This window comes from Branchiostoma belcheri, unplaced genomic scaffold (assembly GCF_001625305.1).
Source record: "Branchiostoma belcheri isolate BF01 breed outbred unplaced genomic scaffold, Haploidv18h27 scaffold46, whole genome shotgun sequence".
Classification (NCBI taxonomy): domain Eukaryota; kingdom Metazoa; phylum Chordata; class Leptocardii; order Amphioxiformes; family Branchiostomatidae; genus Branchiostoma; species Branchiostoma belcheri.
In genome coordinates, this window is record NW_017804087.1 from 918,508 (window position 1) to 990,116 (window position 71,609).

Consider the following 71,609-nt stretch of genomic DNA (forward strand, 5'->3'; position numbering starts at 1 on the left):
GATTTGTGTATGAAACAACAATGAAAATCTATAGTCGGGATTTCTACAAAATATACTTTGTACAAAAGAAATGTTGCTATAGTCTTGACTACTGTTGTTCTTTTAACCTGAAGCATACTGAGTCATCAGCAAGTGTACAAAGTACCCCTTGGCAAGTGGTATAGGAGTACACTGGGTTGGAAAGTGCAAAATACATTATGTATTTGTATACAAGCTGGTAAAGGTTCCTAACTTGTCAACAGCTAAAAAATTATTCCTTGTCTCAAGGCACATAACGGTTTTATTTTTGCCCTTAATGTCCATCAAATTATTGCCGACATAAGAATACATTAAACATTTTTTTAAAACAATCATCACAAACTTGTGCCTGGTTGTAACCTAGCCTTATTTTATTTTATTTTATTCACATTTATTTTTCGAGGATTGGGCAAAAAGTTATAAAACTTATCTTGGCCCTCTCCTCACACATAAAAGGAAACAATAAAATAAAGTAATAATAATAATGGTAAGAAAGAACAAAGGTACATAATGAGCTGGTGTACAAATCAAAATCAATCAACTAAATCAAACAAAACGTCCTGTCTGCAAAATAAAGTTGAAAACCACATCAAATATTTTACAATTGTTGACAAACGACAATGAGGGGTTACCCCTGAGAATGGTTGAACATAAAGTGTTGTCAGTGACGTTGTTTGTGTCAAATGGCAGGATGTTATTTAGAGATGATAACATGTCAATACGTTCGTCAGTGTACAGTGGGCAGTGTAGGAAGTAGTGTACAGCTGTTTCGTTGGAGTGACCACATTTGCACGCAGGACTGGGCACACATTGATGTTGGAACAGGTGAAAGTTTAACTGACTGCGGTTAAGTCTGAGTCTGGTAAGGTGGATAGCTGGGTTTCTCGGACCATGAGAGAAGTGAGGTTGAGTGTGAGGGCTGTGATAAAATGTCTCCAACTCTTTTTTAAAGATGGCAATTGATGTTGATGCTCGTGTAGTTAATGGCAAGTTGTTCCAGGAAACAATGGAAGTAGGCAGAAAAGATCTTTTGAATTTCTCAGTTCTAGCAGGAATTAAAACGTAATTCTGATCAGTACGGAGACTGTAGGGGGTGGAGTCACGGGTTTGTAGTGGTACCAATTCCTGTAAGTATTGTGGTGCTAATTCTTTGATAATTTTATAAAAATTTACAAGTTTGTGCTTTTGACGTCTACATGACATGGTCTCCCAGCCAACCTCAGACAAAATGCTATTACTATTTGTTCCTCTCATTGCGCCAGTACATATCCGAGCTGCATTGAGTTGAACAGATTCAATTAAGTCAGAGTCTTTACCAGTTAATCCGTCCCAAACAACATCGGCATACTCCAGTAATGGCCTTATCATTACTTTATATAAAGTTTCAAGAGTTTTTCGTGGAACGAAGGATACTATTCTTTTTAAAAGGTTAATCCGTTTCATCGCGGTAGCAGTTATAATTGAAACATGTAATGACCATGATAGATTAGGGGTAAGATGTAGGCCGAGGTGTTTGTGGGAAGGGACTTCCATTAACTGAACTCCTTTAAAATACAATGGTGGGTGAGCAATTTTTGTACGTTTGGATGAAAATGTAATAAGTTCAGTTTTGAGTGGGTTAAAGGTCACCAGCCATTGGTCTGCCCAGTTTTCCACTATTTTGAGATCATGGTTTAGTCTATCAGCTGAAATAACAGGATCTCTAACAACTTCGGTCAGTGCAGTATCGTCGGCGAATAGACGGCCGTCTGTTACCAAGTCATCCACTAAATCGTTAATAAAAACGAGAAAAAGCAATGGGCCTAACAGCGAGCCCTGTGGCACGCCCGCATCAACAGGCGCCCAGTCAGAACAGGTGCCGTTAATTACGACACGCTGTTGTCGGTCGTTTAAGTAAGAAGAAATCCAAGCTAAAAGAGATCCGGTTATTCCTAGTTGCTCTAATTTGAAAATCAACCCCACGTGCCAGACTTTATCAAACGCTTTGGATATATCTAGGAAGACAGCGCGTGTATCAAGTCCTTTGTCAAGTGCAAGATGCACATTGTGAGTTAGATATGTCAATGAATTTATTGTGGAGTCCCCAGGGGAAAACCCAGCCTTGTACACCCTTATATCTCTTCTTTGATCATAATGCACCTCCTTAACCTCAAACTTCTCTTCCAACATCTTCAAGAAGTTTGTGTCCCTCTCATACCTAATCTTACACCCTAGCAGCACGACAGTCTCACAGTTACTCAGGTGTACCAATGTCTTCAAAAGGTCTTGGAATGTCTTCTTTAAGTAGATGATATCAGCACCTAAGACGTAGTGGAAGGAGGTAGGATAGTGGTGTAAGTTTTGCCCCCAGGTGAGTTCTTGGATGACCACAGGATGTCGGGTTGTTCCTGGTGGGATGTTTGTTTCCACGTTACTGCGTAGTGAAGCCAGGGCAATCTCTCTCTCCGTGATTGTCACTTTAGCTCCTGGAGGGTTGTAGAATTCAATATGACATAGAATTAGAATGACGGCAACACAAGAAATCAAAGCCCTCCTACCCAGTAAAATATTTAGAGTTGTTGTGGAATTTCTTGTTTCATTCACTAGTGTGAATTTCTGATTGATTCTGTCTCTGCATTTTCCTAGTGGCTACCATAAGGCAACAGCCATGCATATTAGCAGGAAACTGAAAACAGGAAAGAACATAACCTTTTCTGGGACCTTTGTCCTAATAACTTCCTGTTGAATAAATGTACTGGAGCTATACAAAAAGGAGGGCAGAGTTGATGAGTTTGATCTAGAATGATGATTAGATCAAAGGAGTAAGCATTTAGCCAAGGCCTAAGATCCCCCTGGAAAATTTTGGAACAGTCCTCAGAGAGACACCAGTTAAGTATAGATGGCATTCTAACCTTAACACCCACCTGTTCATTATCATATGTGCAGTGACACACCACCATGGGTGTGGTGAAAAATGGAAGACATAGTAGTACTTGTACAGTTTATAACACAGGAATGGAGACAGACAGCTCTCAGCAGGTAGTGGAAGAGACAAGGTGGCAGCAATACAGGTAAGACTTATATCTAATAGTCATACAATTCAGGGCTCAAAATACCACCTGAAAGGGTGATAGAACATGTTGTTGTTGTAACATGGAGGTGTCAGAACATAGGGCACTGTTGGAACATATAGGGCACTGTTGTACACAAGGGGGTGTCAGAACATGGAGATGTTGGAATACATAAGGTGTTGTAACATAGGAGTGTTGTTATGTTTTTTTTGTTTTTGTTTGGTTTTTAATAAAATTTCATTGTCCAAACAGTACCCGAGCAGTCACAGCCTTTATACGGCTGAATTGATGCAGGTTATCACATAATAATCAATACAGATCACAACAATCAAATAATACACACATGATACACATATTTGTTCCACAAATTTTTGTGGAACTGTCGCAAGGGTTTGTGCGGCTGCCATTCTGCGCCACCAGGTGACCTCAATACGACTTTCCCCAACCGAAGTTAGGTACCCATTCACACCTGGGTGGAGTGAGGAAATTCGTGTTAAGTGCCTTTCCCAAGGGCACAATGTCGGGACGCATGTTCAGACATGTCCCGGTTACGACCCGGAATCGAACCCGGGTCTCCCCGCTTCATAGTCGATTGCTCTAACCACTACACCACCCAACGCCACACGTAATCTTGGTTAATCTCCAAGCAGATCTCTTGGTGGCTGCAAAGACAGAATCAAATTGGCCAGACTGTATCCATTGACCTGGCCAATCTGATACTGTCTTTGCTGCCACCGAAAGGTCTGCTTGAAGATTAACCTTGGGTTTTTAACACTCACCCTGTAGTGCAGCCACCATGCCGGTCAGTCCTGTCCCTGCACCCAGCTCGATCACAGTCTGGTCAGTCAGGGACACTTCTGACTCCAGGTACTCACCTAGAACTACTGCCTGGATCAACAACAAATTACGAGTCAAGTCAAAGTTTATTTCACAACAATTGTAAATGCCATTTTTTTGTAACGCATAATAATCAAGCCTTTGAAGTCTTCACAATTCATAGGCAACTGGCCAAAATCAACATCATTTAAGCATCATGATTTAGCATAATTCATAATCAGCTCTCCGAATTCAACATAATTTCCAATCAGTGGCAAAACTTTTGTGTTTATATCTAGTACAGACTGTCAGGCTGTCAATACTAAGTCTTCTAAGCTATACTGATAAAATTACAATAGAACTTAACATAGAAATTGCAGCATACGGCTTAGAAGATACTTAGAAGATACTTAGAAAAACCCAAACCTCTGCTTGGAGAGTATTGACTACCGCCCCCCTCCCACCCCACTACTCACCGCATCCCACACCACAGCCGCTACCCCGAGTTCCCGCCAACTCTGCCGGATCACCAGCTCTCTTCCCGCCAACCTGAACCTTCTCTCCGCCAGGTGAAACGGCGAGAGTTTGTCCTCGTCATAAGGCACCACGGCTAGGGCGTAAGACTTGTCGTTTCTTCGGTCGGCCTGGTTTGAGTTGCCATCACGGGAATGGCAGGTTGTTTCTGCGGCATTTTGTTGAAAATCTCGGGAAAGTAATTGTTCAAACGTTACTCTTTGGCAAGAAAATACTAGTAAGTCGTGGTTTCCTTGGCTAAAGGATAACCGGGTAAATATAACAAAGAAAGTACAAACAAATGGGTTAAGAAAGGAAAGAACTGAGTGGAAACCATTACCCATTACAACGTCCACGTCTGAGGTAGAACCCGGAAGTACTGGTTTCTGGGATGGTGGTGACTTATTCTGCTAGGTGTCGCTTTTGACACGTGCTCTACCATTTACCAGGCTTTTTATTGGTCTCACGACCAAGCCTGTACAAGGCTATAAACCCTCTTTGAGTGTCCCTTGGCCAGGCCTGTTCCAAGCTATCAATTGATTTTGAATGGCTTCAAGACCATGGCCAAACCTGTACAAGGCTGTTATTGTTTGTAGCATGACGCAATCACGTAACCACATGTGTTAGTGACTCGTTCCCAGGTTTCGACATCAGGGGCTAAAATAAAGATTTACCGAATCCCGGAATCGTGGAATATTTTGCTGACAATCATCCCTTGCACACCCCTCTTCTTACTCGTAAGTTTATATTTTCCGATTCTTACAAATTTTAATTTCTTTTGGACAATGTACGAGATCTTGATCGTCCTATGAAGAAGTGCAGTACGCAATCATCCCCTACGTGAGACTCCTTTGAAACTCCAAAAGCGCGCGAACATGTAAACAAACATGGCGGCCCGGTTGTGTTTTCTGCGTGACATGGCAGAATTGAGCGCGTTGTGGAGCATTTAGCGGTATTGGAGGACCACCAACCTTCCGTACACCGAGTTAAGAGAGCAGACAAGCAAAAGGGACACCAAAAAACCGGGATGAAAACGGATATAATCACGCAGACGACCGGTTCGGTCAAGAAATATTCCCACGACTCCGTACAGTGTACTATATTCTGTATATTCAGTCAGGTTGTATGATGGGTTTAGGTTTATATAATTTGAAGGTTTTTTTCCACAACTTTTCTAATCGTTCATGGGAAGGTAAAACTGTCAATATGTATCATCAGTAGACAAACATGACAAAATCGTCGTTTGGCATTTTTTGTACGTTGGTTTATATTGTGAATACTGTAAATTGAAAGAAACGAATGAGCGAATAAAAAATGAAACTTGTCCTATGCCTGAGTTTTCGAAGTATTCAATATAGTTATGCACACGCCTCGCCCACATAAATTTCGTTGCACTTGACAGGAATATCGCCCTCTGTAGGGCTTCTGTGCTCCAGGCCTCTTGATCAGCACCAAGGTCAGCACCAGTTAACATTTGGAACAGGTTTAATCGTGCGGCCTTTCAGCAAGGTCAGAAGGATCTTGTAGCCTGGAATAAGCCTGTCTTTGCGGCGATTCAGAAGGATTCAGAAGAATCGAATTTTAACTGGTGCTGACCTTAAGAGTAGGAAATAGTCGTTCACTTGACTATAAAACGTCCTGACGTCGGTGAAACGTATTGACACTACCTGGCTGGTGGACCGTGTAGCAGTGGCCTCTAGCGATTTGTCTGCAAACTGCAGGCTCACATTTACCTGTGTCTGACGTAACCGTAGTAGTGTAGTTGCACACTGGCCTTTGTGATGTTCATGTCGGTACAAAATACTACATTTAGTCACTCACAGCAACATTTCCTGTTATGTTTCCCCGTCCCATGTTTTGGCCGTTGTTTTGGTTATCGCTATGGGTAGAATTGAAGTTATAATTAGGGTTAGAGTTGGAAATATGCGTCCCATTCACTGCAAAGCGCCCTGACGTCGGTGAAACGTATTGACACTATCCGGCACATGTAACGTGTAGCAGCGACCTCTGGCGATTTGTTTCCAAACACAACATTTTGTACACAACAATACAAAACATATCGAAAAGTTCAGTCCGTCGATTGTTTCGTGCTGAGCGGCTGATGCGGGTTCAGCTCAAGCAGATTTTGGTGGCCGAAAGACAGTATCACATTGGTCATGCAGTATCCATTTGCCATGCAGTTTGAGTTTACCATTTGCCACTGTAATAATCCGAAGCCCAAACCTCTGCTTGGAGAGTTATGGTTGGGCTACTCTCCAATCAGAGGTTTGGGGTTATTTATTTTGGCGTGTTTTTAGGCTTTCATTTGGGGTTTCTTTTTGCACTGGAATTTCCCCCAACCCAAAAACCCCGATACAAAAAAAAGCCTTTAATAAAAACACGTCAAAAATAACCCAAACCTCTGCTTGGGTAGCAGGGTTGGGCCAAATTTGCCATCTGTGCGGACGGCCCATCGCGTGCGAGTGTTTGACACATGGCCCGATACCGCGGGCTTCGGGAAAGAATTTTCGGATTTTGTTTCTCCAAAATTGAGGGTAACGATATTTATAGAAAGACTATTTCCTTAATGCCAGTTTGAAAGAAACTGAATATATGGTGCATTTCTTATGCAGAGGATACAATTCGACAAAACTCTCCAACAAAAATTTGGGGAAGGATTCAAAAGATCTCAAAACAGAAGAGTATTTGTGAACTGAAAGTAGGTAAGGAAGGTTTGAAAAGGAGCCTTCAATTTTAACCAAAAAAAAGGAAATTGATTAAAAACTTTGCATCAACAAGAACCGTTCTTTCAATTTTCCACTGTCCAAATTTACTTTATGTTTTAGTGAACGTTCCGTTAAAAATCTCGGTTCAAAACAAGGACATAGACACATAGGCATATACATGTTTGTACATTGTATATAGTGATCATTTTTGCACATTGCTCCTTCCCATACGATTTGTCCCCTCATCTCAGTACTTGTATATGCAATGGGCTAAACGGAAGTGTCAATTATAACAGAACCGTGCTAAATGAATTTTCACAAATTAACTAGAACTGTACTGAGTTACATAATTATTCCCCACCCCCGTTTCTAGCTCATTACAAACAAAAACTAAATTTCCCATGCAAAAGTTGTTTTGGGATTGTGGATTTTGTCGGTGTCGCTTTGCCGATGTTTCTTTTCAATCCACCGGGGCGGTCTGGCGATGTCGGCGGGCTCGCAAGTCGGTAGCAACCGATACTCTTGAAGCCCCCCGCCGGTCCCATGGGACACTCGTCAACAGGCTTCCCCGTAGACTTCAAAATAAATATTTATTTCCAGCGAAACTGCTGAGACAACCCCGTCGGTTTTCCTCAACGTTTCAAGAAGAAAGAAAGAGAAAAACTGTTAACGCCGCCCGAGGTTTAGAAGTCGAGATTTGCATCTATTCTGTGGTTTGCAAATTTTTCCAGACGTGTGCAAATATTTGGAGGGCAAACATTTGTTCTAACGGTGTTTCTATTGCAAACCATTTCCATGGCTTTTGGTCTGTCTCTTCCGATCTTCATACTTGAAATATGTTTTAACGACATGTGTGATACTATTCACTTGTTACTTTTTTCGTTGTTTTCTAAATTCCATCACACAATATATGCTAACGCCGCAAATTGTAAATTACATACCATGTACATACTGAAGTACTAAGAGAAATTCTCATCCTACTTTCCAAGATCGCAAAAAAAGTGACCACCCTAGCTACGAAAAAAATCAACCACAGTCAGAAACCTTTCAACTTCTCTTTTTTCAGAATTGAAGAATGAGAAGTGGGCTCGACGTAAGATTTAGACGACAGACAAAATGGTTTCGTGTGGAACAGACAAACAAGACAATAGAAGTGATTGCGTTTGGTGATTACCATTGTAGAAGAGTGCCGCCTCTTGCCCCTCCCAGAGTTTTTCACGACCGGCGACTTCAAACCCACAGTAATTATCAGTTCACACATTTGTGATTGTCTCCCCTGACAAAAGCTCCCCCCTCTCCATACCCCCTGCTAATCTCGTGGGGAAGCGACTCATGAATGAAAATCTCCAAAATTTGGGCGGCGGTGGTTTTGAAGTGGCCGACAAAGTGTCTGGAAGTGTAATGGTGTATAATGGCTGCTGTAATGTCTTCATTTACACCCAATTGTGTCTTTTGACAGAAGGAAGGGTTTTGGTGAGAAGATTATGCAAGGGAAAAAAACAGCCCAGAACAACAATTTTTGGCTTCCTTGATCTAAATCAAGAGGATTTGTACAAAAATCCGCCTTATTGTATCCATTTGTATCATTGCAAAGACCAACTTCAAAGTTGTATGTACGTCATGATACATTCGTTCAAAGTAGAGAAAAAATTGCTATGCTCACCAGTTATTATCGAACAGAAAATGACGAAATATATAATTTAAGGTTTTAGGAAAAGCTGCTGTGTTGGGGTTTGCGCTTTGGAAAAATCAGCGATAATTTGCTACTCACACAAAAGACACACACATACATCAATAGTTTTGTTGTGCAAAAAGTGAAAAGCACGGAGTTTTGTGCAGAATGTTGCAAAATGCATTTTCTTTGCTTTCCTTTAAGTTTACGCAACGTTTGTTATCCTGTCTCGCTTACTTACAAAAATCGCTAGGTGGCGCGCTACCAACCACACGTACTCTCCGTAGCTCCCGTCACTCGGGTCTACAAAAACGTCTTTTTCTGGACTTTAAGTGTGCATCTACCTTCAATCTTCAGCTTGAGGCTTTGTTAAGAACACTAGAAGGGAACTTGCCAAAAAATTGCCGGAATTTGAAGTCCTGTTGGATAGATTTCGTTAATTTCCTCCAACCGAGTATCAGTGGGGAGGGCGCTGTCCGACTCTCCTTTGTTCTACTTCAAGTGACGCTGGGCCCCTGGCTCTGCTAGCTGGCATCAAGACGACACAGCACGATGACGAGTCCTTCACCAGCAGTCTTGGATCTAAAAGCCAGGATTCTAAAGCGACTTGCAGCTTTTGAACGTCATCAAAACAACCCACCATGGCAGGTTGATAGGATTGGCGAGATAGCGACTGACAACAATTCCACCACTTTGGAAGCGCTGAAGGAAGTCCGACAGGAGCTGTTCACAGAGTTTGAAGGTCTTCCAAACAAGCCAGAGTCTTTGGTAGACGGGAGGTTAGTAAGACGTAATAAGAACACGTCACAGCGCTATACCTTGATAAAGGACATTATTGCCCTGGTAAACTTCATTAAACATGGAGACCAGTCAAAAGAACTGCGTGACTGCATACGTTCTAACCTCGAATCCTACACGCTTAGCCAAACAAGCGACAGTAATGATACACAGTTATTAGGAGAGGAATGTGCTCCAAAGTGTGACCTACCACAAGACAATAATGTAGCGCGGCCACCAAAACGAACCGGAAGTCAACAACATTCCGATAAGTGTTGTCTTCTATGTGACATTGTGCTTTCATGTGATGAGTCTGCACAACATGTACAAGCTGTATGTGCTTCCTGCAAACTACTCCCAAAATCTGTAGAACGATTAACAGACACGATCCACCAGTTACAGGCAGAGGTCAACAACCTTAAGAACGGTGTAAGTTGTGACCCAAAAGAGGCCAAGGTGAATGAAGATCTCACCACGGAGGTACAACGACTTCGAGACGAAAATGCCTCGCTCGTGAAGATCGTCGATGAGTTGGTACGACAAAAGCCTGATGCATGGGAATCACCAGGGAGAAGAAACACAGTACGTCAGGGGGATGTAAACAAACCGTCGCACGCGCACAGCGTGATCAGAACGTCTAATCGGTTCTCCCCCCTGGACTCTACAGTCGGTAGGGACGAGCGTCACTCTTCAGTTGAGTCTGACTTGTTGGAAACTGAAACCCAACAGATTGAAACCTACAGAAAATACCAGCAGGCTCGGTTCTACAACACAAAATCTGCAGGAGGTACTGCTATTATAGGTGACTCTATGATAAAACACCTAAAGGGTAACAAGATGTCTAGGAAGAAGAACGTCAGGTGCTTTACTCACCGTGGGGCGCGGGTAGAACAGCTCATTCCATCTGCCCTGAGGATCGTCCAAAGAGAAAAGCCGAGTACTGTCTTTCTCCATGCCGGTACAAACAACAACAAGGATCCCGCTCACCTGGTAACGGACAAAGCGTACCACCTGGCCTCTAGTCTGTTCTCTAAATGTCGCACCAGTCGTGGTGGCGGCGTTGCCATTTACGTTAGAGAAACAATACCTGTGGAAGTTATTGATTTTATTGAAACACCTATAGAGCTAGAATGTTTATGGATATTAGTTAAACCGTTTTGGACACCGCGTCGAATTACAAACATTGCCATTTGTGTTGTCTACAATCCTCCAAACTCGATGTACGAGGACATGTTAGCCAAATATTTGATTGACAGCGTTGATAAGATTAGTACAAAATACCCACAAGTGGGGATCTGTGTAATGGGAGACTTCAACAGATTTGAGATCAAAAGTCTTATAAATGGTCAGCTCGAACAGGTAGTAAATCAGCCTACTAGGGGTGAGGCTGTGCTTGACTTAATAATATCAAATTTGAAGTCCTTCTATTTAAATCCCCGTATTGAAGAGCCCCTCGGCCTTAGTGATCACAATACTGTTATATGGATGCCCAAAGACCATAAGCCGAGCAACAGGAAAATAACGTCCACCTCCCGACAAATGAGAGATTCCAACGTCCGATCCTTCGGACGCTGGATTTCGGCCTACCCGTGGACCGAAGTCATCGATGCCCCAGATGTCCAAAGCAAAATAGACAAATTTTACCACATACTACATGTCCAAATAAATAAACATTTTCCCTATAAATCTATAGTTAAACACAACACTGACAAACAGTGGATAACTGCCCAAATCAAATCTACAATAAAACGACGTCAAAATGCATTTCATACTGGAAACATGACACTTTATCGAAGTCTACGTAATAAGGTTATTCGTCTATGTACAAAAGCAAAAAAGCAACACTATGTCTCCAAAGTAAAACATCTTAAGACAGATAACCCTGCTAAGTGGCATAGTTCTCTCCGTAAAATGTTAAATTCTCGTAAACCACCAGTGTCTATTAATCTTCCCAATGACCCTCATGCAAATGAAGAAGACACAGCAAATATAATTAATAGGCATTTTTCCTCTATTGTGAATGATTTACCCCCCTTGGATCTGACCTCAATACCTTCATACTTACCGTCCCCCTCAAAACCACCAAAATTTGGCCATGGGAGTTGTACGAAACATTAAAACGACTCAACCCTAATAAAAGTAGTGGTCCGGATGACTTACCGCCCAAAATTGTTAAAATGTACGCGGCTGAGTTCAGTGACGTCTTATCTCATATATTTAATTCATCTTTAGATGAAGGATATGTCCCTACTCAATGGAAACAAGCAATTATAACCCCAGTTCCTAAGAAGATACCAGCCTCTCTCGAAACATTAAGACCAATATCCCTGACCTCCATTCTTATAAAGACATTTGAATCCTACATCGTTAAGTGGATTCTTCAGGACATAGGCAAAGTGATAGATCCCAATCAGTTTGGAAGCAGGAAAGGGAGGTCTACGGTCCATTATCTAACCAGTTTAATTAACTACGTAGTCCTTGGTGCTGAAACCCCTAAAAGCGTTCAAACACTACTAATAACTGATTTCAGTAAAGCATTCGATAGGATAAACCACACCAAGCTAATTAACAAGATGTTGACATGTGGGGTAAGGCGTCAATTATGCCTTGGATATGTAGCTTCCTTACAAACCGTAGCCAGTGCGTCCGATACCGTACCAAATCCTCAAATTGGGAGGGAATCTCATCTGGAGTGCCTCAAGGCACTAAATTGGGGCCGATTCTTTTTCTTATATATGCCAATGACGCCTTACAAGATGACATTCTAAATCGTTATAAATACGTAGATGACCTGTCGTTATGCGAGAGCAGACTTTTTCTGTGAAGCGAGCCTAATTCAATCATCTATGGACCGACTAGACTCTTGGGCAATTAATAATGACATGAAGCTAAATGACGAGAAGTGTATGCTCATGACCTTTTCCTTTATGAGAGACTGTCCCCCACCCCCTAATACTAACACTTCATAATAAGCCCCTTATATATACCGAATCCGCCTGTATTCTCGGTTTATGGCTCTCGGGGGACCTGAAATGGGACAAACATATTGAAATTATAACAAGAAGGGAGCTCACGTCTTTTCTGGCTGAAGAAACTGAAACATTCCGGACTCCCTGTTCAAGACCTTTTGCGATTTCTACCAAGGATACATACGCCCGACCCTTGAATATGCGGCCCCAGTTTGGAATTCAAGTATCTCTGTACATCAAGTAATAAAAATCGAACGCATACAAAAACGAGCAGTAAAGATAATCCCTGGCCCCCTGTACACGTCTTACAACATCGCCCTGTCCCAATTATGTTTGCCGTCCCTAGAGAAAAGAAGAGAAACCCTTAGCCTTAAGTTTGCAAAGTCCCTCCTTAACTCCCCTTCGTTCCGACATTGGTTACCCCCATCCCGCTCAGACATCCATGGCAGATGCCTGAAGGGAGCAAACCAACTCGACATCCCTTTGACGAAAACAAAGCGGTACAAAACGAGCCCAATCCCCTATTTCACTGACTTGTTAAATAAACAAGTAGACCTACGTTGAAATCTCCCAGTACCGGACCAATATTGTTTTTAATCACTTATATATCTAATTTATAACTGCGTACAGCTAGTATTTGTTTAAGTTGTTTGTACCTAGTTTGTCAATGTCCTTTGTTTGTTTAGCCCACCTTATTGTTTAATTGTTTTTAAACCTGTGTACGCAATTCAGCGGTTTAAACGCTGCCATGTACAAGGATTGTTGTCAATAAACTATTATTATTATTATTACTTCGAAGTGTATTAGAATTATCGTTCAGAAAAGTTCGATTTTACTTCTTTAGGATGCAGCTTTCCTCAAAACAAAATTGAGACAAAACATTCATTAGAAGCAACTAAAATCCGACAGGATAGGACAAAACAAAATCATTGTCCATAAGCCAAAAAACGTGAAAAGTAATATGTATACGTTTCTAACTTCAGATACATTCTTTTGTAATTTTAAGAAGCTTTCCCGTTTATTTTCAAAATGTTCCAGAAATCCGCTGCGTCCGTGTCCCACTAAAGTTTCCGTGACAAGCAGCACAAGTCGTATTTATCTGGTAAAGCCGCCCCGAACAGACAGCTTGTGCCAATGTGTTGGCCCTGTGTGTGCGGGAGAAAGCCGATCAGGGCGCTATGTTCAGTGTCATTTACCGATGATGGGTTTCTCATCTGTGGCCGGGGCCAAACTCCCTCTGATCAGTGCCGAAAACGTAAACACGAGCTCCGCCGAGAGCCCGGCCGCATATGGACTCGCTTGCCATCCCCTGACCCCCAGTCTAGCAGCTGCGAACGCGTCTGGTTTTCCCTCAGCCGACCGTCTGATTCTGTCAAAACAAGCTCCTTTCCCTCGTTTTTTTCCCGCCTTGGGTAGATTTAGGTGTTGTTGGAGTTTAATTGGGGTATTTCGGCACTTTTTGGGAGGTTTAGGGGCGATTGCTCGGGTGGGATCCTCGCCCGACCCGGTATGGCGAGTGCAAATAAATCACAGCGCGGCAGAAGCTGTCAGGGAAAGGGGATCCTCACGCCTAATTGAGCGGCGAAAGAAATGATTTCGGGGCGCGCAAGATCTGAGGCAATGTCGTCTGCCTGCCCCCAACACAGCTTGAGGACATGTCATTTTTGTAAACTTGTGCATATTGTTTGCAGGGGGGCAGCCCGACAATTATTGGGGGGCAGCGCAGGAAGCCATCGGTATGTGTAATGTAAATTATCCGGCTGAGTGGAGGGAGGGCGGCGGAGGCGGTCAAAGGCGGGCCTGGGCGGGGCAGTTACAAGATTGTTGGCCCTAGCCGTTTGATCTTCCCCGCCCCACCGCGGGGAGCCCTCTCCCGGAATTCGCCCATTTTATTTTTACACTCCAGCCGGTAAGTGAATCCAGCAGTCGCGAGCTCGGGGGCAGTTCGTGGACCTTTTCTGACGGACACATTCGGCAGAACAGACGACAGAAGCGGGCCACACACGCACACAGAACTCCCTACATCCCTCTCTCCGCCAGCGTTTTCTCCCACTTAGCCACAAGGCTTTTGTGTTCGCCCACTAAGCCAGTCCACATCGGCGGAAACTTGAAAGACTCGCACCAAACTAAACACTCGTGTTGGCCGGAGTAGCCCAGTCATTATTTCCAGCATTTTACGCTTACAATTTATCCCTAAAACCCCTACTACACAGAAACATGTACTTTTATTCAGACAATTTATCACGAAGTTGAAATCTGTCGTAATATTTCAATATAACTATAAGAGTTACTTCGAAAGATTAAAAACTTTCGGAATTTTTTATCGTGTGTGTTCTTGAAGTGCGAAGCGCCCTACTGGGTCGGTCCGTCACATCTTCATTCTTTATCAAATCCTCGTATCTGCCAGAAGAAATTAGCAGATTTCCCTGTTCGATAACACAATAGCTGTTTTAGGGACAAAGCCGCATGCAATAGTCGCATTGTGTGTGGCACCATGTGACCCAGTGATCCAATCCCCATATGGGGCGATCGGCTTCGGTCCTTTGATCAAGACTTCGCCCCTATTTAGCATGTAGATAGATTACGTGGCCAGTGATTAGGTCGTTCTTTTACCCGCCTTTGTCCCGCCCAAGACAACCCCTCTAATAATCGCTAGTATTCTACATGTCAACAAACAAGCCGCGGGAGCCCTGTGTATAGAAGGGATTGAATTTCCTTTTAAATCGCCCGCTGATCACATATGAATGGCGGGCGGCACACATGAGAGAGATTTTCTCGCGCGCTGGTTGGCTGGCGGTGGGATCAAAGGGAGTTGCAAGTCTGGTCTGTGTTACCGCCTTTTCACACCGCATGCAGAAAAGGCTGCGTTTGGGGTGGAGAAGTTCACAATTAGCCGCCCCTCGCTCGTGACCGCATCTTGCTGAGAGTCAGTCCCCGAGTCCGACCTACAGCGAACAGAATCACCGAGCGACGACAAGCCAGTCCTCCGACACTACGTCCACCCGACCCCGATGGCCGCAGCACTCGCCGCCTACCCACAGAACACGCAGTTTTTCCACCAGGTAAAAGTCATTCCTTGTCCGATTTTGTGATTTTTTAGACGTAACACATGTTCATAGCAGGTTTCCTCGTAAAATACCTCAGTGTGAGCCTCTGACTGTGCGGCTGTACAGAGGGCAAATGCCTTGTATGTGTGGTCCGCATTTCAGTGTTCTTCAGTGCCATTTTGGCCGATATGTGCTCTGCTAACTAGTGTTACTGAAACATCCGCAGGTCTAACCACTGTATTACATCTGGCTGAAGTTTGGCCCTGTTTCGCTACTTTCTGTGTAAGCTTTCCAAGTTTCTTGCACCTACGTAGAGTTGTAAACCTAAACAGTGATAGGTTTATGTTTTTTCATAACATGTTATGTGTTATCAAGTGTAGTTTGGACCTTTTCCAAGTTCCCCGCTAGTTTGTCCTTGTGTTGTATCGATTTAGTGCTAGGAGTGCGGTTTGTTTTTGTTTGTTTTGTTATGTTTGGTGTGGAGAAGCCAAGCAAAATCGCATAAGCTGGAAGTATTCCTAGGCTAATTCGTGAATGTAGAGCTGTACATGATTTTAACCGTGTTTTTCTTATTCTTATTCTAGCCCGGAGCTGAGCTTCAGAAGCCGTCTCCTCTCGCCATGCTGGCAGCGACTTGTAGCCGCATCGGGAACGGTCCTGTCCCGTCCGAGTTGGAGCAGCACCGGCTCTTCCACCCGTGGTCCACGGCGATGTCCTCCTTCACGCCCGCCGCGTCTGTGACGGTCTCCGCTCCGACCTACGTCGCGCCCTCGTACGGGACGCACGAGCTGCCGCTAACACCGCCAGCCGAGCCCGGGACGCCGTCCTTCCACTACGACATGATGAAGCTACAGAGCGGGTACCTCCACGCCGCGCCCGCTCTCAGCCTCCCGCCGGCGCTCTCCACCGCCTCTTCCGCGTTCAGCTCGGCGCCGATCCCGGTGATGTCCAGCCCGACAAGCTTCTCCTCTTCACCGACACACTGTAGCGAGGAATCCCTGCCATGGTGGAGCATCCAGCCGTCCGTGAAGCCACACATGGCCCCTTCGTTCATGCGGCCTCCCCTCATGGCTTCCCCGGCCGAACTTTGCCAGTATCCCGCCCAGTTAGCCGGGGTTCTACAGAAGCCGACCATCGCTACCGCCCGCCGGTGCAGGCGCTGCCGCTGCCCGAACTGCCAGAACTCGACCGCCGGGTCCCCAAACAAGAAGAAGCAGCACATCTGCCACATCCCCGGCTGCGGGAAGGTGTACGGGAAGACGTCGCACCTCAAGGCCCACCTCCGCTGGCACACAGGGGAGAGACCGTTCGTCTGCAACTGGTTGTTCTGCGGGAAGAGTTTCACGCGCTCCGACGAGCTCCAGCGGCACCTCCGTACCCACACCGGGGAGAAGCGCTTCGCCTGTCCCGACTGCGGCAAGCGCTTCATGCGGTCGGACCACCTCGCCAAGCACGTCAAAACACACGCGCAGAAGCGGGCCGGCAAGCCAGACTCCCCCGACAGTCTCACATCGTCTGACGTGGAAAACAACGAGCAGAACACACACATCGACGTACAAGAAGACTAGAAAATGAACTCTGAGTAACTACAAGTGCCAAAGACTTGCCCTATGAACTGTTCTCCCTAAACAAAGCCTTCGATAGAAGTGCGATGTTTAGAAGATGTTGTAGAAACTGTACATATTGTATATACCAAAACAGAGCCTTTTGACCACTTATGTAAGATAAGAAAAACCAGAGAAACGTTATTTTGTGATATTTTTGTTACGTGAGAGAAGAAAGAGAGCGAGGACTTGGTCCTTTTGTAACGTGTTATTAAGTTGTGTTCGTTTTCTAGCAGTCAATATTCACAGTATGACACAAAATACAATCTATGTATCGCATTTGCTACCTAATTTCTATCCTATATATTCACTACAAACCCACCACAACGTACCAGTTTAAAATACTATCAAAGTATTGACCTAGATAACACAGTTCTACCTTTGACTGCTTTTATTCTCATGAATAAACCGTCCGAATGTTCACATCAATTCTTCTCTTTGTCGTTGTTGAAAATGTGTGTCTTAAGATGGAGTTAGATATGTAGGTATGTGTTGTGTTGTGTTTCCAACATCAAGAGCGGCTGGAAAAGTTGAAATTGGCCAAATACTAGCACTAAGCACATGGCGAGGGGAATTTTACCTCTAACAGGCTTCAGAAGTAAAAATTCTAGACATCTAGAGTTATTCCAATATTTGGCCTAATTCTACTGTTTCCAGCCCCCTCTGAAGCCTGGTAGAGGCAAGAGTTAGATGGTAGTGTTCTACAAAAAGTGTCCAGCCTTTTATAGCCTTCGTAGAGTTGTAACTTGTAACTATGGTAGTATTCTACAAAAGCGTACTGTTTCCAGGCGCTTCTAAAGCCTTGGTACAGGCCAAAATAGATATACTAGTATATGATGTTCTATAAAAACGTAGTTTCCAGCCACTTCTGAAGGTAGCAGTACAGGCTAGAGTTGGATATCTATAAGTGTTCTACAAAAACGGCAGTGCCAGATGGCCGGTGTCTCGGCTTGCCAACCCGCGGCATCTGTGCCGCTAGTCGGGCGGGCGGCTCAGCGGGTAATCCTAGTTCGCTATTTGCCAAATCAAAAGTAATCACAGCAGCGGCGAACTCTATCCTCCCATCTGACGGGCGGCGCCTTTGATCGTGCCCGGAGAGCAGCCGGGGGCAAGAGCGGGGGGAAGCCCTTTTCGGGCGGCTCGATTGGAGGGGCGGGCATGCCACTGGGTGGCGGAATGGCACAATAAAACGTCTAAATAAATGCCCACTGGAGTGAGAAAACGTGCTGTTTTCTGCCCCATTTCCCACCACAGTTCGTCCCGACGCATACCTTTGGTGTCGGCCGTACAAAAATACACAGACAAGTCTCTATTTTGTGCATAAAGTATATATACACTGTAGACGTCAAAACATACCCCGTCGTTCAAATCTTGGCAAACGATGCTCTACTTCAAAACGGCCGTAAGGTTTCTACAAATCAAAAGTAGATATTTCAAACGGCTATACTCTGTTAGGAAAGCAATCTCGTGAAGCTATTTGCCTATGAGCCAAAAATCGCTTCCTGAGATCATATAACAAGACTAGAAATGGGCCTCGCAGTCTAAAACACTACCAAAGAAAACCTGCTGATTTATGCACTTTTCTCTCTCAGTGTCTAGTTGTAAATTTTGATGAGCGACACGTTTTAAAATCCAGCGGACAGAAGATCCTCTAACCCGGATGGTTTCGAGCCTAGCCGTCAGTCCTTGGGTCAACATGAGTTGAAAGGTTCGCCGCCCAGCGCAAACACTGGGTAGCACGCCTGTGTTGGCCGTAGTGTCAACACGACCAGATCAGCCGTCTGCGTTTACAAGAAACAAGCGGACCAAAAGGACCTGTTTATACAGCCACAGAAGCCACAGAGCCTATTTTACTTCGAGACATTTTACTTCTCTTTTAGAAGGAGCGAAGTTTTGTGGGTTATCAAATATTTTGGAGGAAGTTGGCATAAAGAAAAACGGATGTGTATTCCAGACAGGGGTGTTTCGTTAATAGTTTTAGCAAGGATGGTTTTAGGAATTATGGAGGTTTTAAACTTTCAGCAAAAATGTTCACCTTAAAATGTACATCTACGAGAGCAAGAAATCGTTTTGGAAATACTTTATTAATGTAATAGAGTACAAGAAATTATTACTTTTAGGTAAGATTTGTGGTAAGATTATGACACGAGTTGTAGATGTCTGCAACAGTGCTCAAATCGATTGTCGAAAATAAAGTTAGAAAACAGAGGTAGAAAAAATGCGATTATCAGTCAAACTATTCAATGCAAAATTCGTTTCGTTTCCCATGCCAGAAAAAAGTGGTAATTTCCTTCAGACAAGCGTCCGAACTTGTCGCGTTTTTTCAAAGCGGGGATTTTAGAACAATGAGTGTCCAACAAGAGCCTTGAAGCGCCGCCAAGCGGCGAAGACAAATACGCTCAGATTACGGCGGACAAAGCCGAATGTATGGGGCGGTAATTGTGCGGGGTTTGAAGTCACCGCTCGCGAACAACTCAGGGAGGGGCAGAGGGCGGCACTTCTCTACGATGGTAATGATGATCCATAATCACCTCGTTTTGTTTGAGCTGTCAATTGTTTGTCTGCGCGGCTGAGAATTTGTCTAAAGCCCCACGCCTTCCGCCAGATTCACACCTCTGCCAGGGGTGTCAGACATGAAAGGGCTTCGCCGTCTCACACCAGTAGTTTTTCTTTCTTTTATTCCAAGGTGAAGGCAGCTGCAAGCTGTGTACTACTCTACAAGTAGATGTTTAGGCTTATTTTTGACGTTTTTAAGGCGTTTTTGTACTGTCTCTTTTTAATTTTACGGTAACTGTCTGGCCAATGGCAATGAATACTTGGTCATTTTGATACTGTTCTGCAGCCACCATAATCTAGATATACGGTCAAAATTGACGCGTGATTGTTTAGGCTTATCTTCAAGCAGATGTAGGGTTTGATACGTGTTTTTAGGCTTCTTATGCATATTTCAACACTATAAAAAGGATTGAAACAGCGTTATTGCGCCGAAAAAAAGGTTTCATTGTTTTATTGCGCCGAAAAAGCCTCTCTGACAGGTTCATTGAGTCAGACAATATCAATTCAGCTTTGCAGTATTATATATAAACCTGACAGTGTTTATTCAAAAATTAAAGCGACTTTGTAACACTAGATACGATTGGCTGTACTTTGTACACAAAATGGTGTCAAGAATTACTTCACCCAATGATATCAAAGTTGATATAGTGAACTTCACAGTCCAATGTTACAAGCACAGATTTTTTATACAACTTAACGTTATTCCTAAACATTTGTGATAAAGCTAAAATTAAAATTTCTGCAAGTTTACTTCTGAAAATAACATAAAAAGCCTGAACAGCATTCTTTTCCAAAATGTTCAAAATATACAGTTCATTTGTCAAACTTCATTCAGTAAGACTAATAGAATTCTATTGAAAATAATGTTATATTAGCATGGCTTGATATGACATTATGCAACTACCAGTTCTAACAAAATAGGAATTAAAAGTTCCACACAAAAACATCTGATGCCTACTGGCACTTAATATGAAGTTCTAAACTTTTTAAAACATACAGCATATGGCATTAATATTCCTGTGTCATACAATACAAATATTCTCATTAACATAGTATCATAAGTCTATTTTGACAAACATAAAAAGCATTCTGAAACCTTGCTTGGAAGTTATGGCAGAATTAAATACAATATGTACAAATCTTAATGAATGGTATTTTCTAAGATAATATCTATTTGTGTATTATTCATTCTTTACAAATTCAACAACTCTGACATATAACAAGAATTCATATGATGCCCTCTCAGAGGGATTCTGACTGAATCTAACTGTAAATATATCAATAGACAATCTATTACATAGTACAGAATCCAGAGGTGTTTATGGTGACATAATGTCTGGCCATTGAATGAACCATCGAGTGAGCGAAGCTTGTACTTTAAAACCATTGTTGAGCTGTGGGGTTGTGTGTCTGTCCAGACAGAGTAGGTTGACAGCATGCGGGTGGGGAAGTTTGACAGGCACAATGACAGGTCAAATGGTGAGGCACACGAACCACAGAAGTTTGACCGAAATCATATCCAGTTGCTGAGTAACTGTTTTTTTGGCGGATCACAGAAGTGTTACAAATATACAATGACTGTCCTATTTTGCAGTACATTCATTTAATAGAGGCCCTATTCTCAAGCCCTTTAATGCACCATCTAGATACCTAAAGCATAACACACTACCAAAATGTACAAAAATTGGCCTTTTGATTCTTCTATACTCAGAGACGCCTGCTACCGCGGCATAAAAGATTGGCTTATGTAGACCTCATGATCAAAGGAGAGGGATACACCTCAGGAAATCTGGCATATCCGAAAGATCTACATCGTACAAAAGACGAAAAGTCTCTGAAAGGCACGGACATGTACACCATTCACTACAGAGGGGTGCCGAATAAGAGCAACATACATGTACTGTACCTACATAGTCCCATAATTTACTTGTGGGGGAGGATCTAAAAAGTTACAACTGATACTGTAAATGTGTTTACTTTTGCGGTGGTTTTATTTAGTGATAGGACGAAATCAGAGTTTTTTGCGGAATTGCAGTTCAGACATTTCTGTAGTACAGTAGTCGTACAAGGGGAAATATACTGAAAGAGTTGTTAATTCATGATTTAGAGGTCACTCTGGAAATAAAACCACTGCAATAGTTTAAATATTTACAGTATCAAGGTGTAAGCAAAGGATAATACATGTACATGTAATACAATGGGAGCAGGTCATCAATGTTTCAATGCTAATATTGATAAAGATTTGCAGTCCCTTACTATTCACACTTTAAACTGAGTACAAACATCTTTTCCTAGGATTGTGTCTTTCTTCAAAATAAATTGTTGGAAGACTAGCTCAATTACATTGCTATAAAATTCTATGAAAACCAATTGAGCTAAGCTAAATGATATAGTATCTTTCTGTTCCAATAACTAAATTTTGAGACCATAGTTGTCATTGTCATTGGAAGATTTTTTAAAAACACTAAAAGGTCATGAAATTTGCAACCCCACTGTGATATAACTAATTGGTCCCTAACTATTGAACACTAGCTTTCAATGTGTTGTTTCGTTATGCGACTTCTTGCATTGGCCGCATGTTTCCCTCAGGACTTGTCTTGCGTAGGTTCCCGCGGAAGTCGTGTTGTACGACCGCGTTGCTCTCCTCTGCCGGATGCGGGGTTAGCGGGATGCCGGTTTTACGCAGTTTTCCGCGGAAGTCAAATATGACAGGCTCAGACGTTCCATTCTGTTTTGCTACTGCTTGTTGCACTTTTCTCAGGACTGGCTTGTTCCTACAGAAAAGGAGGAAAAAATGTGTTTTACAAATAAAACAAGAAATCAAGGATTTCAGACTTCCTGGAATAATTTTGGGTTTCATGACCTTCAACACCAGTTTCCAGAGTCAAGATCTGACCTTTTGACCTAGGCCTTCTATCATTCTGCCTGTTAATCTTCCCCCAGCCATGTGCTATCAACCTACTCAGTTAGGACAAACAGAAACACAAACCCACAGCTCAGCCACACAAATACTTCTAAATTCCTGAAACATTAACAATCTTCATGCCTTTAGGAAATGCTGTACAATATTCCCCTCAAAGGTTCATTTAAATTCACGAAAACCCAAAATACTTCCCTGGAATCTCTGATTTCTTGTTGACTATACATGTATGAAGATGGGTAGATATTTGTGAAATGGTAATGACCTTGATACAGGAGTCTATACTTACGCTGCTGCTTGAGCTATCTGCTGCTGCACAGGGTTGGGTACAGGTACAGGTACAGGTGCAGGCTCTGGGGACGAGGGTGTGTTGGGGGGAGACCTGCTGGTGATACTGGTCCTGTAGAAAACATGCCATTACAGTCAAACCTCCTCTAACATGGCCAATATGACCACTTTTTGGTGATCCCTATAAAGATAATTTTTCCTATGGACACAAGTATGAAGAATGATGTCAATAGAGAGCACCTGTCTAGATTTTATTGGATCTGAGTAGCCTTCTTGGGCAGTTTCGATTGTACATTTTAGAATGATGCTCTGACTTAAAAGCTTGATATACTATGTAATGTTTGACTTTGGCTAATGATGTGAGCAAAAGGGCTGGAAGCAATCAATAAACAAATCTGTCTGTTTAAAAAAAACTTGTGAGGGAAACTGCAAAATATCACAAACAGAAAGGCAATGAAAAACCTACTTTTGCTGGTGGTTGGGGATGGGCAGTGGTTGGTCGGTTGGTTTCATGATGATGAGTTGTTTGACCACAATAGGTTTGCGCTCCTCTGATTGGACGTTGTTCTTCAGGTTGTGATAGTACTCGTCGTCCTGTGGGCTCACCACTTGCTTCATTTGTCTGAAACAGTTAGGCAGGAAGTTAGGTCAAAGGTCCCAGAAAAGGTTATCTCATTACCTGTCTTCAATTTCCCAAGCCACTGTATGCATGTCTGTTGTTTTATGGGTGTCAGTAGGAAATTGCATTGATAGAATCAGCCAGAAATTCACAATACTGGAATTCCTGATTTTTTAATGGTACTTCTATGCTCACAGTTTTCACAGTCACTTCTGTACCATGAACTTATGATTACCTCTAACAAATAATTTATCTTTCGCCCCTCTCCTTGCTACCATGAACATATAGTTCTGTGAACACCTCCATTTTTCTCAGATCACAAAATTTTGAACCTGGGGTGAAGTACCGTAATTAAAACAAGAAATTCATTACTACAACTGTACTCTTAAATATTTTAATGGAGGTACGAAATCTGTGAATTCTTTTTTGAGAAGAACTTACCCTGTTTTGGACATTTTCCGCCTGTAGTTGTGTCCGTCGTTCTCTGAGGTGACGTTTTCGTAGTACGCCACGTCCTGGAGTGACCAGGGAGACTTGACCGCCGCTCCACCTCTCTTCACATGTCGGCTGCGCTCCAATGGAAGACGTTCTGTCAAGAAAACAGACAGATTTAGAGAAACTGTGATGCAAACACTTATCACCTACAATCAGACATACACTTTTCAACAGTGATTCTTATGACAGACTGATCAAACTTTTGCTTTAAGTTTTTCCTTTGGTTCAATTTTTAATAGTAGTTCTTGCAGTCTTTCGGGACCTATTTTAGAACATTGAGTGACAACTTTCTAGATGGAGATTTTCTAGGTAACGAAATTTATAGATGACCAACCATGGTAATTCTTAAGTTTCTTTCTCTAAAAGTTGACTGTAGCAGCTCTCCATAATAATAGGACTTTTCACACAAATATACCATAAATACACCTGTAACGTCACATGTGTAGAACCCTGAAAAGCTTCTCACCTGAAACATCAGACTCTGTCCGCAGCCGCTGCTCGCTGATGTCGTCCTGGAAGACGGGAGAGTTTAACCGCTGCTGGTTTGCCATGGCCTGCTGTCCGTACTCTTCTACCTGTGGGGAACATATGCAGGGATTGTCAGTTACATACTGCAGATGCACACTGTTAAACACAGTTAACTTTGTTACCCATAGTTAACCTTAGTTACACCTAGTTAACCTTTGTTAACCTAAGATACCTATAGTTAACCCACAGTTTTTCATTCCCAGGGCCAACATGCCCCCAAGAAATTATACTACCAGTTAGGCCAACTTTGGGCCTAGTGTGCTATAGCATCCAGGCTAAAGTTGACGTTAGTCTCACCTGTTGCATGAAGTATATCCTCTGTATGTCCTTACGTCCGTTCTGCTGCATGAGTTGTTGGTACTGACGTTTGGACAGCCACATGCGCACTGTCTTCTGCATAATCAACACAGCATACTCTCTCCTGGACAAACACAGCATGTCAGATACATTTTATATCAGCTTTAGCGCAACATACTTTCTATATGCCCTGCATTTTTGTGTTAGTGGCAGGGAAAAATGTGCTTTTCTTGCCAAAGCTAAGGTCTGAATTGCAGGAGCTTAAGATTGATTTAATGGAATTTCTTGTGCCAAATGTACGTTTGCATCCCTTCTCAGATTCTCATCATAAGCTCAAGACGATTTCATTTGTTGGTTCTCAAATTTAAAAAAAAATTCTCAACTAGAAAAACCCCTGTAACATGAATGTACAGCCATCCCAAATTCCCCACTCAGAATTGTTACCTGTCCATAATCTTCTTCCACACAGACTCTGCCCTCTGTCTCTGTAGCTGTTTCCTGGCCAGGAACCCCCGTATGATAGACTGTAGGACCACAGCAGAGTGCTTCCTCTGGGTCAGCTCTGACGTGTATCTTCTCCTGGCTCTGTAGCCTTTGTATGCTGTAATATTGTCAAGATATAGGAGATTTACATATATCTCATTTACATACTTGGGATGACTTAAATGAAGACTTTGCCTCAAATCTTTAAAAGATGTCACTGCACATGCGACTGTTTTTAGACAGCTGTAATCCTACCTTTTTGTATAGTGACTGCAGCAGTCTGCCTCTGTCTGACTGTAGTCTGATATTTCTTTCTCACCAGCCATCCACGAACAACTGAAAGAACAAGAATATCTTAATCTTACTTCTAAGAAAGATACATACCAGCAATGAAAAGAATAGAGCTACGTGGGGGAAACTTTGGGAAGTCCAAGAATGTACTGTTGGATTGAAAGCAGCTCTGCCATTCAACACTACAAATGTACATGGACTACTAGTCCTAAACAGATTTGAAGTAAACATAATACTACTGGGGGTAAGTACTGACCTCTCTGTAGCAGAAGCACACTGCTGTTCTTCTGCTGACGGTATCTCCTGTACCTGCGCATGTGGAGCCACCTGCGCACCTGTGCCTGCACCAGCACGATCCGGTGGTGCACCTGTTCCACCTGCCTCGTCAGCTGTTCCACGTGGTAGTACTTCAGAAACACCTGCCAGAACAAATGAAAAAATAAAATCTTAAAAGTGTAAAACAGTAAAGACCATATCTGTACTATTTTTATTTTTATTCAACTTTTCTTTCAAACTTATAGTTATATACTGATCCATTATCAATATAACAATTTTTTCAAATAAATAAGGCAGAAAACATAATATTGTACATGTTGAAAAGTGATTAATATTTTTCTTCCAACACAGTTTTTGACAACTTCCCACATACCTTAACCTTCTCCTTGCTGCCTAACCCCATAACCAATACAAAGTTGGTGCCAAACAGCTACTTTAGCAGGCTAAAGGTTAAACAATAAGACTGTGTGTACCTTGGTCTTGCCCAGTCTCCAGTTCTCCATCCGACAGTTCTGTAGAATCTGCTGACACGTCTGCTTACTGGGGGGAACCTCCTTACCAGGGCTGTAGGCCACCATAGCATACCTGTGAGGGGGAAAACAAATTCTAATCTTTATCTGCAGTACTTTCTAAGGTCAATAGAGGGCACTGCTACACTGCTGACTAGAACAGTGACCTTTACACATAGCAGTGAAAGGGACTAAAAAGTATAAAGGGACTAAAACAATACTTTTTAGACTCTGTTGAATGGACATTAGTGAAGCATCTTATTACATAAAACACTTTCTCTGATTACATTCTTTCATAAATATAGGTTTCAAATGATTACAAAACTCAAGAACCTTTAAGAATTGTATTTTGCAGTCAAGTTCTAAATGTTCCTTTTTCATGTAATCATTTTAAACATTTATCCATATATCTGCCACTTTGAAAAGCTGTGTGTTTGCGAGATCTCTAGTGCAGCACTACAGGTATGCACAGTTTAGATATGCTGGTGAACAACAAAAACGTAAAAGTAAAACTATCACAGACATTTAAGTATTGCTGTTACAGACCTTCTAACAAAGTCCTGGAAGGCGATACGATGAGAGTACCCCTCCCTGCGTATCCGTGTGGTCTCCAACACTCCCGTGTACCTCAGCTGTATCAAGACCTTCTCAATATCAAACTGCCCCGGAATCTTGTCATTGTTGGGCTTGATACACCTGAATAAAGGAGAAAACACAAAATCAGACTCAAACATTGTTACCTCCGTAAAATGTGCGGTATGTTTTAAGTGTGTTTGTTTGTTTTAGCTCAGTTTGTTATCACATGTATTTCCACACGTTAGGCACCTTGGGGACACATAATTATAGTATATGTGTACTCAATAATTTATAACCAGATAAAGCATTTATTGTTATCAAAATTACTGCAATTAGATAAGCCAGCCATATTAAAATATGCAGCCTAACTTCTTATACACATGCTAATTTACTTGGCACTTTTAAGGTTAACTTTATCATTGATCACTTATCATTGATGTCTAAATCCACCCACCTGACAAACATGGGCATTCCTGTCTCCATCTTCTGCAGTAAGTCCATCAGGGAGTACTGTCAGTTAACAGGAGGAAAGATCTCACATCAGTACTGTGTTTTATCCTTCATACCTTCTTGGTTTTATAGTTTATACAGAAACAAAGACTGTTCGAGATACAACTGCCAGCAAATCAACTTTCAGCATCAGTAAACTTTTAAAAGATAAAAAATATGGTTCCCTAACAACTTTGAAATCAACTGTAACACAAAGAAAGTAAAACTTATCCCTTACCCTGAAGTACAGTGCTACAGTCTGTTGTGTCCTTCCCACACTGTCTTCTGGACTCAGCAGTTCTGTTGTGTTGTTCTGTAACAGGACAAGGTTTCAGATTTTTCACAGCAGCTCATATGTATAGCATAAACCCCTGTCAGTGAAATTTATGCTAAGACAATGACAAGAATACTGCTAATAATAGCACAACATTTGTGGTAGCAACTCCATTACAAGTCTTTTTTTTTTATGAAATAAAATTAAAATCCTACCTTGCTATTGGAAGCGTTGATCGGCCTGATCCTGACGTGGCTGACTCGAGGCTGGCCTGAGGTACCGTTGCTCCCCCTGGTGTTTGCCAGGTTACCTGCAGGGAGGGAAAAACGGCAGCTAAATTTTCTGGATGAAATTTTTGTGGTGGTTTTATTTTCACAGTGACCTTGCCACCAGAAATTCAGAACACCACAAACTGTACTACAGAATTGTTCCAACTGCAAATTTGAAATACTGCCAAAACCTAAACTAAACTTACTCCCAAACCCCAAACTAAAACGATTGCAAAGTTAAGTGCATTTACAGTATGAGAAGGCCCACCTGTCTTAGTGAGAGGGTTGAGGAAGAGCGAGCGGATGAGTTTCCTCTCCGACTGTCGGAGCAGCAGGACGACATCGGGCGCCAGGTAGTCACGGTTCTTCTCCAGGAAGTCCTTAGCATCATACACAACCTGACAAAAAGACATACTCTTACTTAGGATTCTAGCCCAGTCTGGGTGCCATCCTACATAGTTTCTGATGGCTCCCTAATGTGGTACTGGTAGCCAGCGACATTAGGGAGCCAGAGGAAACTACGAAGGATGGCACCCAGGCTAGTTCTAGCCAGGCTAGTTCTAGCCAGCATCTGTCTTTCTTGCTACTCAAAAACTCAAAATTGTGCCCTATCCATCATTTTTGACATACAAAAATCAGCACATAAAGAGAGGTCCTTAAGCTAACCTTAGCTTACCAGCAACGTTTGCTTACCTTCCCTGCATAGTGCTGCACCCCAAACACCAGACCTGATCCTTTAGGTGTCCAGTGGTACTGGCTACTGATGTGTTTGTTGAACTTTTCTGATGAAAAAGGAAAAAAACAACAATTATACTAGGGTTACAATTAAACAAACAAGCTAATGGATTTAATTGTGAAATAAAATGACAATTTGAGCACTGAAGCTGAGTTGAACAACTAAAACAAGGGGGATCAAGTAATTGAGATAGAAAACTGGTAATGGGGAATAGAAAACATTCCTTGAAAAACATTGCCTTCTGTACCTTAGGAATCAATATAGAAACTCTTTATTACTTACCAACCAGTGATTGGTCAGAAGCTTGTGGAAAGCGGGACTCCTCGTCCAATAGCGCGAGCATGCCCAGCGGTTTCCCCAGAAACATGTTCAGCAGCGGCCGGTTGTCCTCGTACATGACGGCGCTGGCCTCGATTCCCTCCTGTTTGTACTCAGCCTGGGGAAAAATATGGAGAAAGGTTATAAAATATAACATGTTAATTAGTACATCTCTGAAACAAGAAATCAGAGATTTCAGACTTCCGGGAAGAATGCAATCCTTCCTGAATTCCCCCATGTCAACCCAATTCCTGCTGGCTAATTCAGTTTCTATGAAAAAACAAAATCCTTATTTCAAGCATCACTGAGATACGAAATAGAGATATTCTATTACAGTATTCACTGTTCACAAAACATTGCATTACAGGTACTTCTTTCAGGTCACAGATCAATGCAGCAGTGCCCTCTATTGATCCAGTACAGTACTGCAGGAAATTTCAGAAACACCCACCTGCTCCCAGGCAAAGATGTGCTGGTTGAAGTAGTACTGCAGCTGCTCGTTGGCAATGTTGATGCACAGTTGTTCAAATGAATTCCTTTTGAAGTTCTCGAACCCAAAAATGTCGAGAATGCCGATGACACAAGTCTCCACACTGCAATAGTGCAAAACAATAGAAGAATAAAAAATCATATCTATGCAACAAGATGGTTTACCTTTTGCAAGACTTGCAAGCTTGTTCATAGCTTCATACAGTGTTCTAGCCAGCATTCATTTTTCCATAATTTGACAGAATTTTGCCACTTATGACAGACCAAATTTTTGCCCAACCTGTCATCTTTGACAGAAAACCTGTGTGTAAAGATATGGAAAGAGATGTCATCAAACTAAGCTTAGTCTACCAGCAAAATTTGCCCCTCAAAATGCTGGAATTAGAGTTTCAGAGGGTCAAGATTTCAAAAACCTCCTTCCCCCTTCTACGATAAAATTAAGCTCCTGTGAAAATAATGACTTTACAGTAGTTTTCCCTACCCGTTGTCCTTATTAGGCCTCAGCAGTGTGTTGATCTTGTTTACGATCCAGTCGAACAGTCGTCCGTACAGGGCCTTAGCCATGGCGTCTCTCACGTCCTTCGCCTCGTCCACGGTGTTGTACCTGACGATGGTCTCGCCGCGGGCCACCACGCTGTGGGTCGTCAGCGCGTCACGGAGTTCCTCAGGGTTCACCGCGAGAAGGGTGGAAGCTGAAATTGTGAAGGGGGAAAACCGTCAAGCTTTGCTCTCTGCTTCTTGCTTGTTGCATGCACAATGTAGATCCAACAGTAAACAGAATTGGAAAGAGAAAGAAAAAGAATAATCTTGCTTATGTATGGGAAGCCTAGCAAAACATGTATGAGTAGGGACAACCTAATCAAATTTATACTTTTGGTGTTAATCAATTCCCTATACAGAGGTTTTGATTTTTCATGTTTAAGACAGAATATTTACAGCACATTTTCAACAGAATATTATTTTTTGACCACCCTAACTCACCCTTGTTGAGTGTCTTTGGGTTGACCACATAACTGTTGGCTGTTGTGTGTTCGTAGTCAGCGTTGGCAAACTCTATGTTCCCCACATGTAGAATTCCTGCCAAGATGCTGTACACAGAGTGGATCTCCTGTAACACAGAGAGAATCAACCTTTAAAGATATCTAGTGCAATTTCTGGGTGGCAAAACTTGTTCTGGGGCTATTTCAAACACTTCAAGTATGAAATGCTGACAAAACTGTGCTAATATGTATCTAAACAGCATTCCCTTTGACAATGATTACAACCAAATGTATACCTCTCCACTGAATCCAATGGTTTCTAGACATTCATGGATGGCATCAAAACGTTCCCTGTTGTTTGGGTCCTGTGCTATGGCTGCCATACTGCCGACATCATTGGACAGGTACCTGAAAATACAGGGGACAAAAATTCTTATTCCAATGTTTTCACCTTTCAAGTAGATTATTAGATATAGCTATCCTTGGTGTTGAACACCTTCTACATACATGAAATCACACCTGTCCTTGGTGCTGAACACCATCCACACACAGTCAAGCATGCCTGTCCTTGGTGCTGAACACCATCCACACAAAGGCAAACAAACCTGTCCTTGGTGCTGAACACTATCCACACACAGGCAAACACACCTGTCCTTGGTGCTGAACACCATCTACACACAGGCAAACACATCTGTACTGAACACCATCTACATCCAGGCATCTCTACTGTCTCCATATCATACCTGTATGTATTTGTTGGCTCTAACAGATAACCATCCTTTCTGGCCAGTCCAGCAAAGATGTAGTAGAAAATATGGAAGTTGCTCTCTCCCCTGTAACAAAAATAGATACATGTTTCACATTTAATGTATTGTCTTGGTTTGCTGGTATACTTTCAAGTAGAATTCCTGACCATCTTTCTGTTTTGACATATAAACTTCAGCATAGAAATTGTCCAATAGAAATAGCATGATCCAGCATTTATGCTAAACATTCTTTTGTTCCTCAGTTACACATTTTTTTATTTACAACACTTACAAATTTTTCCTCAGAATACTTACGTACATGTATTTTTTCTTCACAATATTACATGTTTTTCCTCACAATACTTACTTACATGTATTTTTTCTTCACAATACTTACATATTTTCCCTCAAAATACTAAAATATTTTTTTTCCTCAGAGAAGTATTTTTTCCTCAGAGAAGTATTTTTTCCTCAGAGTCAGTCTAGTCGCACAATTTTTCCTTGGGACTGAAAAATTAAATTTTTTTTTTGTATATTCAGGGATATTTCAAGACCACACAGAAGCACACATGACTTACGGCGCCTGGCTCACGACTCTTGACTTCTCCAGCAGGTACTCCGACAGCTGCGCTCCTGTGACGGCCCCCGCGCCCGTGAAAATCATCTCCAGGTACTTGCCAAAGCGTGAGGAGTTGTCGTTGATGGCAGTTTGCGCGTTGCCGAAAGCCTCGAGAAGTGGGTTAACCTGTAGTACCTTTCTCTCCAGGGCTCTGTTACTGGCCTGATATATGGGGAGGCAGAAGGGGGAGGGGGGCAGTAAAAAATTTGTAGTTAGTAACTTAGTTTGTTCAAATATGCATGCATTAATGTATTTTAATCCTGCTAAAAAGGCAGACACCTATCTTTAATTACTCTATAAGTTCCTGTAAGGCATCTATACATTTCTTTATGAACAGGTAGCAGAAGGGGAGGTTCTGTTACTGGCCTGATATATGGGGAGGCAGAAGGGGGAGGGGGGCAGTAAGATATTTGTAGTTAGTGCTGTCTTCAATTGCTTTAAAAGTTTCTGTGAGACCTCCATACATTTCTTTATGTTGCTATGTACAGGTGGCTGAGGGGGGGGGCAGGGGGTAGTGAAAAATTTCAGTTACTTTGTTCAAAGATGCATACATTTCCTATTGGCTACAAAGATAGTTTGATTCTTCATGCTGTACATTCATTCTAGTTACCTTTCCGAGCTGTGTGAGTTGTTGCACCAGTAAGTTGGCACTGACTGTCTTCCCTGCACCACTCTCACCACTGATCACAAGGCACTGCAAAAACACACACATAGTTTAGTCTAAACACAGTTTAATACAACTTTTTATCTTTAATAAAGCTAAGATTATAGCCATTCTTAAGATTACAAATGCTCGCTTTCAGTAAGATGGCCTGGATGTATTTTTCATAAACGTAACACAATTTATACATTATAAAAGTATACATATGAGTAAGAGATTTATGCAGTAAGAAAGATGACATGCTCTTATAGTCATATATTGAGGATGAGCAACAGAGAATGCATGTTTGCGTCAACCTTGGTAGGGTAGTAGAAAAGTCATGTCTCTTGAATGTGTGACAGGGCATTAGACAAAAGGCATTATACATATAATAAGCTAACCATTTTCAAAGCTTCAACAGTTTGAAGGTAGAAACACACTGCATGTGCATGAAGTGTAAAAGCAAGATGTGAAAATGCCAAGCTACTATAGAGGATCCGTACGTGATGATTGGGTTGTGTTCCGTGTCTGCGCCCCATCCCGTGCCACGGTCGGTCCTGTACGCTATTTGCCATGAGCTTAGGTACAAGCAGCAAGGAAGGGAAGGAGGGATGGTTCAAAGAAAGGTGGAAGTAGAAACTAAACCAATAGTAGATACATGGTAGTTCAACAAGTAGTTTGTTCTAGTGACATGCAACATATCAGCAATTGGTAACAAGAAATGAGAGATTTTAGACTTTCATTTTTTTTGGGTTCCGTGACTATCGAGTTCACCCCATTTCCTGTTTCTGTCCTTTTGACCTATCATGCTGCCTGTCAATCTTTCCCACCCATGCACTGGCTACCATTTTTCTCATATCTAACAACTACAGTATCAACTACAGAGAGGTCCAGCAGCAAGCAACATTACAGCTCTAATAGTAATAAGGGAAATGTATAGAAAACACAATACAAAGCTGTAGTAAATTTATACTTATTTTCAACAAATTTCATTTGTTTTAACCTTCTCCTTGCCACAATGCTACCCCAGCAGGAAAAAGGTTAAAGTTGCAGACCCTTACCTGGTTGTGTTTGTGATGTACCATGGCCTGGTAGGCTGCGTCTGCTATAGCAAAGATGTGGGGAGGATTGTCCTGCTTGGCTGCTCCTCGATACACCTCAGAGTACTGGAAGAAAAAAAAACAAATTAATTTCTACAGGAAACATTATGAGGCTTTGCTTCTTTCCAATAAAATATGTAAATTATATAATTATATAAAAAAATACAGGAAAGGCTAATCAGTTAGGTTCAGTTCATTTCAGGCTAATAGGGTTATCTGAGGTGATTGTTGATTGGCTGATGAATTGATTGATTGACAGGTGGATTCATGAGAAGTCCCTCCCACCTCATCAGTGTACATGCCCAGGTCCTGGAAAGGGTTGACAGCGATGAGAATGTCTCCAACGTAAGTGTAGATCTGTTCTCTCTTGTAGCGTTGGTGCAGGTGTTCCACTATGATATCCTACAAACACAAACTCTGTTAGATCATTATGTAACAGAGGGGTGGGCATTCCAGTGTGGGGTGGGAAACATCCATATAGAAAATACATGAATATCATTATTAGCCACATGCTTGTGCTGTATTATTTATACAGGCATGAAAACACGTGCACGTGCATGTATTACACATGTATGTGCATGTGGAACCATCAACAGTCTTACACACCTTGTTTTAAAGTGCTAAAAGCAGGCAAAACACCATCAAAATGCCACAAAAGGTCACAAATATTACACCATGAATGGTACACCTTTTTTGAGAAAGCAAGTGTGTTATCAGAAGTTTATATACCCCTATATACACAATACGATAACAGATAACGAAAATATGGCACAGGACAGTGGAATGAAGAATAATGCATAGGAAACAATCATTTTACAAGCATCTTGAACTGAGTGGTGGTCAAATATAAGTGAGACAATATGTTGTCATGTAGACAGCCTTATATTCTGACACCCCTAAGATCTAACATAAAGTTAGGGTTGTCAGAACATATATGGGTGTAATTGTGTAATTGTTGTGACATGGAGGTTTGGGTTGGTGAGGGGGTGGTCCAACCAACCTCTGCTTGCCGAGTCCAAGAGGAGTTTGTAAGGGACTTGAGCTACGAGAGTCCAGCATAGAGGACAAAACAACAGGATGAGACAGACTACAGACAACAGGAAGACAGGACATTCAGACTTGGACAGGAACTTATGCTATTATTGAAGAAACAAATGTTAAAAATCTGAGTTTAAAAAGAAGGTTACTTCCAAAATTCTCAATAATTAGGTAAGTGGCAAAAATTCAAGGGACTGACAATTACTGACCACAATGGCCAGGTAGCTGAAATGCAAAAGTGACTGCTAGCCCTTAGCAAACAAACAGCACTGATATGTGACTGTCAGTAACTCATCAGTTACTGTCAGTCTCATTTCAGTAACATTTCAATACAGCAGCTTAAGTGTCATCACTATAATGCAACTGATGCTTTGTAAAAGTCATTCTAACTGATCTCTTACTGACAGCACTGTCATGCTACTGGCAATTACTGAAATGCTACTGTAAGATACATTTCAGTACTGATGGTTTGCTAAAGGCGTAATGTACTGTATTTTCAAGAGAGAGGAGCAAAAGCTTGACAGGGTCTTGAAACAAGCTAAGGCTTGTCAGTCTGTGAAATTTATGACCATGATAGGCCAACCACTTTAAAGTAACTTGGATTCCAACAAGCTTTTTTTATTGCATTCAAGAGCACAATGTAATCAAACTATACTCACACAATACTTCTTATCATCATATGCTTGATATTCTTACCTCATCTAAGGCTTCCAATGTTGCCAGATCATCCACAAAGTACATTCGGGTCTTTCTGCGGCAGGACTTGAAAAGGCCGTGCCTGGACAGGTGGAAAAACATTTCAGAAACATCAGTACTTCATCTTAAACCTATTAACTTAACAACTCCCACCTGGTTAAACACAGAACCTTGTGTTGTTTAACCAGTGGTAATACTGCCGAGCGGTTAACTTTCATCTGGGCGCATCATTTTCTTTTTCTAGTGCAGGAACGTGACAAAGGGTGTTTGTATTTAGCACAGGACTACAGTAGATTGAAAAGATGGCCTTGGTTTGGGCATTTTTAATGTAGTAACTTTGATAAGTGAGCAATAACGAGCACTGAACACCTGTAAGATAATGCTTTTATCAAGCCATTATTGCATTTCTAAAATCACATTGAGGAAGCTGAATGTATTCTTAGGCTACAATGTAGTTTCACAAATAATGCAACTGGTTTATAAGTTAGAGTACAGATTCAGTGTACTACTTACATTGTATAATTGTTACTTATCTCAGTATATTATGCCATGGTCAAGTAGACTTCCCCCTCTAGTTACTGTAAATTTTTAAATGTTTGTGGTGTAGGTTTTTAATTTTCAAATTTTTGCAGTAGCTCTAGCCATTAAATCATAATACCACAAATATGTATTTTATATTTCTACACTAACTGTACTTAATAGTTTCAAGTACTTAATAGAACATTTTTATACCGCTTACCACTGCAACGCTAAATGCATTTTACACACTGTAGAAGCCCTAAAACAGCCATCATTAAATGTATCATCGTTACACATATCTACCTGCAGGTATCACAAGCCAAGCGCCTTATCCATGATTGTGTAGCAATGAGAGGGGGAGGGGGGTGGAACACACATAGAACCGTGAGCAACAATCAACACACAAACAAACAACGGGAAACACAATTTGCATTCAAAAGTCAAGTCTTCAATTCAATTTCGTTTCTCCCTGTCATTTCTTCCAAATTTCACAAAGCTGACAAAAACTTGTTGTCACTTTCTAAAGACTTTTTATCAAGAATGACTAATATTGGTCAGTACTCAGTGAAGTCAAAATATATATTTACCTTCTACTTCTCTTATCAAAATCCTCACTTCAATTCTTTTGAACATACATGCAGGACAAGACAATTAAAGCCTGGACAACATGATAAGTGTGTGTGTTGAAGGTGGAACAAATGTAACACCTTGCCTGGACAGTGTACATAGTGATACACACAGATATCATGGCAAATAACATACTCATTACAAGTTTTCTGTCACTCAAATGTTAAATGCTGTTGGAAAGTATTCTACTTGTTATAAAATGTCTATCTTCATAGCTTCATATGCTTGGGTCATGTTCATAGATTTGGAATTATACTGTCTTAATACTAAAAATCAAAAACCAGGTTTGCTTCAGAATCTGTCACAGTACTATGACAATGCTCTACCAAGAATATTACCGTCTAAGACTTTGCATGATGTTTTTATGGTCAATTTTGCATCTAATCACAGACATGCATTATCTACAAAACCAAAGTTTTAATCCATCTTTCAAACACATTTCTGCATCACATCTTGGTTAGTTGATTGGTTAGTTTAGGATCATAGGAAATGAAGACTCGAGGCTTACTTTGTGGTGACAGGTACGTGAGGCTGGACCTTCCCCAGACGAACGTTGATCTCCATCTGGTCTAACAGCTGCTTACGAACCACAGACGTGTCATCTCCGATCTACAGAAGTACAAACAAAAACTTTTAATTAATTCAGCAACAAGAAATCAAAGATTTCAAAGTTCAATGAAGTCACTTCAACACAGTCAAGTATTTTTGTAAAATGTTTTGTTTTATTCATTTTTTGTTTATGATTGTGTTCCTCCACTGTACTTCCTTCCAGCGTGCAGGACCATTTTGACCTCCAATTTGACCTTCCTGTCAGTCTGTAGTATAATATATTCCTATACTGACATTCCAACACAAATTGATAAGAAAAAGATGAGGCATTTTTTTTACTGTAGAGGCAGTGAGCTAAATTACTAAGGGAAGGAAAACCTTTTCCATGACGGACTTGTATAGAGTACTGTAGTTTCAGACTAGAGTTTGTGACTTTGCTTTTGAACCAGATGGATATGAGTTCGAATCCCAGCCAGTTGTCCTTCACCTGACTAGCACGCGACTACTACGGGCTGCAATCCCTCAGATCAGAAATGAACAAATATTGAACTGCTCTTAATTTTATCAAAGATGTAATATTTACTCTTACTGTAGTTATGTATCTGTACACATCAAACTATTGATCAAGAAAGCTTTAACTGAAATCATTGTTATCTCAAGAAATCTTACAAGTGTTTCCTTATTTATTTAGTGCATCAAGTAGTTAATCATTTTCTATTTTGACATAAAAGAGAAGAGCTATAAATGTCAGCATGTTGACTTCTTTATCAGGTAACAAAAAGAACAATGTGTAGACAGCTTCCTGCTATTGTTTCCTGCTACAGAAAAACTACAGAAAAAGTGAAAAACTTTTGAATACAAAACTTCTATTTTTCTCCCTGTCAAGATGCTAAAGAATCCTAAATAATGAAATAATAGGGATTTGGACATTGAATAATTCAATCACTTGTATCTTGGCTATCCTATTAGAATGTCTGCCATATATTGGAAATGGAAATCAATTCACCTATCTTGAGTGTAAAACATGGTGTCACTAGTCTAGTGTTTTATTTTGCTCAGGTACAGGTAGATGTTCAGGTTTGGACCTGTACCTAAAAAATTTTACATGTACAGGTATTATGTACAAAGCTTTACTCCCCATTTTCAAATTTGTTCTGTTCTCAGATAATTGAGCTTGTATAGGATTAAGGAGAACTTAAAGACGTCACAGGGGCTTAAGACAGAATAGATGCTTCAGTTGAATTACTTAAAGGAATATTGTCCTTGTGTCACTGACCCATGTACTGACTTGCAAAGTCAACTTAAGGATTAGGTTACGTCTTAAAGAAATACACTAAGAAGAGCACACTTCAAGCTTTCAACACATGTTTTAAGTGAAGTACACAAAAGCAACAAAGTATCATCTTATTTCACTTCAGGTCAGCCAGAAAGACACATTATGTACCAAGTTAAGCATGAGTTGAAAAGTATCTTAAGAGTACAAACAGACAAAAAAGGACACATGTTTAAAGCATTAAGCATGATCACTAATAGTTTTCACCTGAGTCAAGTGAGGAAATAGGTGTAAACTTTAAGTGCCTTTCCCAAGGACACAACATTGGGGCCTGCCAGGGATTCGAACCCAGAACCTTTAGATTCCAAGTCAATAACCCTACCCCTGCATGTAAGACCACCTTGCCACCTTTTTGATCTGTTCAATGGTATGTTACATAGACTTAAAGACAGCAAACACCAATTAAGTACCAGAAAAACACTTTGCAATGACTCACATAAAAGTGAGTGCACTGGTTAGAGACCCTGTCGACATTGCAAACTCAAGGCAAATTTGCAGTGGTCCCCGGCCAGGATTTGTTCAAAACTTGAATCTTGACTCAGCAGTTTTCAGTGTAGTGAAGTGTAAAGAAAAGAATGTAGGTGGCTACCTAATGCAAATCTACAAGTTAGTATCTTTATGAAGCAGTAATAAGATAGCTTTGTGAACAGTACAGTATCTGACCATTTAACCTTCTCCCTGCTACCTAGCACCATAACCAATAGAGAACTGGTTGCCAGACAGCTACTTCAGTATGCTAAAGGTTACTCTAATGGATGCTTTCTCAATGTTGTAACTTTAAATTAATCCAACACAGAGGAAACAGACTCTACTTGGCTTAACCAAAATTCTCTGTCAGAAAATATCCAGAAACATTTGTAAAGCCCTTTGCACAGATAACAGCACCTATTCAGTCATATATCACCACACAATAAAACTGCCTTCCTCTGATAATGCTATCTACAAAAACAAAATGGTGGTCCTCACAATCATATAATGTTATCAATACAAAAACAAAATGGTGGATATGATCACACAATGTACTAGGTCATTGTAAGGTTCTTCCCACTTTTATTTAACAGACGACAATGTTTGAAGCTTCTTGAATTCAAATGACGTGAGAGATAGAGTTTCAATATTTGAGTTAAATCTGTGACAATGGCGATTATGTCAACATATCTGAAAAAACGGTGTGTCACAAGGTCATAGTTTCTTTTCAGTTTGACATCTGTGTACGTCATTGAGTTTGGCATATATGCTTCCGTAGCAAATACTTGTAAGTAAAATTTTCAATCACAAACATGAATGTTTTTTTACTACAGATGCCGTCTATATATTGTAGAATCATGTTTGTCTATTCCACCTAAAAAAACTGTCCCAAAAATTTGCTGACAGACTTAGAGTATGAATGAATTCCTGAATACTAATCATAATACTGAATATACCTGTAACAAAAACAAAAAAAAGGGAATTATAGACTCGATGTGTCTTAGTTTGAGCTGCTTAGTTTCCCTTTCTAACTGCCCAGTCTTTTTTCAAGATTTGAACCTTTTTATTCCATCCTCAAAACAGTTAGATTCACACAAAAAATATCTTTATCTTTGAAGAACATGTTGTGCTCAATTTTAATCTTTTTGTGGAAATCTTAACACACTGTCAAACATTTACTCAAAGATAAGAACTAAAACTCACAGCTATTCAAGTTTCCCAGCACAAAAGAACTTAATTAAGAATAAGTTATTGCAACAATGAAAGCTGCATTTCTAACAATAACATAACTCTTTTACATCACATTAGAAAAAAACTTCCACACTAAACAATTGTACAGAACAATAAAAGAATGTAGAAATCCCACCTACAACAAATGAACTTAAGTTTACCATTTAAGTTATGGTACAATAGGTATGTTAGTCACAAACACAAAATTTACAAAAGAATTCGAAATGTTACAACTCTTACCTCAAAGTGGACGTGTAAAGAAGCCATAATTTTTCTTTCGATGATAACTTAAGACATTTAAGAGAAGAAAATGACCAGGAACATTCTGTTCTAGTGTCCAGTAGAGCTGAGTGACAGGGGTGAGCTAATTGAGCACAGGTCAGGTAGTGGCTGAAGTAGGGAGGTAAACCATTACTGCACCAATCAATACATGGGGACGGGTGTGGCAACCAACCACCTGCCAAACATGGAGGCTAAACATGGGGGTTTCCAGGACACATACTTTTGCTTATATCTTTGCTGAACATATAAAGAAAGTATTGAGAGTCTAGACATTTTTAACCCACAAAATCTATTCTTGAGATTACTTTGATGGAAACTCTATAGGATAACTATCAAAACTGTTTGAAACTATTATTAGCAATAAATTTTACATGTAGTTAAAGAACACGAGCAAAATCAAATGACAATTATATTAAGTATCGAATTCTTCTGATACTTTGTGGTTAAATCTGTTAAAATCAGGGAGGTTTTTTGGTTCCTATAAACACAAAAAATGACTATTTCTGAGTGTGTACTATGGAAGGGGGTGTCCTAGGAATGGCACATTTTGGTTGACAGCTTTTTTAAACCTTTACAAACCACGAAGTTTATCATTTTCAATGACTTTAAGACTCTTACTATGAAATAGGGAATTTCTAAATACATAATGCAGAATTCCAGAAGACTGTCATTGGTTGTTGGTTCCTGTCTTTGTTTGCACGGCCTGTTTGTGTCTAGGTGTGTCCAGTTTGTGCACAGTCTTACGCACGCGAGAAGTGACAGTGAAGATAAGGTTTATAATGTATCGGGCACTACATACCAGGGACGGTCCAAAGGGCCTGAATGACAGAACACACAGCTTTGATAGCTGTCCGTTGTTGTTCGCTGTTTGCGCCGTGTTACGATGTAGTAATTGATGTTTGAATGACCTTCATCTATCAGGTCAAGACGACCAAGAGGACATTTTTGTACAAATAAGATATTTGGATATTTGTCTGTTGCCTTATTGGAGCAAGTGGAAAAAATGCATGCTTTAAGACAGAATCAGCAAGTTTTGCCCAATCCATCAGATCAAATTATTTTCATCTTTGACAGATAAAATCAGTGTTTTAAGATATGGAAAGAGATGTCATTAAACTAAGCTTAGTCTACCAGCAAAATTTGCCCCCAAAAATGCAGGAAATAGCATTTCATCAGGTCAAGATTTCAAAATTTTCCTGGGGAAGAATCTTACATATACTAGATGTTATAAACGGGGTTGGTTCACTATTAGGCCCGCATATGGAGTCTACAAAGAGCCTGCAATTATTTGTCAAGAAAACCCACCAAGACCCTTTCAACCTGTAAAGGCCCAAATGAGGTCAAAAGAGCCCAAATGATGTCAGCTGACATCTTTGTTCTACCGCTGTGTCAATTTCTGCAGACACCTTAAAGTTTGTCAACCCTTCATGACATCATCGCCCGTCCCTGAGTCTTCACACCTGGTTCTGGGGACAACAAAGTCTTAAGACGACTCACTACACCTGAGCACATGTCTTAAGCCGGGCCAGCTCTAGTACAAAGGAAGCTGGGAGAAGGGAAGGAGTAACAAATGTTAGATGGGTATGACATGTTAGATGACTTAGATGGGTATTGTGTCAAGTGAGCCAACTACATGTATGGCACAAACATAGAGCTGGATATTTAGCTTGGCTTAGAAGCAATAGCTTCAAGAGACAATTTTGTTTTTTCAGGCACAAGACTTTTTTCCAGGTTTTAATTTACAAGACACAGATTCTGATGTAAAAATAGGAAGGCATTCTCCTAGAGTAGTCATACCTACATGTACTTACCTATTACAGTGTACAAACAGTGTATGTTCAGTAGTCAATTTATATTTATGATATGCATGGTTTCCTCTTTATTTCAGTATGATTTAAAAATAGATTTTGAAGCAATTTTTGCTTCTTAGAATCATTGAAAAATAATGGACACCCAAAAGAGACATTTTTAAAAGACAAAGACTCCCTGGCATCATACCATTTTAAGATTATTCTTATGTTCAAATGGAGTGCAGTAATCTAATATTCAAACTGGACTTTGATATCTCCATTGGTAGGAATCATTTTTTAGATCTACCTGAGTGTATTACTACATGTATTTCACTTATTGCCTTCTAAAACTGGGGAAAAACAGATATTTCATTTGAATCAGCCTTAGCTGCTTTAAATCATGAGATGTTTGTGACAGTTTTATTTTCACGATGGCATTTTGTTGCAAATTCATCCCACTGTGAATATGTGTTTTCCTTTTCTTTTGTACTACAGAATTGTTTCAACCTCAAACTTCAAACATGATCATGAAAACCTCCCTCTTGCCACAAACAGAGCCTCAGGGTCTGCAGAAGTGACTGCATTTACAGTTCAGGTCTGTGTTGCCATAGTTACCTGTGTTAAGAATGGATGTTTCAGTAGCTCCGCTACCGACGGTCTCAGCTCAAAATCCTTCACCAAACACCTGTGAAGAAAGAAACATAAAATTAATTACATTTTTACTAACGTAAATGAAGATTGACGAGAACACAGGATTAAGAACTACCTCCAAAACTGATAAACAACTAACAAACAAGTCCAGTTCAAAAATACATTGTTTTACATGTAGAAAAACACATTGACTAATTTTGATATGACTCTAATATGTATTAACTGTTTCTTTTCTTTGCTATACTTTAGGAGATACAATGCCATATTCAATACAGAAACCTCAAGTTAAAGAGGGTAAGAAAACATAGCAACAATTTGTACATTTGTAATAGATTGTTACTTTTATGTACCTTTCAATCAAAAGCACATTTCTACCAAACAATGATAAAAATCTACATCTTCGAAAAAATGCAGATCGATTTATAATTCTGCTGTTGCTAGATTACATGAAATATGGGCTAACTTAAGTATGTTGGAGGATTTTGACTGTTGATATGTAAATCCTATAAAATACTTGAGGCAACTTATAACTCATTTTATCAACACCCTCCCCCATTTACAGTATTGAAAACGGAAGTTTTCAGACAGGGAACAGTAGCTAAATTCTATGCCAAGTTATACAGTTGATTGCAGTGACAGAGTCAAATTAAAACCACCACAGATTCAAGAATAATTTTCATTCCTAACTCACCTTTTCACTTCAAAAAGTTATCATTTTTTCATAAAAACTAGGTAGGTTATTTTTCCACTTTCGTACGCTAAGTTTTTCCCTTACATAACTCTAGCACCAATGTTAGCAATGATGTCATTTTTGACCTTGGGTCACACCAACATTATTGTTCCACTAATCAACAACACAAAGCTTCGACCCACAGTTGAACCCAAGAAAAATTGTTCTTAAACTACACTTTATACATATTAGCGCCCTAGAATTCAATAGCCAACATGTGTTCAACTAAAAGAAAAAAAAGGGCTTTCCAGTTGTTTTGGGAAGTGGTATGATTAAGAGGGTTACGCCTTTGTTAAGCACAATCGGCATAGCAAATACACCACACAATCCAAGCACTTGGCGCCGATACAATGTCAGCTATTGGACAAATGGTGACTCATTAGCTTAAGTGGTACCTATAATTATGGTATCTATCTTCTACTGGACTGATGTAATGGGGCTGGTTCACTGTAAGGCCCACAGTTGGCAAACTTGGGGATTTTAGAGATACTGATAATCTGCCCCTGAAGTTTTAAGAAAGCTGCTAGGGGGCCAAAACCTATAACATGTGTTCTTTGTCCGAAGACGCTATCTACCACTCAAAAATCATGAACATAGACAGAAATAAGAGGCATCGAAACTGGAAATTCTGCTTAGCGGTCTAGTTTAGAAGCCCACACAAGCACACACACACACACACACACACACACAAACACACAGACAGCCCCTGCAACAAAATCCCTGTAAGTTGTTGACCACATTTCTGGCTGCTTCATTGAGGATGGGGGGTTTCTGAAATAATAGGATGATTTTAGCAATAATGCCATAATATAATCTATTAATTTGTTAATTAACGTTTGATTTAACTCCACAAATTTAGAAGCTACAACCCAATGCAATTCAACTAATTCAACAATAACTCAAGTGTAATGCAAGAACTCCAATTCAAAATATCTGTCAAAGTTCTGCCCAAGTTGTATGAATTTCAAGTCTGAATCTGCTGGTACTGAGAAATTTTATGCAATACAAAAGTGACCCCTTGAGATGGTGTACAGTACTGCACCTTTACATAGACAAAACTTCAATGTAAATCTTGTACCTCTTTGTAAGTATATGGTTTAGATTTAAAAGCAGGTAACCAACAAAATGTCAAAGTGACTCTGACACAAACCTGGGAATTTTGAAAAGAGCTCTCATTGGATGCAGGTCAGCCAATGGCGGCTCTCCGTCAGCCAGCTCGATGGCGGTGATTCCGACAGACCACGTGTCACACCTCATGTCATAGTTATAATCCAACTGCTGCTCACAGGCGATAACCTGTAATATCACACTATGGTTAGCTACTGATGACATTAATCTTAATATGTCTAATAATTTAGGTGTACCATACAATATCAATATCAATAAACAAGAAATCTGAGATTTTGGTTATTTTGTGACCTTCAAATTCACACACCACAGGGGCTTTGTGAATGTACTAAAACTGTAGGGGGGATCGTATGTAATTCAATCTGGTATTACACCACTTCTTGAAGTCTTCCACATACTGCCAACTTACTCAAAACTGGCATGTACAGGCATTCAATCAACTATCCAAACCACCTCCATGTAACAGAAGCAATTAGGACAGCAAGAGACACAAACCCACAACTCAGCCACCCATACATTGTACTTCCTACTGCAAGTAATGATTTGTTCATCAAAATGAACTACTTTTTTTTCATTTGATGAAACCCAACATCTAGAAAGTCAGTAAAACAGAAAATAGAAGAAATTTTAGGGAAGGTAAAAACCTCAGGAGCCATCCAGTAAGGTGTGCCGACTGACGTGTTCCTCCGTTCTCTGGTGTGAGACACCTGGGCTGACACACCTGTGCAAGAAGTGAGACAGTAGTCAGTTGTTTTGCTCCCTCTAGTAGCAATACAATGAACTGCAGCTAACCATGGAAGTCGCGTCAACCACAGACTTGCATTGTAAAAGTTCTGCAAACACTTTACAAGTGAGTGATTATTTCAAATCCAATGACAGCACATAAAATTTTCAAATCCAATGACAGCACATAAAATTACTATTCTTCTGTGCGCTCCAACTGCTAAGTACACCTTGAAACTTACCAAAATCCACCAGTTTAATGTTGGCCTCCTCTGTGAGTAGTATATTACTGCCCTTGACATCACGATGCATGATGTGGTGCTTATGAAGGTGACCCACACCCTGAAAATGTTTTCAACGGTCATTTTAGCCAGCATCAAGAGTAGATGAATTACATGGCAGAATAGCATCGAAATGAATAAAAAAATTCACACAATATTCCACCCAATATAGCAAATCAAATGGTTAAATCTCAACCACATCTGCAAGAAGAACGTCTTCAAAACAAAAACAGAATCTGATGGAAGAAGTTTCCCTTGGCATGAGCCCCCTCTAGCAGCAACTATATGAACTGCAGCTCACCATGAGTGCTTCCCTCAGGATGTAGGCGATGACGCCCTCCTCCATTTTCTCCTTCCTCTTCAGCATCCCTCTCACCAGGTCTGTTACTGATCCCCCAGTACACAACTGGAGACATTGAAAAGCACTATAAACCACACTTTTCTTCTAATAACATAAAACAGTACTAGTCTACACTAAGGAGAGAAACATATGCATTCTGTAGGCTCTGATAGATTGAATAATCAGGGACAACTGTCTAACAATTACTCTCCAAGGCATCCTTAGTTTCATCCTATATGCTTTAATCAGTGACATCTTCTCAGATGGGATGTAAAGCTGTAGGTTTTAGGAGAACCAGATATTGAGAATGATCCCACCACACTTATCCAAAAAAAGAGTATGGGTCCATCCCAGTGTGAGTGGATCAAACCTTACAGTCTGGTCGTACACAGCTTATACCTACTGTATAAAACTGGTGTGTTATGCCCATCCTTCCTTGGCCAATCTCATGGGTTTGGGCCTTCCACCCATGTCGATTCTTTTGAGGTGGCCATACCATTGTAGTTGGCTGGATCTTACTATGACCTGAACACGATGGACTCCAAGTCTGTCTCTGTTAGTCATGTGTTTAACAAACGTACCTCCATGACGAGCCAGAGCTGTCCTGAGTTGTTCCTTTCCCCCTTGGCGTAGTACATGCCGTAGAAGCGGGTGATGTTGTTGTGGTTGGAGTGCTGACACAGGATCTGGTACTCAGCATCGATCTCCTCATCTATATCTGTCACCTCCTCCATTATCTTAGCTGCTGCTATTTCTCCTGAAAATGATAACAATTGGTTAAGATTTATCACTCAGTTGACAAAAAACTATTATATGCTGGATTTTTCAACAATATGGCTAAGGGACTGTGCTACTTTGAGGTACATTTGAAAGGAGTAAAGTGTCTTACCAGTTACAAGTCAGGGCTCGAAATATTTTTTTCTGCAAACCTGCATGCACTGGACAGGTGCAGTTAACATTAAAAATTACCTGTATATGTGTTAGAACCCAGTACATGGGCCAGTGCAGGTTAGGTGCAGGTAGACATCAGAAATACCTGTACAGCTCCAATTTTACCTGCACTAACCTGCATATGCCCAGTACATGGACCAGTACAGGTTAGGTGCAGGTAGACATCAGAAATACATACTCTGTTACCTGCACTAACCTGCATACCTGCATATGCTGGTGGTATTTCAAGCCCTGCATAAGTTTGTGAAACAAACAACAAATAACAAACGTCATACCTGTTTTCTTGTGCTGTACCTTGTAGACCTCTCCATACGTGCCCACCCCGATGTTGTCCACCAGCTCCCAGACTGGGGTGGGGTCAGGCAGGCTGCTGAAGTCTATCCTACTGGTCTTAAACATCATTCAATGGCCTGAAAAAATACAACCAGAAAAATATCTTCAAACCTCGTTCTTTGTGAAAATTTGTATCAAAACTGTGTGAAAAACTATTGAAACAAAATTAAAGAAACTCTACAGGAATATCACTAAAATGGAAGAAAAACTATAGAGCAGCTTTAAGTTTGTACTTTGAAATTAATGTTACATGTATATTCTAAGAATATCATTCAGGGCATAAAATACCCAGGGTCAACCTTTTTTATCCAGTTGCATAACATTTTATACTGTATACATGTACATAATTAGAACAATTCTAAATACCTAGATACATATACATTGCTTGCTGTTATACACAAGATGGGTGGTACTAAAACACTCTGAATCACAGGGTTAGTCATCCTATCAACAATAAAACCAACCATTACTTTTTAGTTCATGGAAATTTCATTATTCATTCATTGAAAGCAGGGCTTGAAATATGTTGTGTACATGATTACAATGTATGCACATTTGTCCACCCAAAATTGTAGCTTTATACCTATTTTTAACATGTGTGTACATCAGTGCACACAGATATTTGTGTATCATATTTTTGTACTTCAAGGTATTATTATACACTTACGTACACAGAAGATGCCCTAGCCTTATTCAAAATTAATTTCAAGCCCTGGAATATGCCATTGTGGCTTAATAAGCTTATTATCCCCAAACACACAATGTTGTTCTTATATCACCTTATCTCTTAACACACAAACATATCTGCATATATTGTTAAATACAACAAACTTTCATCCATTGAAAATGACCCCAAGACACACAAATAACACTTTTTTTATGTCAGACGTTTCAAATTATTTAGGTCAGCAGACACTAATAGCTTGGAGAAAAATTACAAAAATCTAAATTGTGGGATAGTATATCATGAGTAGCCTCCATCAGGCCTTCCTAAGGGATCATGGATACTAACTAGTAAAATTTGGGAAAAATAGGGTGAACAATTAGGTAACATTTGTGGGCAAATAAAACCTTATGGTAGCCAAACTGTTCTTCTTCCTTTTTTTTGCTAAATTTTATCATTTTTCAGCCTGAGCTTAGTCAGTCTGGTGGAGACGTATCTCGTGAGACTTGCGTACGGGAAAACCGCGCCATGAAAGATTAATGAACAACCATTTTACTTTGCATGGGAAATGAAGTGATGGCATTTACCTGATCTGTATCTGGAGTACTTTAGGTTATCTCTCATCTTTTACATGTGTACATCACAATACATCACAAGAACATGCATTTTGCAACACTGTGGTTTACTCTAGGATTAAAGGGTTATGGGTTCGAATCCTGGTTTACCTGCTTACATGTACCTTTACTGGTACAGGTAACATTGGAAAGTATCTGCACCAGACAAATTTTACCTGCCCCAATCAGAATTTAGGAAGTATGGATCATGACGGTTAGCATTCATGTACTTTTACTTTAAGCGTGTCAAATATTTAGTTCAGGTAACTAGACACAACTTCCAAAGTAGTTTCAAACTAACTATTTTAAGACTGCACCCAGCTGTCAAACCAATATGCTCATGAAAACTCATATTCGAGTTACAATATTCAAGCACATTGTCCACTTACCTACCATCATCCTAGAAGACAAGGATTCCTAGAAAAAAAGGACAGCCTACCTAGGAAACCACTTAATGTAAATATAGCAGGATCTCTAACTTGCACAAACCGTGTCCAATCCTTTCAGCATACATGCCGCAAGTGGTGGGACACACAACGGAAGCGAAGCGTAGCAAAGCACATGTCGGCATAGCGGGAAAGTACGCGGGACGTGCTAGTTTTGCACTGCGGCCAATATACTCAGGGTGTGTGGAGTGGCAACATTGTGACCATAGTTGTTTGAAAACCTTTTACGCATGTCACCTCTTTACTCTTATATTCACCTGGGGTCTCTTGTATTGTCATGCAACATCGCCTTTTTATAACTGGACTGGGGCAGGAAGAAAACATTTCTTTGTTTCTTAGCACTATTTTTGGAAAAACGTGTTATTGTATATGTTCAATCGTGGTTCAATGATCTGTTGTACATTTTGTCTGTACAAATACACAAAACCTTGCTATGGTCTTTTCAAAAGTAGATACCTCTTTGGCGCAGAAACAAGTAGGATAGATTTTGGCCCCCTTACAGCTTTTTATAAAAATGCAGGGGCCAATTTTGTTTGTGACTTTGAAGGAGATTGATTCGAGAAGGGGTTGACACACTGTCAGTTCAATTTTTTTTAGAAACCTCCTTCTCCGATACCAAATCTGGGATCATGCATAGTTGGGTTGTAGGTTTACCAAGTGACACTGTAGACTTGCAATGTTTCCAGTTTCCTTTATGTTTTGTACAACTGGTCTTAGCCATGACCTTTTAAGTATATATGCACAGCTGCTTGGTAATCTTTACCTTTTAGTTCTAAAGGCTGAACAGGGTTTAAAAGCAGGACACAAAGCACAGTGCTCTGTGCAAAAAGGACAAACAGTTTTAAGGCTATTCCATTTCAAAAGTTGAATAGGGGTGCTAACATAGACTAAAATGGAAAACCTGCTACATTTTGTATAACAAGCTCTTGGCCATACCCTTAGCAGAATCTGTACTGTTGGTATAGTCTACCCAACAACGTGACAACAACAATGGTACCGAGACATTGAATGCACCTACGTGTACCATAGCTGACAGTTACTTTGACTTCTACATGATTTGTTTAGGATTAGCATTCAAAAGTCAACACGGAAAAAACGCCAGACCTCGGCTTGCTTTTTGTCCTTTTGACCTTTTGCACATTGAAGCAGTTGTTTTGATAAAAAAAGTGGTCATTAAAACTCATATAGAAGCAGAAACTGTTGCAGATACTACAATCCACAATATTGTTTTGTAGTATGCAACAGATAGAGATGAATTCATTTCTGACTAACTCTCAAAAAAGGCCAAACCAATTTGATTTCTCCAATTTGCTCATTTCATTTTTTCTAATATAAAAATATGTACATTGTAATGTTAACATTCAGGCTCTGAATCAATGCCAAATTCTCATAATGTAGCACCAACACTACTAATTAAAAAACTCCTTTTTTCCTACTCATAGTTGTTAGTTTTTAATTCATCAATGCAGCTATTTGATGAAATGTTCAAAATTCATTGTTTGAATTCAAAAACAGGTTTATAGTGTACGTTAACTTTGTAGCTCCTATGTATATGGTAGCATTTAAAGCCATGTGTTTTTTCTGCTACCTGCTTTAACTATTTCATGCAATCCAAGACCAACAAATCCAACTGGTATGGCCTTATGCAGTTGCAACAAAATATACACAGAGCCACAGTGTTCAGTAACCATAGTTACAAGACTGACCAAGATACAATGTTGATTCAAGTCCTCTTGGAGAGAATCAATAGACGTTAATTCACAGCCATTATACAGTCATCTATCTGTACTGGCCCGACAGTCCAATTTCAACATGGATTAACTTTGGAATCAAACATTACAGCTGATCATGGTGTCTGCCATGGTTTATTTTGTTCCAAATCATGGGATATAAGTTTTACCAGTATTACTTTCCTTCTTGCTTTTAGCTAAATAATGTTTAGAAAAGCTTGGTATACTATAGATTGTGGACCTGGTATCAAGAAGTATGGATCTTAGAAACAAAATTGTAATAACTTCAAGAGAATGTTTTGAGGAAAATCTGATGTCTAGATCAGGATCTAAAAATATTCTAGTAATTTCTACAGAAGTAATCTTAAAATTTGAGATATCCAGTATTGTAGGTCTGCAATTTTCAAGCTTTTTCTCAGGGTCTCTTTTGGTGTTGTTTTCAGTGTATCTTTGGATAGCAATTGTCTTGCATTATCTAATAACTACATTAGATTTCTTATTGAATGACCTTAGAATATGTCAACTTTGATGCCAGAAATATCTTTGCCCCAAACTACAAAAATCATCAAAAATATCTGAAAAATACGAATGTAATTTGAGCAAACTTTCAGATGACCCATTGCCATTTTTGTACTACCTAGACCATTTCATCATATACAAACCTCTTCTATCAAAACTGACAGGTTTTCACATACATCATGTACAACTACAAGTTAATAAATCATTTCATACTCACCAAGGCACTCCAACCTTTTGTTACATGAAGAACTTGTCAGACAGATTGTTTTCAAACTTTTCAGGCGTCACGTATGGTACAAAGTTCAAGTTGTTTTAGGGCGTTCCAATATCTGGCAGTCAGTATGACCCCTCCCTGAATTTATTGATTTTGTTCTCTTTTTTTTCTTCCGTGTTGAACCAAATAACCTTTGCACTGCAGCTAACCACTCTCTGAATATACGACATGCCCTACATAAAATATGGGTCAGTTTTGTATTCATCAAATTACCTTACTCTAATAGTAATCCCATAAACCTACTTTATTTCATTCAGCCTAAATTCTACTGATTTATAAAGCTCCATAATGTAATTTCTATTGAACAAGCCAAAATTTGTATATAGTAACATTTCATTTCTTCAAAAACATTCAGGTACAATGATAAAAGTGAAAGAAATTTCAACTGTTAATAGTAATGTGTACCTATATCAGGCAAGATTTAAGATGTGTCAGGGGCCTTAGTGAGATTACTGCATAGTAAATATTTAAAGTAAATTTAAATGAATATTCAATTTGTACACTTACATTTCATTCAACTATCAATATAAGGTAAAAGTAGCCTAAAATTATATCATAACAAATTAACTTATTTGAAAAAAAATACAGCCTGCAATGACCTATATCGGGTAAATGCTAAAATGAGTAGGGGGTCTTGGTTGACCCACCACTCCCATTTAAACTCTTTGAAACTGTTGTATACAAATATGTACAGATGTAAACATATGAAACTGACACTTTCCAACCATTTTTCTCCAAAAAAGATTGCAGGTAGGTGTTTTTGTGTCCTGAAAATGCTAAGTTTTAGCAAGTTGATTGTCCTAAAGTCCAAAAACCACCTGCTAACATACAGAGTTTGTAAAGGGGCATTTTCAAAACATGACATTGTTTGGTGAAAGCTCTGTCTTGTGTTTGTTTTCCTAAGAGCTTTTGAGGAGGAGAACAAACTGGAAAATATTTGTTTCAGTAGTAAGACTAGGTGATAGATAAAAACTGGGCTAGAAATCCTGGAAATATATCCAGGTTAGTGTGGGTAAAAAATTGGAAATTTGCAGGCAATTCTGATGCGCCTTCCTACACTACTCAGAGTACTGAGTTTATATAATGAAAGTTTATTGCAAATATATGTATAACGTTGTACAACGGTACACATAAAAAAAGTATTTCGAGCCCTGTAAAAGGATGGGAAGCAGGGTATGTATTGTTTTGCAGATGTGTGTGAGCAACATCTGTCAGAAATGCTATTGGTTGATACAGAAAACAGAATGACATTATTGTGATCACTGCATTATGCATTTTCACAGGAAATTACTCACTGCACATGGAAAAAGCATGGAGGTAAAAAGCTCTTTTTACCTCCATGGAAAAAGCCATTAGAATGAATCCATCTGTTTCTGTTGTACACACACAAAAACAGAAAGGTCAATAATTATGTTTGCTTAGTTCTCTTTACCGTGCAAAAGCACCAATTAGAGAATGACAACCCACTTAATCCCAAACTCTTTCCATTTGTTTCTTTGGTCAACTGACCACAATGGACAAAGAATGAGCAAAGACAGCTGGCAACAAAATGTTTCTACGAAAGCTCTCACGTTTTATAGAATGAACAGTAATACAGAAGAAGCTTTCAGACAACAAGGAGAAGTCGTAGACATCATCCCTCCATGAAATAGCTTGTTATTTTGTAATCGTTTGGTGTATTTCAATAGCAAACTCTATAACTGTTATAGAGTTTGCGAATATACTACTGGGGATGGTACCCAGGCTACATTTGCCTGTACATGTAGGTCAATGACCAGGCAAATGACCTGCAGACCAGACAAACAAGATTTATTTTCCTGCACTCTGTCTAGGGCCGGTAAAAATAGATAGGGCTGCCTGCCAGCTGGAGGTATAAACAAAAACACTCTGTCCCAACTTTTGGGTCAAACAGACCATCCTATTATGAAGTAGGGGTGAAAAAGTGAAAATCCTTTTAAATTAAGCAATAAAAATATGCGACAACCTGCTAATGCACTCTAAAACACAAAGAGACTCAACAACTACCCACATACCAAAAATCATACCAAACCATCCGCCAGATTTTCCAAACATTCAACACAAAAAGTCCAACATTAAACATTTTGTAAATATCAAACGCAAACAGCTAGGGGACCCAAATTTAAACCACTAAACCATGGTAATAACAACTACATGCTACCTTAATATCGCACAAACAGTCCATAACGCGAAAACAACAGAATAAAAAAATTAAACTGCAGTACCAAGGTCAATCACCAGGGGCTCAAAGTCAACCTACACAATCTCCAAGGCCCCATCCATCAATCTGCCAAATATCGTACAGTTCCTTCTCACCGATCTTCAGATATCAGACCAAACATGAAACGGAGTAAAAACAGTACCCCCATTTTCATGGAGGGTAATTACTGAAGCTTTTTGACCACAATTGACCTCCATTCTGGACAAATTATGTGACACAATGATTTCTTGACTTCCTAAAAGACCTTCGAAATTAACTAACGGTGAATTCCTGAATTCCTTAACTTCTATACTAAAATGAGAAGAAAAAAAACATCTCAATGTATATTTCAGGTTCGTTGCATGACCAAGAAATCACTCACATAGGCCCTAAGTGTGAGAGACAAAACAGTTAAGATTCTTTCTTCCTTTGCCCCACTTCAGGTTGCGGTAGACACGTGTCTAAGAACTACACCTGTACAGGTGTGTCCTGTTGACCTGTAGACTCGACACCTGGAGTACCTGTCCATTTAAACAGGTAACAACATTCAATGAAGCCTCTGTACTATTCTAGTACAAGAAATCCGAGTAAAAGAAAATCCACACGTGACCATCGTAATGCATAATTATATTACTAAGAATTTTAATGTGCATTTATTTTATTAAGTTACTGTTAGCTTATTTTGAGTTAGTGGATAAAATGAGGGTCTGCGATTTGCAATGGCTTTTTCTCTGAGCCATTTTAATTCCCTGTTAATCGTAGCCATCTTCTTGGAATTCAACTTAAGCCTTATCTGGAAATTCTTCATGGGTGAAGCATAATTGGTCACTTTTGTTCCACTTTGTATGTTATTTCTTATCCTGAAATTCATCATTAATCATTACGGAAAAATTCTTCCTATCACGTTGTCAATGCCAGATTGCCCCCAAATCAAAAGGGAGTGTCCAAGGTCCACAAACTAATTTTGCCAGACACCCTATGAATACAATTATAAAAGTTTCGTCCAAAGCCTTATACAATACAAGTTGATTTACCATTAATTTACAATTCAGCATTAATGCACCTCCTAAATTTAATGTTGAGCGTTGCTAAGATATCCCAATGCAGACTCTCTTAAAACAGTCAGTAAGCCTGTATTTGTATTTGCTACTCTCTACCAAAATAAGGAAAAAACAAAAATGAGATATGACTTGTCAGACTTTTAGTTTTACCTTTGTATCCAAGAATCCTTATAAAAGGAAACTATGCAAAGAAAAACTGTAGCAAACTTAGCTCAAAGCTTTTATCTTTTTACCCAGGTCCTGGAACTGAAAGAAACTGTTAAGATTTCAATTACTGTTTGAAAAATGCAGGTGTCATGACATCCTTTTATCCCGGGTACAAGCCTTATTGAATGACTCTTGTCCCCAGGGTACTATCTGTCAGCTCTGACTGATGGCGAAGGTTTAACGTCTGAGAGCGCCGTCTACGGTTTCCCCCGGAGATCGCTTCCACGCAACATCATGGCCGCCTGTCTACACGTATGTACGCTTTTATCAATAACGTTTCTTTGACCTTTTAACAGAAGAACAATACAGCCAGACACCAAACCCACATCTATACACTTACTGCGGCCAAATCAATTTTTTCTTGTTTTTTGTCACTTTTTAGACATGCAGAAATGCAATATCAAGGCTAGCTAGCCACATATATGTGTGTATAAGAGTGTAGCTAGCAGTGGTGACTCGTGAAGAAGAAGAAGGCCCATAACTTTTCTTTCACCTTTTAGCATTACAGTTTACTGAAATGTTACTGAAATGAGACTGTCAGCAACTGATCAGTTGCTGACAGTCACATATCAGTACTGGTGGTTTTCTTTCGAAATTGCACCGCAGTTTTTAAGAGGACAGTATCCCCAAATGCCCTCCAGCATTGATGCCCTTTCTGTCTGTAGAAAGAATGTATTACTAGTAATGTACGACTGATAGAGGCATTACTAGTAATCCTGCCATTATTGAAATGGGTTTGCCGATACGCTGTAGCTAGTACTAGCTACAGTCATCCATTGTTGAGTGCATTAGTGTTAATGGTATATTATCTATGGTATGCATTTCACAGTAGGTTATGTAAGGTACAAAGTGTCCATGCCCTTTGCCTGTTACAGTTTAAGTTCAATTGCTGGAGAGGTATACAGCATTGCTACATTTATGATACCAATAAAATATTACTAACATTTACAACCTCCTTGGTGAAAAGCAGCTGGATTTCTCTTAAAAAACAGGCTAAAATCAATACATACACAAAACATGTGATCCACAAAAGCAGGTTTGTGTGGCTCAAATACGCACATGCAACATACAGCTTGCAGAAAAATATTACAGACTACGGAAATTGGTGGTTTCATATACATGTGCCTCTGTGAAATATTTTGAGCTTTTGTGAATTTATAGCATTATTGAACTATTCGTTATTATGAATTTCTACATCTCACCAACAACCAGCAACTGCTGGGACCTAACTACCTGTTCCTGACCTTTTATGGTCTGTAGTTAAGGTTATTCCCACTACCCAAATGCTGTCAACTGTATGGACAGACTTTAGCAAACACATACCTGACTAAAAACATTTTTTTCATTTTCACAGTCACAGTGGCAACAACTTACAATTTGGTGAGTCAAATGAATACAACAAGCCTAGAATATTGTAGACAACACAAAAAATAAAGTATTTTGAGCGCTCAGCCTACTTATAACTTGCATGTAATCATCTTTTTCATAGGATTTGTTATGGTAACTGCTTTGGCTCTGAACCCTGACTCACTGCACACTCAAAGGTTTTATTACTGCACTTTGTTAGGTAATGACTGTAGGCAGCTGCTGCTTAACATTGGCAACCTTCCAAATATGGAAAAAGTCGCTCTTGACAGACAAAACAGGAACGGCGCAACAGAAAAGAGACATTCCATAGGATTATACAATAGAATTGTGAATGGTTGTTTCAAGTACCTCTTAGTGCTCTTTTGAATTTGACCCCACCTTTTTTCGGTAAATGGCAATACAAAGGTAAAAGAAAAACATACATGTCGTTTTTTTAACATCAAATTCATCATATTGTAATTTTATATACATGTAGTACAAGGGATATGATATACTTAAGACAGTTGTTGTACAATAGCAGAAAACTACATGTATAATGTTATATTACTTATTCACTAATTCTTAACTTTCAAAAATACAGAGTTGAAAATTCAACTGTGTATTTTCTATTTTTAAACACTGGACCATGCAAAAATTACAAGAATACTTTTGATCTAAAGATGTTTGAAAACTAAGTACACTGTGTGTAATTAGATTCTACACTAAAATGTTACATCCTTACACCTGTTAAGATTGGGTGTGTTGTCCTTGTTTTGATAATGTCCGATAAACAAACAAATTAAGGGCGTGTGACGACCCTAATAATCATCTGACTCACTCCAGATGTTACTAAGCAGGGTTAATAATATCCAGATACAGCACTCAGTACTATTATGGGAATTATTAATAATTCATCACAATTATTCATGCATGAAAGTAAGTGGAGTGTGAAAAACCAAATGGACACAATACATTTTGAAGCACTTTGGGGACAGAAAGTCTGTAACACAATTTTTTTTACATCTAATTCGTTATTTAAAAGCTTCTGGCGCTTTTCTAAGCTCTTTTTTTCATGGTATGAATAAACAGTAATAAGATTATGCTGTAGTCGATACATGTCAAAAGCAGAAATAGCTGAGTGGCTACATTAACCTGTTATTGGTAGATCATATTACATGTAAACACCACGCAACATTTTTCTGCTGGACAAAAAAAAAGAGAAAACGGGCCAAAACCAAGTTAAGTAATAATTCTAAGGTTTTTGTCATAGTTATTTATGATACCATATTTTTTTGCCCGAGGATAACCTGAACCGTATGAAATTGATCGCGAAACTGACCATGTGACAAAGAAATCTACGTTTTCTAACTTCTAGCCAGACTTCTAGCGGTCTAGACTTCTAGATGTCTAAACCGACATCATGAGTCAACTGATCATCTATATCTGGTCATTTCTATACTCTCTTCCTGCAAAGTAAAGGTTGTGTTGGAAGAGGAAAATCGTACTTTTTCCAGTGGAAGTTTACGCGTATAGCGGTACTGATCACTGAACCGTGTCTAGGTTAGAAATTTCCCGCTACCCCGCGAGCAAGGACCGTTAGAAAGGCGCTTTTCGTCGTCGTTCTTCTGCATTTATACTCACAATTATAACTGCTAAGTACAGAAAATAGTCGGATCATCCTACCTGTGTGTCTAGATCGTTCAAAAGAAGTGAAAATCCGGCTGTAGACGGCTGGAAAGGTAGGAGCGTGTAGGCACACCCACTGTACCTGGTTGCCCAGTCGCCATCTTTTAGCGTCCTGGCTACTTCCGGGAGGGCACGACCCCATACCCTCCAGGTCCTTACGCCTGATTAGTGTCCCATTTCTGAACAAGACACTTTACGCGTAAGGATATTTGCGTGTTGCTTACACTTTCTTTCGGTATTTTTGTTCAAAGACGCAGATAAACTGCTCTGACTTCCAATTTAGAAAAATGTATCAAATTGTAACGTTACAATATTCACCTGATGATGGAATTATGTACTATGATCGTCTTATATATATAAAGACTTTTATATATGCTAGAAAATATATCATATCCAATTCATTAGGTGCTTTACGGAGCCTTTAATCACTTTCATGGCAATAATAAAATTAATCATTCCTATGTAAATGCCATTCAGCTATATTTCAGCAACATGATATCTGTATTATGCCATCTAGTCAATATTTCACAAGGATGCCAACATTATGACGGCATGCCATATAATCTTTAGGTCAATAGTACAAAATATGGACTCTGACCTATATATCTCTGACAAAAACAGTATTCGAACCACTGTGAGGGTCGTGCAGTTCCTACAAACATGGTAGGGGGCGCTGCTGAACTACACTCACAGAGTCACATTTTGATTGGCTTTCTCTACAGCGGGCCTGCCCGCAATTACAAAGAAACTTTAAATATTAGTATCTTTCTCGTGCAGCGAGTTACTTTGTAAGTACATCTTAAAATATCTACCATATGCGTAACTATCTTACGAAAAGTATATTGATTAATTTAATAATAAGTTATTAAATAAGTTATTATGCGTTAGTTCTCTTTCCCTTTGCAGTGAAGATTGTACGATTTAGGGTAATATTCCGTTCTCAGTTCTTTCAGCGTTTCCTTGGAAATTATTTCATCCGTTGCCAAATAATTCAAATAGTCTATAGACCTGCACATACCATTTTGCGTCCTTTCGCAGTATATACAGTGTCTCTGTATGGTTGCCTTGTGTTCTTTGTCAGACACTATTTCCAAATGTTTCTTGATTGAGTGCTCCAAGTTGTGCGCCCTCGCTCGCCTCTCCGCAGCTATAACGTAATCACATTTCAACTCTCTCCGGAAAACCAGACAAAAATCTCTGTCCACAGAAAACCCCGGGTCCCACTTGCTTTTAGGAATCTCAAGTTTCTCTCCAACATCGCAAGACCACCTCTCCAATGCCTCACAGAAATCTATCACTTGTAGATTGATCTTCTTAAAGTGCTCAATCTCGTCCGTTAAGTCTTGACCACCGTCAGATAGTTTTCTTTGCAGTACCCCGTAGAAGTGTTCATATAACGCGTAATCTACGTAACTCCATTGTCTGTGTACTTGTTTAAGGTCGTCAGGGATATCTTTCTCGTCGTCGTGTGTAGTTTTTCCGACGTTTCTAGATATGTAAATAATATCCTTGTGATTCCAACACATTAACCGTTTGAAGAGGACTAGAGATTCATCGAAATGCTCCATAATCATCACAAGGGGAAACTCTGATTCTATCTTCTCTATAAACATGTCTGTTATTGTCTTTTTGTACGAATCGTCTTTTCTGTAATAAGTCGCTAACTCCAGGGGAAGACCTAGGTCTACCGCAAGAGGACTTCTTGTGAGGGAAACTGGGGGAATTTTTCCTCTACAAGACTTATTCTCTACGTAAAAATGTGCATCAAAGTCTTCAGGGTTCTGAAGGAAAGTTATGACAGCATCTGTACCGTTTGACGAAATCCCAAATCTGTGTTTCATGTTATGGAAATCCCAAACAGACCTAAAATGGCTAAAAGGCTCTCTTAGTATTGCCAGATACACTGCGTCCTTTGGCATAAGCAGGCTAAATTTCTGACTATCATAAACAGTGTGATATGTCAGAATGTCATAATTTTCCCGATGCGCAAACGCGTAGTTCGTACGGGGATACAAGTTCCATGGATACGTACAAGTCAAAAGAAACGGTTTCGGCAACAAAAAAGTCAGATTCCGTTCGTAGCCAAAGCGGTGAAGAATGCTCATCATTGTGTCTCCTGCGACTTTGTGAAGTTTCGGAAATGCTACTCTCTTCCTTTCAGAACTGCACGGTTCCATGCGACCTACTCTGAAATCTGGTTCCATCGCTTCTTTGGCTGTTCTACCATAAAATGGTGGATGTTCTAACCTCTGCCAAGCGTTGTCATGAATTTGCGCGGGAACTCTAGGTTCCTTCAACATCTTTAAGGGCAGTTCAAATCGCTCTGCAAAGTATATGACCAATTGCTGTGGCTCTAACTTGTGTGCCTGACATTCGTCGATGACATCTCGAAGCTGATTGGCGTCTAGCCTGATGAGCCGACGGAGAAGCTGATTTGGTTGGTCCACGTATTTTCGAACCACTTTGAAGATCATTTGTAACTGTGGGCGATGATCGTATGCCTTTTGCCTGATCATAAGTTTTGTAACCTCCTGCCTTCTTTCGGTCTCATAGTCTCATGCTATGTATTCTGTTGGACCTAAAATGAAGAGAAGCACAATGACAAACTATACAGTATGTCCTATAAATTTCAACACACATATACGTAGCAAGAAATCGAAGGCTTTACATCTCCTTGAAGTATTTTTGTCTTGTACTTTTGTTATTCTATTCGTTATTTGTGATTGCCCACTGATTCACTATCACTTCCTCCTAGCCTGTGGGGAAACCATTTTGACCTCCATGAATCCAATTTGACCTTCCTGTCAGTCTGCGGTTATACAATTCTCCTGCACTCCCTATGACTTTACTGTATTTAAATGATTACGGACACATAAGCAAACAAACAGACAATCCCACTGAACACAAAACCTCCACACACGGAAGTAATTATAAGGCAAGCCGAAGAGATTGTGAAGTAACGATCCACGTTCTATATGCTATAGATAAATGCTGAACTTTGTTTGGATATGCTTGTTTAGTAAGCTCTATACTCACAGCATATCTCTGACATAGATAATACAAGCTTATACCGTACACAGCAACCTCTTAATACTAATACTCTAGAATGATATGATCCTTACCTGTCATCTGTTAATGCAGAATTGAAGACATAGCCCACAAAGAGAACCAGGGCAAACACCTGTAGCGCGTAGAACAGCTTTCTTCTTCTAGAAATCAACATCACTGTATCATGGCCTGGACACCGAGTGATCTAGGACAGAAAGGTAGTGACGTAGTGTACTAGTATATATAGATATAAAGTGGGGGAGGGGGGTAAAGCAAATAGTAACAACTGGCATAAAGTCACTTGTGACTACATGTGCACGTTGTAGTAGTGGTCACAGATTCACCTTATCTTTCTAGATCTGTAGATCAGAGAAATAGACTTAATGGGGGAGGTGTGACCTTTAAAAGTCGTCTTTTATCAAGCTGCGACAATTATCATAGTTGGCACAGCATGAGTTGGGCGGCGGTTGTAGTTTGGACGTGTTCCAGAGAACAATTAGTTGAAAATCCCAAATATTGCCCCCGAAGCAAAACATACGTGCATTGAGTCCCCAACCCCGAAATATATATCCAAAGTAATCAACAACTCCATAACTCCCCATAACGTTTTAAGTCAGCTTCAGAGGCAAAATGGTAATTTTAAGATCAAGAGATAATGAGTGCCAATTAAGACTCATTTTCCAAAATTGTAGAACCACCCATCACTCGAATTTCTGGCCTAGTCTGTGTTCAGACCTTTTCAGTTTATATGGGGACTCGAATACTCCTTTCTTAAAATCAGTTAACTAAATATGATGATAACTAGGCTATCAACTTCAATGCCCGACGATTCAACATAAACTTCTCTCTACTAATTCTGACATTAGAGACTATCTATTACAATGCATCATTGGCCTCGACCATAATTTGACCCGGCTACTGTCCCAATTACATAATTATAGACCTCACATCGTACTTTATACAGGCATATGAATATGTCTCCTGAAAGCTAAAACTCTGTATATATTTTGTCTATGTCTACAAGGTCAAGGACCCAGCATTTTAGTCTCCAAGAAGATCTATGGCGCAAAAATCGTGACGTTTATTTTTACTAGCCCCTTAATTTGTTGTTTGAGAGCATGGAGATCAGTCAAAACCGTCACTATTTTGCCTCCAAAGATCTGTTGAGAGATTACCACCATATATCAAGGCCTTCTGTCAAACAGGCCTGACGCACGTTTTCAACATGGATGAATACATAGTACACAACCTTGTGTTAGTGACGTCAAAACTCATGGCATGTTCCGTAACATTCAAACTCGTACTGGCCAATTACAAACTGTCAATCTATGAAGTATATGTGGTTACCTACCTTGTAGTTTCAGGTGTCTAACTCTTCAAGATTTCTTCAAAAAAACTTCATCGGAAGTTAATTTGATACGAAATTTACGGAGAACAACATGCGAATCCTAGGGAGGTCAGATTTACCTTTGTTTGGGTGGCGACGAAACCGGTTGGACAAGATATCACTTACCCCTATGCTGTAGAGGTCAACTTTACAAATATAATCTATCATTAACTACTGACAGAAGAATAACACAGAAATGTATCCACCATTTCATTTTTTGTTTATTTGCATTCGTAGGTTGTGCAAAATAAAGAGCTAGGGATTTTATATTTAATCTTTAAAATTTCTTCTATGGAATTTTTGTTGCAGTCATTATGACACACCCAAAGGCCAAAGTTCACGTCTGGGGACCCGCGTGAGGTCAAGGTATTTGGCCTGGTATTTGAATGAATAGATATTATCAAAAGATAAGGCAACAGATAACATAATAGACATTGACAGATAGCATAACGCAAACGTGAACACTCGTACTAAAGTTATCCAATGCAATTTCAGGGCGACCAGAAAATTGACTGAAAATCCAGTTGTACTGTCATGAAATCTTTGGGTACCTTTAAATTAGATATCAAGAACTACAGAAACATGTACCTACTTTGCTTTACAATGTAGATTATAGGACTTAGGGTAATATCTCGTTCTTAACTCCCTCAGTTTTTCCTTCGATATAATTCCATCCGCCGCCAAGTAATTTAGGTAATCTACTGAAAGACACATGCCGTATTGTGTTCTTTCACAGAACAGACAGTTTTTCTGGATAGTTGCCCTGCTTTCGTTCTCAATGAAGGTGTCCTTGTACTTGTTATAATGCACGGGCCAATGCTCTACCCTTGCTTGCCGTTCTGCAGCAATGACATACTCGCATTTTAACTCTCTTTCGAAACGTAGACAGAAGTCCTTATCCACGTGAAACTCCTTATCCCACTTGCTTGCCTCAATGACGAGTCTGTGTCCAACGTCGCAAGCCCCGTGACTCAACTGGTCGCAGAAATAAGAAACTCGCAACTGTATCTTCTTAAAGTGTTCGATCTCCTCTGCTAAGTCTTGTCCACCTTCTTGGAGTTTGTCTCGAAAGACTTTGTAGAAATGTTCGTATAGCGCGTAATCTACATGACTCCACTGCTTGTGGACTTCTCTTAGATACTCTGGTACATCGTCTCTTTTGTACAGGTACTTCCCAGAATTTCTGCGCTTGTAAATAATGTCTTTATGGCTCCAGCACATTAAGCGTTTGAAGAGAACCAAGGATTCGTCGAAATGTTCCATGATCATCACTAGTGGAAACTCTGATTCTATCTTCTGTATAAACATGTCTGCAACTTTGTTTTTCTCGGAGTCATTCTGTCTATAAATAGTAGCTAGCTCTAGTGGTAGACCTAGATCTACTGAAAGAGGGTTGCGAGTTAGAGAAACGGGTTGTATCTTCCCTCTACAAGACTTATTCTCCACGTAAAACTTAGTATCATATCTTTCAGGATCTTGCAAAAAGGTCGTGATACCTTCAGTACCCTTTGACATAATGCCAAACTCACTACTCAAACCGTAAAAATGCCAAACAGATTTGAAATGACTGAAAGGCTCTCTCAGTATTGCTAGATACACTGTATCCTTAGGCATAATTTCGCCGAACTTTTTGCTATCATAAACTGTGTGATAGGTAAGGATGTCGAAGCTTTTCGTTTTAGAGGGTGGATAATTCGTACCGGGGTACAAGTTCCACGGATACGTGCAACTTGATAGAAACGGTTTGGGCAACAAGAACGTTAGGTTCCTTTCGTAGCCAAAACGGTGAAGCATACCCTTTATAGTGTCCCCTGCAACTTTGTGAAGTTTTGGAAACGCCACTCGGGTCCTCTCCGTAGTGCACTGTTTCATGTTCTGTACTCTTAACTCTGGTACCATTGCTTCCTCCACAGTACTACCATATAACGGCGGATGCGGTAGCTTCTTCAAGGCACTCAAGTTGACGCTATCCTCTCTTGGTCTCATCTTCAACTCTACACCAAATCTAGTCCCTAGATACCTAATCGCCTTCTCCGGTTGACTCCTATAGGCTTGCATCACGTCTAGAATCTGTTTTAATTGATCGTTGTTGATTCCCCTCAGCTTGTGGAATAACACATCCGAGTTGGACACGTATTTCCGTACTACTGTAAACATCATCTTTAGCTGGCTATGGTTATCGTTGGTCACGTATGTAGAATTACTAGTAATCTTAGGCTTTCTACCCGACCGCGTCTCGTCATACTTGTAGTGCCGCATCTTTTCCAGTAAGGCCTCGGGGATCAACGGTTGGTGGTTTTTCACTGCCATGATGAGGGGCTCGAACTGTTCTATGTCATCTCCGAGTCCTATCACTAGGGGTTCTCTCCTTATAGGCCAAGATGGGGCTTCATATGGCTGGTCAGCTGGATTCTCCACACTGCTGCTATTCAGGCTGAAAAAAAGTATAGAATTAAAAGGTAACATTCGCAAAGCAAATGCATAATGTTTACCTTCACATGATCTAGCCTTGCAAGCTACTTCTCTGTTTACTGTTACTGGGGTACATTCATATCTATGGTAACCAGCTCCTCCAACTATACTCTGCAACTTGCTACATAATGTTCAGCACTATTTACCATGGTGACAGACGTCTGGTCCAGGTCATTGACCTTATGTGTTTGGAGAAGAAGAAGAAACTGAGCAAATACAATATGTTTCCCATCTACGAAGGTAAACATAACAAAATGAAGGAAGAAATTATTTCAAACTTTCGGGAGGTATTTTGAGTTTTCGTGACGTCCAAGGTCAACCCCCATTTCCTGTATTGCCCTCCCAATGTTCTGACTGTCAATGATCCCCCACCCACGTGCTGTCAACCTTTCTCTGCCCGGATAAACAGGCACACGAACTTACAGCTCAGCCACCCAAAACAATACTTCCATACCCAGACGCAATTAGAAGTATGTACATACATACACCATTTCATGCAATTCTGGAGATTTTAATACTGAGTTTTTAACTGGCCAAGTGTGTTTTTCTCACCTGTTATGTGTACTTGAAACTTGAAATAGATACGAACAAAAAGGACAAATCCAACGACTTGGAGAACCAAGAACGCCGTCCTCTTTCGTATGGTCACGGTCAATGTAAGGTTCTGTCCAGCGTAGCTGCCTTTAATCCTGGGAGGAAGATGGGTTAAACTTTCAGATCTGTACATTATGGTGCCAACAGGTACCCAAGGTTTTTTTACGTATTTTAAATTTGTAGGGACCCCATCCCCAGGTTATGGTCTTGAATTTGTATAGGGGTTTCAATAAGTGTATTTTTGCGTTACTCAGCACATCAAATGTGTTACGGTAAAACGTTTTCGACTTTTATCAATTTGAAATAAACAGGACAACAAAATACCAGACTGTAAACAAGATGGCGGACGTGCACTACATTATGACTCGCTGACGTCACCATGTATTGCGTAACTACTAAATAATCAACACGGATTGGTCCTACGTTAAATTACTACAACTACCTACCCCATTTCCTCAAGACTGCTACTTCCTTGGAGTTGTCAAAAAGTCTTGAAGGCTCGTTGAAAAGACCTTACATTTAATGAAAAAGGCAGGGCAGATTTAACCTTCTTGGGCAGACACAGCAATTTTAGGTTATTATGTTGAGTTGTCATCGAAACCGGTTTTGCAAGAATCCGATTTGTTTCAGGTCAGCTCATTGAAACACAATGTAAACATCAAACCGCTGGTATAAAACTTTTCAAACTTTGCAGATATTGAGGAAATGACTATTGCTCCGCTGTGAAGTAGAGATATGTAATTTCAGGCCCTTTATTTTGTAACAGTTAGAGGTATTCCATGAATTCTATCTTGCCATATCTGTCTGTTTCTGTGCTGATGTGAAAGTTGAAGGTCAAACTTCATAATTAAGGGGTCGATCCAAATGACTTGTGGGGGTTATACCGAACAAAGTATTGCTGGTATATCTCATAGCGTTGTGCTGAAATAGTTTCCCTTGTGCATGGCCCAAACATTTGTCAACGTTCCTCAGCGTTTGTCAAAGCAGAAATCTTTGTCTTGCAAGCTTGTCCAGTTTTTCTAGAGCTACCCTCCCCCCACCAGCAATGGTTTATTCCTTAGGCTTATTATGGCAACGCCCTTGAGGAATCCATTGTTGCTAGTGGACAAAATATGGGGCGAGGCCATAATTTAGAGAGGACTGAACCCCCAATAATATCGACATTGTCAGAGAGCCTACTCAATAGCGCACCTAGCGGGTTGAAAAGGCCTACGCCCTGGAAAAAGCAAAAGGACATTGGCATACAATCGCGAGCAATTCTAGACTATTCCGCCAGGAGATGCAATGTATCCACTGTATGCCACAGATATTTGTCAAATTCATGTGTAATGATAGCATATTCCTTAACGTAGAACTAGTAGCAAATCGAGTAAAGAAAGTTGAGTTTTAAACATCCTATCCTAGCTTTCGCTCTCCTTACACTTTGAAATTTATAAACGGCCACTAGATTCACTATTCAAATCGACAGAATGAAAGTGATTGGCTAAAAATAGGAAATTATAAACGGTTACCAGATTCGTTATTCAAATCGACAAAAATAAAGTGATTGCCATAAAAAAGAACCAATGGCATGCTTCGTACTGAAACTACCCTCCAATGATCCTTCAACCAATGAACAGATGATTTAATTTTCTACCAACAGGTGTCACTGTGTATCCAAGTATAGGCTTTTAAACTCAAGTGTTCAGAGTTACTCGACTGAAAACGTAACATCATGCTCGAAAGACCGCCCTCTTGAACTCTGCCGGCCCCACGAACACCCCGCATCTCCCAAAGTCAAAGGTGTCGTTGCTGTAGTGGAAATTGAATATGTTTTCTCGATATTTAATATTTTGTGTGAGGAAGGGCGCGTATCCAGGTCACGACCTCCCCTCCCAGTCTATTACACATCGTGGTGAGATTGCTTAGGACGGTTCCACAAAACATATTAGGGGGTGCCTTTGGTAATCTCCTATCTTAACGCAGGTCTTTCTGTGGCAAAGTCGTAACCAACCGGCAAGACAGTACTAGTATCATTGTAGACAAGACAATTTTCAATAGGCAATGCAGTATTCAATCGGCAAGACAGTATCCAATAGGCAAGACAGTATCCAGTAGGGAAGACAGTTTAAATTTGCAACATGTATGGCTCTCGCAAAACTTTTACAAAATGGAACGGTTGCGATAGATACAATATGATATGGGCTTCCGACGAAATGTGTTGGAAAGCGATAACAACAATGGAAATAAAAGTTGAACACGATTTTCTAAATAGTCAATATACGCGTAATAAACACTCGTTTTTTTAACAGAAAGAACAGATAATAGAAATAAACTACCAAGAGCATTACTGTTTGAATATACTTTTCGTTACTGGTAGCATTGGTAATTGTTAGATCTCAAAAGCAAGTTTTAACAAGAAATCAAAGATTTTAGATTCCGGGATTCTTCGGCGTCCTGAATTCCCCCATGTTCTGCCTCTTAGCCAGATTCTGACTCTCTTGATGTCCTCTCATTCTGCCTGTCACTCATCCCCCACCCACGTGCTGTCAACCTATTGTGTCCGAAAAAAACAGCTACCCAAAACATATAGTCCCCGACGTCGCCATTTCCCAAAGACATCCTTGTATTATACCAATTAGTTTTCCCATAAGAGGGTGGGAGAGACTTAGGCTTATGGCGTAGCTCCTTGCAATGATTTCCATTACTTTAAGCGTGGGTGACAACTTTATTAACAGATAGGAGGGTGGGAAATAAGATTGGCACTTAATACACCAACGTGACGCTATCTTAAGCGTGATCAAACTTTCCTCCTCCAAATATACCCACTTGCTAACGTCTGTTTGATTATAACTTGTCTTTCACACCTTTTATTTAGCCTTGGAGCTCTGCGGAATGACAGGAAGAAATCCCTCAAAATTAATGTCCATCCGTCATGCGTTGTTCAATGTCATAATTTTCCAGCTGGAGCACATCTATAACACTTATTACGCATGCTTAACGCTTTCCAAAGGCCGCTGGTCTTAATTTGTTTTCCGTACTATCGTCCCTCGGCAGAGTCGGTGTTTCAGAGATATTGTCTTCCTACTAAAGCCTCAACCCTAAAGGCGGAAAATCTGTTACGAGTTAAGGTGTCTTCTGGGACGCTGGTGCCGTCTCGAGCGCTAGAAGGTGTGAAGGAAACGTTGTGTTGGTCTTGGAGCTAGGAAACCGCCAGGCTTTGTAAAATCAGCGGTCATTAATCATACAACACACCCCCTCTTTTTACCACTATTACTCTTCGTTTAAAGTTGTCAATATCTTTCCAATCACCCCAAGTAAGTTGGTCGAAGCTGTGGGTAAAATCTGGTCTTTCTTTTGTGAAGGTGAGGGACATTCTTATTGTAGTGTAGCTTAAGTAAAGAGCGCAAATGAAAGCTTAAGAGTAAAGTAAAATAACGCAATGGTATGTGGACATTTTGCTTCAACTGTGCCTCAACAGAATCAGTCGCTATAGCGCGAAATTGAGGATCTGTGTGTGGATGATTTTCAGCACCAGGCACAGGTCTGTTAATCTGTGTGTGACACCAGTGACTAGCCTGTTAAACTGTGTGTAGATGGTGTTCAGCACCAAGGACAGGGATTTTTGTGTGTGTATGGTGTTAAGGTACAGATGTGTTTGTGGATGGCGTTCAGCACCAAGGGCAGGACTGTTTTGTGTGTATGGTGTTTAGGAACAGGTGACTTTTCTTGTGTGTTGATGGCGCTCAGCACCAAGGACAGGAATATTTGTGTCCGGATGGTGTTTGGCTGTCTGTGGCTTGTGTTCAGAACCAATGATAGTGGATAGTGTTCGGGTACAGATATGCTTGCCAGTGCGTGGATGGCGTTCAGCAACAGAGACAGCTTGTAAACCTGTGTGCTTTTGGTGCTGTGTGGAAGGGCAGGTATAAGTGTCCTGTGCATATCTTACCAAAACAAAGAAACAAACCAGTAGAGTTGCTGTGTTCTTCAATACTCATCAGTAAAAATGCGACGATTTGCCACCAAACATCTGCTTGGAAATTCCTAGATCGGGCGACGTTCGGTAGTTATAATGTCGTCGACGAATAACGTTCTTTCCTCATTTTTCTTTACAGTTTCTCCCCCCTCATACATGTATAGCACTCTGGCGAAAGGTACCAAGTTTTGTGGCAGAACAACGTAACTATAACTCAACTGCCAATGTTTAATTCAGCTTTATGAATTACGCATGACCTTGATATACCACAACAACCAAAACCGTCACACCCCGCTGCTCTGGGTCCAGGGTAGGGCGGGGGTCGGAGACTCGCTAAATTCAGAAGTAATTTCATAACGTAATATTTCTTCTGACATGACTAAGACCCGGGCATAACCTCCTGATCTCTGTCCCAGCCCCGTAACAGCTGCTACAATATTAGAAACGTTGGGCAGTTTTTAATTTACTTTTTGTTGGAGCCGAGCCAGTGGTGGAAGACGAGAGATGATGTATATATACACGTGCTGGAGACACCCATCATTCCTGTGGGAAAAGGTGGGGAGGGGGGCACGGGTTCGTTGAACTTTGCTTCACTCACATAGGCTGGATGAAAATAGTATTTTTTTTCTCTGGTGCTAGTGTTTATACATTTTAAACTGTATTGTATTAGTTGTTTGATGATATCGTTATTTACGTGAAGAAATTTGGATGTGAAATCATAAATTTGACGCTCGGTGGAAAAACTTTTTCCTAAGTTCATTAAAATTTAGCTCAGTATTCAAGTACACTTATAGTTATTCTTTACTTTCCAAACACTTTATATTCTATGATAAATCCGTTTTCGTAACAGACCTGTCCTTGGTGCTGAACGCCATCCACACACAGTCAAACACACCTTTGTTCAAACGCTATACACACACATAGTCCTGTCCTTGGTGCTGAACGCCATCCACACACAGGCAAACACGCCTATCCCCAAACGCCATACACAATGAGAGATAGACCTGTCCTTGGTGCTGAATACCATCCACATATACACAAACAAACACTCCTGTCCTCGATTACCACACACCCATACACAAATAGACCTGTCTTTGGTGCTGAACACCATCCACAGTCAAACACACTTGTGCCCATGGCCCAAACACCACACACACAAATAGGCCTGTCCTTGGTGCTGAACACCATCCACACACAGGCAAACACACCTGTCCTTGGTGCTGAACGCCATCCACACACAGTACGGGCACCCCGTGTAAAAGATGGGTGGCCCTGTACGCGATCCACTGGGTAGGCGAGAGGCGCGGACGTCGATAAACGGGGAGGGCAGCAGGGGTGGGAGGGGGAGGGCTGTTATTCCACCTCAAGGTCATTTAATTGGGGCAGCGGGCGGTCTATATTAACTGGAGGTTGCCGCCGACAATGTGCGGCAATTATTTCTCCACGGTAGGGTGTTATCACTCTTGTTCCGCGGCGCGGGAGTGATGGCAGAGGTCACAGTCGCGACACAAGCCGCCGGAGGGTTGTCGGTGGGACGGCGGGGGGTAGCCACCTGGGGGTGGGTTAGGTGGGCGGGAAACTAGGGGCAGACGGAGCTCTTCTGAAGCACTGGCGGAGGAAGTGATAGGGTCACCGTGCCGCAAATACAGGCTATAATTGACTCTTTGGTAGCGTGTGTGGCTCTCAATGCATAAATCCGACGTTTAAGAATACGTTAAAGTATTTGTAAAGGTTCCGTTTTTTTCCACTGAACTAAAATGTTGGAACCTTTATGAATACTTAAAGTCGTCCTTAAACGTCGGATTTATTGGTCTGCAGTGATTTGTTGGTGCAAGAAGATAAAAGTTGATCCGTCGGGTGTAAAGAGAAAAGTCTTCACAGTTCGTTTTAAGACTTGACTATATTGTAATGATTATACCCGGCACTTTCGATTGATGTTGAAAAACTTGGCGATAGGCTAGGTCAAAATTGCGACCGTCATCTTCTCAATTTTTGTTGTTATTCTTCTATCTTTCTAGCTGTCTATATGTACATTCCCCAGTCATC

General features: G+C 40.4%; 6 protein-coding genes across 6 annotated transcripts in view; 2 read left to right on the forward strand and 4 right to left on the reverse strand.

Moving 5' to 3' along the window:
• LOC109479001 (ly6/PLAUR domain-containing protein 1-like) overlaps positions 1 to 71 on the forward strand; it is a 3,448-nt gene extending 3,377 nt beyond the window's left edge. The window contains exon 3 of the mRNA XM_019780845.1: positions 1 to 71. This exon is cut by the window's left edge and continues 1,114 nt beyond it. The gene's annotated coding sequence lies outside the window, so the exon portion shown is untranslated.
• A 1,184-nt stretch (positions 72 to 1,255) lies between these two features.
• Positions 1,256 to 4,785, reverse strand: LOC109478906 (protein N-lysine methyltransferase METTL21A-like). The gene is made up of 5 exons (XM_019780717.1): positions 4,738 to 4,785; positions 4,361 to 4,587; positions 3,848 to 3,956; positions 2,114 to 2,483; positions 1,256 to 1,292 (listed from the first exon to the last, which is right to left on the reverse strand). Exons 1-5 carry the CDS (start codon positions 4,739 to 4,741, stop codon positions 1,256 to 1,258), a joined length of 747 nt encoding a protein of 248 aa, XP_019636276.1. The 5' UTR covers positions 4,742 to 4,785.
• A 10,524-nt stretch (positions 4,786 to 15,309) lies between these two features.
• LOC109478974 (transcription factor Sp5-like) lies at positions 15,310 to 17,600 on the forward strand. Its single transcript, XM_019780805.1, has 2 exons — positions 15,310 to 15,582; positions 16,152 to 17,600. The coding sequence occupies exons 1-2, from the start codon at positions 15,532 to 15,534 to the stop codon at positions 17,133 to 17,135; spliced, it is 1,035 nt and encodes a 344-aa protein (XP_019636364.1). The 5' UTR covers positions 15,310 to 15,531; the 3' UTR covers positions 17,136 to 17,600.
• Positions 17,601 to 20,107: 2,507 nt separating this feature from the next.
• Positions 20,108 to 58,248, reverse strand: LOC109478908 (myosin-IIIb-like). The gene is made up of 39 exons (XM_019780718.1): positions 58,100 to 58,248; positions 48,013 to 48,019; positions 47,281 to 47,407; positions 46,636 to 46,811; positions 46,016 to 46,120; positions 45,676 to 45,775; positions 45,355 to 45,431; positions 44,733 to 44,878; positions 44,290 to 44,353; positions 42,817 to 42,888; positions 37,058 to 37,158; positions 35,404 to 35,485; positions 33,955 to 34,071; positions 33,631 to 33,735; positions 33,073 to 33,147; positions 32,540 to 32,623; positions 31,889 to 32,091; positions 31,308 to 31,397; positions 30,861 to 30,972; positions 30,566 to 30,692; positions 30,066 to 30,276; positions 29,547 to 29,688; positions 29,060 to 29,213; positions 28,735 to 28,823; positions 28,310 to 28,439; positions 27,988 to 28,082; positions 27,737 to 27,811; positions 27,464 to 27,519; positions 26,980 to 27,129; positions 26,398 to 26,509; positions 25,905 to 26,067; positions 25,613 to 25,693; positions 25,319 to 25,475; positions 24,875 to 24,998; positions 24,516 to 24,624; positions 23,996 to 24,143; positions 23,402 to 23,557; positions 22,937 to 23,047; positions 20,108 to 22,501 (listed from the first exon to the last, which is right to left on the reverse strand). The coding sequence occupies exons 3-39, from the start codon at positions 47,405 to 47,407 to the stop codon at positions 22,279 to 22,281; spliced, it is 4,449 nt and encodes a 1,482-aa protein (XP_019636277.1). The 5' UTR covers positions 48,013 to 48,019; positions 58,100 to 58,248; the 3' UTR covers positions 20,108 to 22,278.
• Positions 58,249 to 58,886: 638 nt separating this feature from the next.
• On the reverse strand, positions 58,887 to 60,629 carry LOC109478962 (galactose-3-O-sulfotransferase 3-like). The gene has a single exon (XM_019780789.1). It carries the CDS (start codon positions 60,618 to 60,620, stop codon positions 58,989 to 58,991), a length of 1,632 nt encoding a protein of 543 aa, XP_019636348.1. The 5' UTR covers positions 60,621 to 60,629; the 3' UTR covers positions 58,887 to 58,988.
• A 2,169-nt stretch (positions 60,630 to 62,798) lies between these two features.
• Positions 62,799 to 65,693, reverse strand: LOC109478961 (galactosylceramide sulfotransferase-like). Its single transcript, XM_019780788.1, has 2 exons — positions 65,564 to 65,693; positions 62,799 to 64,973 (listed from the first exon to the last, which is right to left on the reverse strand). Exon 2 carries the CDS (start codon positions 64,847 to 64,849, stop codon positions 63,128 to 63,130), a length of 1,722 nt encoding a protein of 573 aa, XP_019636347.1. The 5' UTR covers positions 64,850 to 64,973; positions 65,564 to 65,693; the 3' UTR covers positions 62,799 to 63,127.
• Between the last annotated feature and the right edge of the window lie 5,916 nt (positions 65,694 to 71,609).

Excerpts from the sequence above, each read along its gene's own strand:
- LOC109478962 (XM_019780789.1), bottom strand. The coding sequence starts at position 60,620 with ATGATCAGGCAAAAGGCATACGATCATCGCCCACAGTTACAAATGATC.
- LOC109478906 (XM_019780717.1), bottom strand. Across the intron at positions 3,957-4,360 it reads CGGCTGTGGTGTGGGATGCG|GCAGTAGTTCTAGGTGAGTA; the intron begins GTGAGTAGTGGG and ends TTGTTGATCCAG. Across the intron at positions 1,293-2,113 it reads ATAAGGGTGTACAAGGCTGG|CTCGGATATGTACTGGCGCA; the intron begins GTTTTCCCCTGG and ends AACTCAATGCAG.
- LOC109478961 (XM_019780788.1), bottom strand. The coding sequence starts at position 64,849 with ATGGCAGTGAAAAACCACCAACCGTTGATCCCCGAGGCCTTACTGGAA.
- LOC109478908 (XM_019780718.1), bottom strand. The coding sequence starts at position 47,407 with ATGATGTTTAAGACCAGTAGGATAGACTTCAGCAGCCTGCCTGACCCC. Across the intron at positions 46,121-46,635 it reads AGCTCTGGCTCGTCATGGAG|TTGTGTACTGGGGGATCAGT; the intron begins GTACGTTTGTTA and ends CAATGTCTCCAG. Across the intron at positions 26,068-26,397 it reads GGAGACTGGGCAAGACCAAG|GTGTTTCTGAAGTACTACCA; the intron begins GTACACACAGTC and ends TTGTTCTGGCAG.
- LOC109478974 (XM_019780805.1), top strand. The coding sequence starts at position 15,532 with ATGGCCGCAGCACTCGCCGCCTACCCACAGAACACGCAGTTTTTCCAC. Across the intron at positions 15,583-16,151 it reads ACACGCAGTTTTTCCACCAG|CCCGGAGCTGAGCTTCAGAA; the intron begins GTAAAAGTCATT and ends TTCTTATTCTAG.